Source organism: Liolophura sinensis, chromosome 7 (genome assembly GCF_032854445.1).
Source record: "Liolophura sinensis isolate JHLJ2023 chromosome 7, CUHK_Ljap_v2, whole genome shotgun sequence".
Taxonomy (NCBI): Eukaryota; Metazoa; Mollusca; class Polyplacophora; order Chitonida; family Chitonidae; genus Liolophura; species Liolophura sinensis.
This window is the reverse complement of record NC_088301.1, coordinates 46,580,612-46,652,700: the sequence shown is the minus strand read 5'-3', so window position 1 is coordinate 46,652,700 and position 72,089 is coordinate 46,580,612. Positions and strand designations below refer to the sequence as shown.

Below are 72,089 nucleotides of genomic sequence, written 5' to 3'. Positions count from 1 at the left end.
TTGTTGCTTTGTCGATTTTTCGTTACTGTTGAAACTCTTGCGAAGTAGACGTGTCAATTAGTTTCACTTTACCCATGATAAATCGACTGAGATAGCGAGGACGGTTTTTTGTTCTTCATGCACTGGCGCCTCAGACAAGACCCACTGCATCTTATTTGCTTGGAGACCTAAATCAAAGCCGAAGGGAACTCTCAAGCAGACAAAAGCACTGGGAACCCATTCAGTTCATCGTCATTGATAATCAGGTGACAGCTTCACAGCTAGCGACATTCCACTTTAACAAGCATGGCCAAACAAGTGCCGCGACATCTTCTAAAATGTACATTGTCAGATTTTCCTCGCATAGGGTTCTTTATCAATAATGAATCCACAGGTAAATACAAACATGAAAAAAAGACCATTTCACAAATCTGCAAAATATTGTTACGGATTTTAAATGTGGCTTTTATTTGGCCTACGTGTACTACACCAGTGACGTCTATGAAAATATAATTAACATCACTGCATATTTTTTTTTACCTAATTCTGCTTAAGCCACAGTGCTAGAAGGTACGTGTAAATTTGCTACTATTTAAGCATGGACAGTTAGAATAATACCTCGCCTGTTAACTGTTAGAGATTATTAAATGTGCATAACATTTGTTTTGAGAAATAGTGATGTAAATTTCTTAAGAGGGACAGTCTGAGGGCATCCTAAGCACTCCTGTTTTAGTTGAGACGGCCTGTGGGATAAACTTTAAATTATCCGTACAGGAAATGTGCTATGTACTGGAACAGGATACATGTATATACAGTGTAACCTTTTTGTTGATGGTAGTACGTTGTCACTAATGTTATTAGTTAATGTTTTTGTTCTGAAACAAACAATCCTGTTATTCGGATTATTGCTCATGTTTTTAACCATGTAAAAACAGCGATATCCGTAAACCTGGGACAGGTTTGCATTTAAGGTTTGTTTCACCAGATATTTCCATGATGTCAATACAAACAAAACATATACATCTCACAACGAGATCTACCACCTACATTATACACCTCTGCTAAACAGCCCCACCCCAAAAAGTGATGACACGATGAACTAGGTCACAGAGACAAAGGGCATAAATGGTGAGGTCGTTGTGACTGCGCAAATGTTTAAGGTATGATGTCATAATTCACGAGGTAGTATTGTGGCAAGTAGAACATTGTGGAGAATGATCTGTTCTTGCGTCTTAAATCAGACTAACACACTGTTTGGAACTGGATTTACACTGAAAAGGTGAATACTCGACAGTCACTTCATTTTTAACACTTCCATTTCTGTGCAAACTGCTTTTTTGGTTTATTTGGCTGATACATGGAATTATAAACAATATCAAATAACATACTCGGTCAGCATCGTCTTCAAAAATCTACGTAGTCCATAATTGTATAATTCATCTGTCTGAAAGATCGCCACTTGAGCAAGCATTCGTGTGATGTGTTTGTTTTTCCTCTACCATTATTAAAACATCTGGAATTGCTTCGACGGCAGCTAGGTTGATGATGAAAATTCGTAAATCTTCTTACATCTGTCTTACTTCCACTACACCCAAGTTGTAGACAAACTCGCATGGATACAACATTGCATAATTTTTTTTTTTACAAAATTACCGACGAAAGATTTGTCAAATAACTCAAAAGGAAAAAATATACAGCTAGCTTAGTCTTAGTCATTAGCTTGTTTTTGTTTTTACTGATTGGAAATGACCAAAAACAAATGACCTCAGCACGTAAAAAACAATAAATGTTTAGCAGGTGTGCGTATGTGTACGTCATCTCTGGGAAAGTTTGTTTGTAATGTGCCAGAGTACGTGGTTTATCTCAGACACCCCTATTTCACCCATCCACAGAACTAAACATCATTGTATAAGTGAATTTTAGGATGTATGCCTGTTCACCTGCACAATATTGTGTCAAAAGATGACAACTCCAGCTGATACTTCATCACTAACGTAAAATTTTTATGACAATGGCAAAAGGACAGGCACTGGAATGTGCATTTTGGAAAATTCGCGTTCTAGTTTGCTTATATTCAATTCGGAGAATCACACTTCCTTACGAAATACATATCGTTTTTTTATGACCTCAGTAATTCAGTCACCGTAAAGTTATTCTTATATACACTCGTGCAATGTTTACAATTCCATCATCAACCCACTGAGCTATCGTACACGTGCAACCTGTCGTAGTGAAAGAATTTGGCTGTATGCCTTTGTGTTTTTAAATAGACAAAAATAAATGAAGAAGTAGTAACACCACATACCGGTAAGACACCACATTGTTTGACACTAATAATTCAGCCAAGAAAATATAATTACTATCAGACTTCATTTTCTTCAGAAAATGCTATTATAATTTGAGATGTTGCAGAGACATTGGTTATATTATGAAACAAACTACAGCACAGGGAATAAAAAAATCACAGCAGTGATGAGTTGGCAAATGGTCAAACATATTGCCGCTGAAATCCGGCTTCTTGTCAATTTATCTCAGGGTTTTATTCTAACTGGTCATGTAAACGATTAAAATACTAAGAATTTAATAGCCCCTAGCACCACACTGAAAGCAGAATTACGTAAAAAATTATGCAGTGATGTCAGTTGCAATATATTAAATGTGACTGGTCAAGAATTACTCAAAGTGCTGTGTTGTCAAGCAAGCTCTTGTTTTGACCTGTCCAAGCAAGTGAGTTACAGAAATGCTAACCCAGTCTGTTTTACCAGTTATACCAGACAAAACAATAATGTAGCTATTAAGCTCTCAGTAAACGTAGCACACATTTAAATTTTAGTTTAATACCTTTAATTGTGTCACTTTAAAGATTGAAGCCAAAACTAAAATGGGCCCCATAAAGAGTTTAGTTAAAAGGATTCCCAATATACCATTTATTACCCAGTATTTCCAGTGCAATGCCTGTGATGATTCGAGCTATAGTAATGCCCGGGGAGAATTGAATCACATTCTTCGCATGTCGATTGCGATTTAAGGGGTCCATTCCCTGAGCTATTTTCAAAATTGAAGGCTCTAAGGGATGAACTAATTCATCACTTTTCTCCTTCCGGCCTAAAATTATAATAGAAATGTCGTGGAGTATCTCTTGGGAGCTGGTGGTTTGTCATTTATAAACGCAGCGGGACATGATATTAAAACGACGGAAAGATCCACTCTTAGGTTTTTGCAGACTACACTTCGCCCATTATTCGTGACAGATATTTGAGAATTTTCGTCTATAAAACCTTCGTGAAAAAAATTACATTGAGATATTGCGTGGAAAAAACGTGAAATTTGTTGGTTCATCAGAAACATCACCATCAGGTTAGCCATTGAAGTCAGCGATCTGACATTTTGATGCAAATCAACGCTGGGTTCATTGTCCGTGTGGTGGTCAACGCTTCTAATGGATGAAGGGTTGTTAAACCAGTGGGGCTGTTCTTTTACACACAGTATCGCCTTGATCAAAACATACAATAGGTTAATCAGAAATGTGTTGTGTTCAGTATGATTTGTAATATGCTTCTAAACTGTAAACGATTATCTGAATAATATATTGTACAACTAGACTTGAAATAAGCTAGTGTTTAGAAATGGCCACAGTCCATTTAGGAACCATTGCTTGCGGTTTGTAAGGACATTTTAACTGGTATACGTGTGAATTAAGAAAGTCAACTAGCAAATCTCTATGATTCCTACAAACTATGTTCTACAAACTAACAAATGCATGTACTTGACTGAAATTGAGAAAACAGCGTTAAAGGTGAGTGTTTTGCAATCCGTCCATACACACTACTATATTGTTTTAAGGTATCATATAATTGCTTAAGCAGTTTATAATTTATTCCTTACTGACCAGGTGATAGTATCGTAAGTAATACCCTTGTTTTTACATATAAAGAAAAGTGTAACAATTATTAAAATTGAAAAATATTATAAACAAAACTCGTATGGTGCTGTTAAGCAGTGTGACTCCAGGCAGGAGTCATTCTCAGGCAAAGGTCGCAGCCCTTTATCCACCGGGAACAGTGGATGCCATTCGTATGAGTATAACTGTGGAATGGTAAGTATGTATAGAAACTGCATATTTGGAAAACTTGAGATCACATGCTTAACAAGTATGAGGATGGACTAATGCACAACTTTTCGTACTGATGTATTTTTTGAATGAGTTTAATTTTATTTTATTGTAAGAACCACCTCGAGCAGCTGCTTATTAATCTGCTACAGACATCTTTTCATCAATGAATGAAATAAAAGCTCGTGTAAAAGCTACAGCTCAATTAACATGGCTGTATAACAATGGTGGCATATTTGATTAAACCTTGGTTACATGAAATTGCAATCCATCAATATTTGTTTAATGTTTGGAACGTAAAGGTTTTAGTTTTCTCACAAACGATTCCTAACCTTCAAAACATTTTTTTAATATATTATCGGGGTTAATTTGGTTACAAGCGTAAGTTTTTTGATTATTCTTTAAATTATCTTCAAATTAGTTGATGAATTAACCTTGTATCTTTGTCACCTTTGTCATGATCATTTACTGTTTCCGATCGCAAGATTACATCCATAAGCCCTGAAAACTTAGCGGTAAACAAAGCGGTCTAAAGAATTGCCAATAAAACATATATGAACAGTTATTTGTTTTAATATTTGGAAAACAATTTTCACTACTAGTTTGGAATTAAATGGCTCATTAAGGAACTGACTTTGAACACCCACTTTGAACTGTGGCAATGTCCAAAGGATGTTAAAAATCGATACCGAAAAAATGAGTAAAGATTCCAGTTGTAGTCAGTGCTGTTTTACATTTTGCTCAATGTCAAAAATTGAACACCTAATGTAAAAGATACGACAAAAGATAGGTTTACCTATTTGCCCAGTCCATTCCGCCGCTGGCGATTACAATAATTCAAAGTAAACAGAGCCTTTCTATATTTAGGGCACACTTTTAGCTGTCATTTTATAAGAATTAGCCAAACTAAATCCACTTGATATCTTTGATGCTTTATGGGACACCGAGTACAAACGGAGTTAATTCCGTTGCATCTTTCAATCTCGTTCTCCTTCACATTGATTAAACCCTTTCCGTTATCGTTTATCCGTCACCGTGAGCCAAAAACGCCAGTGTAAACTTGGAAATTCTAAAACTGAGTCCGACTAACATGACCTGGTCACACTGAAGATGTTTGCGCTGTCGAAAAGCGAGATCTATTCACGTCGCAGGCAGATAGCTTGAACTGGTGTAAGGATTCGCCGAGGCATGTTGTGTAAGGTAGAGGAAAACCTTCCATGGAATGATCTAGGAACCATTTAACCACAGGTCCATGCAGGCAAGAAAAGTTATGCCCGAACTTAGTAACACCGTGCAATTAATCTACTTGTGTGAACTTAAGTTAATATACCTGTAGTGAGCTAAAACATGAAAAGAAATCTCTATCATCTGTGGTGTAATCTTCGTCGTTCTTCGAAATGATCTTGGAATATTCTCTCGACAGACAACACATCGACCAAACCAGAACCGGCCTGTAAACGCTCTCAAATAAATCAATGAGGATTTACTCCAGATTTGGGGCAGTCGAGAGCCCTTTCTTCTCCTCATCGATCTACAGTGTAGATGAACCATGGCAGGCCTGTACACTTGAAAAATACCTTTCCGGAAAGAAAACTGTTTGAAAGCTTTAAAGGATTTGGCTGTTGTCTGGTCCACATGTCCCTAAATTACTCTACCAAGCTCCCTGATGATGACTTTCATAAATTTTGTCGCAAGGAATTGCGACTGATTAATAAAAAATATAATAAAAACAAAAATAATCATTTATTATGACTGTAAGTTATACTCAAAAAGCCCAGCAATCAGATACCTAATTTGGTGCAAAGGAGGTTCATATACATATTTAACACCAATAGTTAAGACAATGGCTCAATCGATCAATCATAATAAACATTCTTATCACTGCTATCAATCATAAAAACTGAGACAGTGTCATTAAAATTCTGCAGTTCGGATACTTCACCCAACGGTACTCTCATCTGGCTACTTCATACCCAGGCGCTCCTAGTAATGTTGCGTGTAAGGAACTATGCATCAAAAGAAACCGGAAGAAAAAGATCCGCCCGTCATTTTACGCGGAAATTTCTGTCAGGGTTATGGATTTTCTTGGGTAAACATAGTTGCTCAGGGACATCTTCCAGATTGTATGACGTTATATGAACTTGTACAAGATCAGCTTTAGTGTTACGAAAACACCATTGTCATTACATCTATAATAATGTTCTCACGGAATTCGTAAACCAAGAGTCCGGTTAAAATTTCAAATGTAACAAAAGAGTTTGAAACGCTAATGTGTTCATGAAGATAATTAAAGTGACATGGCACCCCAAAATTTGGATTTTGAAACAAGTTAAAGTTCGTTCATACACTAAATCACTCACGTCGAAATAAAAAATATTCATTTAGTATAACTGTACGAGATTGGAAAAGTCCTGCCGTCAACCGGAAGCGCCCGAAGCATATGTGCAGCGTTCGGAAAGTTCCCTATCATACGAACTCGGATAATTTCGAATATTGATATACATAGATACATGCAGAGTAAAGCAGCTTAAACAGCATTGAGAAAAGGTTACTAATAATCTTCTCACTACACTAAGATTCAGAAACGTATATCTGTTCAGAGTTTAGCACCCCATGACCACAACAACAACATTTGCACCCACCTATCAAGCAGTAGGTTTGCAACATCACTGGGTCTAGATTTGCTTGTCAACCTGTAGAGTTCTTTTTTTGGCCGATCCAGTCATAAGTCGTAAGTCCCTCTTTTACGCTTGTAATCAGCTATGTTTGTTTACATAAAAAGTCTATTTCCTGGTTTAAGCGCCTCGTTTAAATATTCTGGCAGAATTGTCAGTTTTCAGTGTTTTTGTTATTTTTAAACATTCACTTAACGCATAAAGGTGGGGGTGGGATTAACGAAAAGCTTGTGACTTTTACTTCTTGAGAAACATACCCTATACTCATGTCATTCTGTAATAATGCAAAACTACCTAATATTTGAACGACCATATCACTTTAAATCACGGTAATACATGTTGCTAACGTGCGTTGTTTACGCTACGCTTCGAAATTTCTGGAAATATATGTGTCTTTAATTTCGAACCTTTTTTTGTTGCAGGAGCCTTAGTTGTACACTATGACAGTGTTAATGTGGAACATATATTAAAATTAGTCTTCCTTATCAAATATAAAAAGCCTACACATCCAAACCAATCGAGGGTAGAAAGGATTCTCAAGAGCTTCTATGTACATATCCTTGGAATGAAATGTGGTCAGGGGTGTGTGGCAAAAGATCTACTCATTTGGTTCTGAGGGAAATTTCGCATCTTTGTATATATCGTTTTAACAACTACCTTTGTAACATACATTTGAATTAGATAGTTAAGAAAGTATGCGAGTGATTTGCAGTAAGCATTGATTTATGAAGTATGTCTTCCTTGATGGGGTTTACTGTAGAAGTTTTAAATCGACCTGTGTACTGATCTATGTCATCTGCAATGGAAGTGAATCTAAGACTCTGAAAAGACAGATTGTTCTGGATTGACTTAGTGCTTGGGGTCTTACTTCTTTGGATTGATGGTGTTGCAATATCACCATGTGAACATCATTGCCCCGCATTTTTTTTTGGAAAGCCCTATTCGTTTACGTCGCATAATCCATGGGAATGAATCAATTTAATTTGAACTGGGGGCGTGTAAGGGGTCAGCTATGTGACGTCATGAGAAGTGACACTAAATAACCAGGAAGAGAATGTCTCGAGACTTTTATTTTCAGATCGAAGGTTTTCAAAAATAGCCATTTGTCTCGGATGTTCTCCCGGATCGGATCGATCTTCACGAAGTGCACCTCGAGGGGTCTGACGTTAGTGAGGTTTATAGAGCAGGGACTGGGCTAATCCGCTAACCATCATATGTAATCAATAGTGATTTAACCTCGAACAGCATACGTCTGCAGGGAGAGCCCCATGATCAATCTTGAGGCATCCTGCCTTAAGCTGGAAACGTTCTAGGGGTCTTCAATTCAAACAAGCCCTTCATCTACTCTTTCCAGCAGGACCAATCCTGATTTCCGACTCTTGCTTCTTTTAATCGCTTTTATTTAACCTTTACTGGCGCAATAAACGTCTAACGAGTTCCTTTTACAGCACATTCTGGTCCTGTAATCCGGTACATGCTGTCAAAAGTACTCGAACCTCAAAAACACACAGACGACTGTCTAATATTGTGGGTTAAAGTCACGTGGAAAGTGACCTAAGTGCGTGTGTAAGTTTATTACGCGGTTTCAAGAACGAAACTGTGTTATAATTTTTGGTCCATGTATAGAAAAAAATCATTTTTTGTTCATTTATCGTCTATTCTGCTGAGTAAGTGAGTAAGGACCATGTATTAACATTGGCCTCCTCCCCGGCCGTACTTAGGAAGGTCTTCCACCAACTTGCTGATGATTGTGGGTTTGGCTACATAGGGCTGGCCGCCACTCTAAGAAATGCTTTTGAGTATGGCATCAAAAACTAGTCCAATAAATGAATCATATATTAGCACTGAGATAACGGACAGTATGCATACACAGGAGTACCTGTTTTAAATCCAGTCGGAAAATTTTGTTTTTGGATTAAGATTAGATTGCTATCCAGGTACAACAATCCCAAGGGCTACACAATGAAGCACGTTCAATTGTCGACAGAATGCTTCCATAACAGAACCTATCATGTATTATAAGTCTATGGGGACACCTGTCAATGATGTTGGCAACGCGCTCCTATTTAACCAAAGAGCACGGGCCTGTGTTGCGTTAGCGTTTAATAGGCACGTCAGTTTTATAGACAGGGTGTGTTAAGTGTTTTCATAACTTGACGTCTTCTCACATCGAACTGCACTGTAACTTGATATCTGCGTTATGTTTGTAGTTAAGGTGTCTCCCGAAACGTTCTGGGATAATGATACTCAAATGACATGGTATACCTGTCAGTTCATAACTGTTATCCATTTCACACTATATCTCTGCCGTCGTCTAATGACGCAGCGATCTTACCTTCGTATCTGTTACATTGTTACTAAGAGATGTGCATAAGGACCTATATTATTGAAATCATTTAATGTAAAGCGAGTTAAGACAAAAAGACACCTGATAGTGATACATTACCAAATGGAAAGCGGGTTAAGTACAGTCACATGATATTTTTTCCTAAATTAGCTCATTTTACAGACTACGCGTGACAATGTCTAATCTATGGCATTGGGCACGCTCGTTATCACTCTCTTTCGAGAGAAAGAACTGATCAGTCAAATGTTTATATCAAATACAGGATTTTGTACCTGCAGGGCATTAGAAGTTAGAAGGCTACTGTAAAGAGTGACATAAGGAGAAAACAATGGCTATCGTTCTTGAAAGAGATCGTCTTGAATATCGTTCATGATTCGACGTATATTTATTTATTTAATAGGCTTTTAACGTCGTCCTGGATATTTTTTCACCTGTACGACTTTGGTAAAGTTTATGGGTTGAGGAAACCGGTTTGCCTGAGTGCCCAAGGGAAACCATCGCCTTTCACCTGAACATAATTATTTGAGTTTAAGCGGACAGCATATTGCTAAGTGCTTTTTAGTGTGCAGAACTATGACCTCGTTATCCTCATAACGAGATGTGGAGGTTGCCATGTGATATGATACATACATTTCTACATTGATTTTCTGTAATCTTTGTATCGATTAGAGGGTGTACGTGACAACATCGATGTATGTCATGTGTCTTTGGGACAATTGCCAGCGAGCCTGACACCAAACCGATTGCATCTGCCGAACTCAATTCTCGAAGAAAATGCAGTGTAGACTGCTCGATATGCATGACACATCAAATCCCATATAGACATACTCTAAAAACACTGTCCTTTTTATTATCAGTCGACCTCCCCAACAGTTAAGGCAATTTACCACTGATTTTACGCAAAACAGTTAATACATAAATCACTCTACATTGACACCCTAATACATTAACTGTGCAATCGATATCAGATCCAGTTCTTCAGATATTATGTATCTCGTTTGCAGTGAGAACGAGATTAATAGGATTTCGATCTTAGGCAAGCCTCTGTGTGTTCGTAATTTAGCCCTTTTAGACTTTAAGTACCGTGGTAAGAACGAACAAATCTGAACATTACAACACAATGCAGCTTTTATGTATGAAAAAAAGTATGCCTGATTGCATTTAGCATAGGCTTTCTGTGTTTTATAGTATGTAATCATCTCCCATATACTGTGCCATTTAATGAATAAGACGACAAAATAACCTTGTAGTCATGACAAACAAGGGTTTAGATCGACAGTTAACAATGCAAGACGGAAGCGAAGTCATGATTCAGCTATTTCAGTTGCTTTTTTAGCTTTGGATGTTTAACAACAAAGCAGTTGTTTGTTTTTTTTATTTAGACACTAAAGTTATCCAATAAGGATCACACATGCTTTAAATACTGTATAAAATCTATGCTTAGGAAGAATTTCTTGCTTGAAGTAATGAGAAATTTTACATTTAAAAAGAAGTGACTAAATATCTGCTCGGCAGGTTATTGGACGTGAAGCAACGAAAACATGAATTATATCAAAATGACAAATGATTCAGGTTGGAAAATCAGCATTCGAACCAGTGTGCAAATTAGTGTATATAAAATGGTTGTGCATGTTGCATGTCAATTATATAATTTTCGTCAAAGCCTTAAGCGGTAAGAAATTATGGTAGTTCAGAGTGCCAAATATGACCTGAAAGACGTGTGTCGAAGAGTCACAAGCTAAATGCTGTGAATATTTTTCTTTATAACCTGGCTAAAATACACTAATAAGGGGACCTATAATACTGTCAATATTATACTGTCAGATTAGAAGCAGGTTATTTAGCTATCAGTTGTTCCAGAACTATGGGTGTGTTATATTTATTTATTTATTTATTTGATTGGTGTTTTACGCCGTACTCAAGAATATTTCACTTATACGACGGCGGCCAGCATTATGGTGGGTGGAAACCGGGCACAGCCCGGGGGAAACCCACGACCATCCGCAGGTTGCTGGCAGACCTTCCCACTTACGGCCGGAGAGGAAGCCAGCATGAGCTGGACTTGAACTCACAGCGTGATGCAGACACTGAAATAACCATGAACAGTCTGGACACGTTAGGAGCAGTAGTATTCATCCTAACTTAAGCTTTAGGTCGACACTTTTAGATGGATGATAAACGAAGCTAATTTCCTGTTACGGTTTCTCTCGCAAAAGAAAAATTCGATATGATTTAGTACTAAGAGACACTTGTCAAAGCAAGCAGGGACACTTCAGTAGAAAATTTCAGAAGAAATGTCAACTTCGACACCCACATCATAAAACCACCGAAAGATAAAAAGTCTTCAACGATGTCTAGAGATGAGGAATATTTTTTTGGTTTATTACTTCCAGCGATGTTTGCCCATCCTTCCAAATCGTAGTTCTGACTGGGTAACATTATAGCACTTTTAATTTCTTTCGTCTAAAGGATATATCTTGGGCGTTATAAATCCACACCGGATTTGTTTTACTTAGACACAGTTCCGCTTGAGAAAGAAACAGGCACATGGAGTGGAAAAGTTGAGGGACTTACAGTGTTTTAAGCGATTTTTTTGCTACAAAAGCAATATTAATCAATAAACTTAGAGTCAAAGAGGATGTTTTTACCTAGGGTACAAGAAAAGAAATGCCACGAAAGGAATAGAAGTTTGTGAAGCGTTTTCTTAGTCACCTGAATAATCACATCAATCTCAAGTTAGCTACAGAAATTCTCTACTTTAATGCATTTTATCTGAAAGAATAGGAAATGGCTCGATGGCGATGGATTTTCTTTGCAACATCAAAAACAACATCAAAGAGATTTTTCTTTATTTTTTCAAAATGGATGCGTCCTGCGGACGAGGTTTCTATAGGTGTTATATTAAAAGGGATGATAATGAGCAAGTGGGTTAGTGCAAAGACAAAAACAAAATTTAGTGCAAGTGCTAATATACTGATTTTATAACAAAACATAACAGAGTATATTATTGACCTGACAGAATGGAAATCGACTCGAATTTTTTGTAAACTGTGATCAATGTAATTTTGACCTGTACTTTTAAGTATTGATGTCTTAATTCAATTGTTCTGTTTAATATGTAAAAATGAGATCTTAAATGTGTGCTCATTATGGTTTGTTATTTAATATATTATTTCGACGATCTTGCTGTCATATATTGTTTTCATAGTTTAAAAAAAATGAACAGGCCAGAGATAATCTTACTGTATTCATCCTGATACCGTATTAGTTTACTTTAGTTAAGCCAGTTTCCGAGGGCGGCCTTATTAGACAGCCCGTATAATAATAAACTGGGCACAGGTAGTGAATTGTTGGTTTACTCGATGTGGTTGATGATTTAATTAAAACCAAATCCCAATAGCCAGTTTTAAACAAATTTCAAATACATTGGTATCGCGTCCTCCAGACACAATAGATAACAAATGAAGTAGTGCTATTCCCCTGTGTATTATCAAACCCTCGACATGTCTATGTTCTTCTGGAATCTCAATTAACCTCGTCTAATTATCTTCCGCAGTCGATAGCCAGCGAAGGAGAATATTTGCCGCACTGAAGTCTATTAATTTTAGAGGAACCCATCAGAAAGTAAAAATATGTCATGCGAAGGTAAACTTGCACGATGCATAATTATACAGCATCTGAGTGCACCGCTCATGCAGGAAGACTGCATTTCGTCAGAGCGTTTGACATAGCTTGTCCAAGACAAGATTCTTGGGCACTTCCATGTTGCAGCTGCGTGAAATTATTAGCGATCGTTCGCCATGCAGCAACGCACGCTCGGTGGCTCTTCTCAGGTAATTGAAAGTGTTGATACATAATTCAGGGAACCACAAGCACGAGAACAGTGCATGTAAAAGTGAAACCCTTTTTTTCGTCTTGTTTTACCAGACAAAGGAGTGCGAAACACAGAGGACATTATTTGGCGTGATATCAACATAATTAGAATGCAATGGGTGTAAAATAAGATCAAGTCCAGGGTACATCATAACAGAGAAAGAAATAAATGAAAGGACATAATAGGTAACGTTGACAGCTTTGTGATTCAGACAAGATATAAGTATATGAGAATTCACCTTATAGGGACTGTCATATTTCTTCATATGGTTAAGGATTTAATGTTGAGTAATCTCCCTTACACTCGTTTGTCCAATCTTGAGATATATCTATTCTTAGAACTGACCGAATTATAACATACGGGCTAACACATTGTTTGGCTGCAGTGTTACTTGTATATTCTAATTACAGATAGTGAAACTGTTAACGCGAGCTTTCTCGTTCCACTGCATTAAAACAGTCGCGAGGGATCATAGGTGCATGGAGTGTTCTACAACAAAACAAGTCTAAATGTTGCTTTATTATTAAAATGTAAGTATAATGTTTTGCTCAGACCAGTTTTTAGAGTGTATATTGTTAGCTTAGAAGTAGCTTAGCCATAAAAATAATCACTTTCAATATTATTCAATTTTCTTGAGCGTTTTCTGTACAAAATCATACTCATGTAAGTGAAAAATCCTTGGCAGCAAAGGGCTATTCTTGAATTCTAGAGGCATCGTTTGAAATACATCAACTCTCAAATTTAACTTGTCATCTAAATTATTATCTGCACCATTATATTTTTCGTAACGTATACACATATATAATTCCAGTGTTGTATTTTTGAAACGTGTGAAATAAATTTTCAATTGGATAAATTTCAAAAATCATATATATCTGTGTCGAAGCTTTAGAGGGATTGATTGTGTACATCAATCCCTCTAAATCCAGATACGTCAAGTCTATCGAGATCTTTGCATTTGTGTTGTGAAACTTGTCATGTACATTCAGGTGTTTGCATTCAGAAATGACATGTGTAGAGGCTTGCCATATGCGTCGATGGCTTTGCAATCATGTCAAAGCTTGGTATTTGCATACAGACCTCTGCATTCAGAAATGGTCTTGTCGAAGCTTGTCATGTCCATCAAGGCCTTTGCATTCAGAAATGACGTATTTAGTCTATAATTATCCAAAATGCTCTATGGTCATCACATTTAATATACCAACACTTTAAAAGACATTAATCAAACATTATGCAATATGGAAGACGGATGCGACCACTCGCTTTCTCCTGTGGCGTGTTTTAATAACCCACGGCTGAAGAACTCGAGAACACCACAATAGATAAAACTGCGCGAGATTATAACGTTTTTTTGCTTTTTCTACTCTCACATTCTCGGGTTCTCGACTAGCTTGTCCCGTCATAAAACCCGCTGGTCGAGAACACGAGGGTCGAGATTAGCGAAAACCGCGCAGGAATAACAAAAAACTCACGCGGTTTTCGCTGATCCCGACTCTCGTGTTCTCGACCAGCAGGTTTTATGACGGGACATGTTAGTCGAGAACTCTAAGACGCGAGACTGGTCATGCCCGCGCGAGGTTATTGCTAATCTCGCGGGGTTATTGACAAACCGCGCGAGAATCACCGCGCTAATCTTGACTCTCGTGTTCTCGACATGCGGGTTTTTGACATGGCGAGAATAAGAGACTAGAATAAGAGAATAAGAAAACAAGAAAACGTTATATTCTCGCGCGGTTTAAGCTATTGTGGCGTTCTCGAGTTCTCGAGCCGCGGGTTATTAAAATTCGCGACAAGAGAAAGCGAGTGGGCGCGTCTTCCATATACAATATAAAAACTACAGCATAAAGAGTAAAACCAGAACAGCGACGTCAGTGTGATTGCTGGTAAATAGTCACAAGTAACCGGCGAAATACCGCTTCCTGTCAGTTAACCTCATTTAAGGTTTTATTCTGTCTGTTCATGTACATGCATAAGTAGTAGCCAGTTACACGCCACTTTGCGTATAAGCATAATTTTGTGAATGAAATGCGCTGATGTTAACTGTATTTGCTATATTATCAACGATGTTATGAGGCCTCTTTATTCACAAAAATCTATACTAGAGCTTGCAATACACATTGCAAGCTCTAGTACAGATTTTTGTGAATAAAGAGGCCTCATTTGCACCGAACTTTGTCATTTCAGTCGCGGTCTGAAGAAACAACCAGACGAAAGATCTGGAATCAAACCTGGATCGGGTCATCGAAAACATGGTTAAATATGGTACTTGCTGCTGCGACTGGATATCCTGACGTCAGTGTAATGTAATTGATGGGTTGTCCTGTCTAGTGTCTTCAGCACAATACTTCCGTGAAAGCAACATTTTGGGTGCATGGACTGGCTCTGACACAAAACGACACAAGATGTGTACACACACTAAAGTCTCGGTATGCAAAGTGTTAAAAGTGTGCTGTTTGCTGATCGGAAATCATTTCAAGCATAGTGTAAAGTTTTAAACACCAATATATAGCCCAGAAATACGCCTTAGATCTACAATTGTTTTTCTGGTTGAGCAGCAAACGACTGAGCAGCGTCATGTTATACCCATCAAACGTTCAGAGAAAGTAGTTCACCCACAGAAAATTCTAATTAGACTGGTACGCATTGCATGCGTGGTGTCAGGATATCTTTGCGAACCCGATCATGACGGTCCTGTTCAACACTGCTGGGGACCAAAAGATGATTAGATCGAAAGGAAAGCATAACACAACATCAATGATCGCCGACCTTGTTTCCGTACTTCTGTCACTCAGTTCCTCACTACCTCTAGCAGTCGATACCACTCTTCAACTCTTGGTCACCTGTGTATCAAATGTCCTCAGACGTCTACTGTGGGCTCTCAAGAGGTTCTCAAGCCTTCACCTGTCACTTTCGTGATCAACGTCCTTATCATGTTCTTCAGAGGAGACGGGAAAATCACAGATCACCTGGAGTCCGCTTGGTTAGTGGCGGTATGTCTACTAACCTCGTTTCATCTTGGTGGTTTGTGCTTTAATTACAGTAAGATAATGGTATGGTAACCAGCGTTCTAGGCTTCAAGATCCTGCTGAGCGCAGCATACGGCCTCGATAGGAAGATGTGTTGACAGATGATCAACTGCAAAGGAGGACGATTAGTTCTGTCAGGTGTGAACATACATCTCTGTCCCTGAGGTGGCACGTGAAATATGCGGTGGCACGTGAAATATGCCATCACCAGGAATAACGAAGTGTTTGTTTTATGGCAGTTTTATCGTCTTTCTAATATTGAGATAAACAAATGAGAAGTTTCGGCATTGCCTTTCCCTTATTGTCCCTAACCGTCTATATGACACCAACACATACCGATATTGTCAGTTTCCACCAAGCACTGCAATGGGTGCCCTGTTGGATTCCAATAGGCCAAAAATTTATATTTTGAAACTATTGATGTATTGATTAACTGTTCAGATCACAGTGCTAGTGTATATTAAAAACAAGGCCATATAATCGGTTATACCGGGTTTGTATGCTGCACGGTGCAGGATTTGTATGCTGCACGGTGCAGGATTTGTATGCTGCACGGTGCAGGATTTGTATGCTGCACGGTGCAGGATTTGTATGCTGCACGGTGCAGGATTTGTATGCTGCACGGTGCAGGATTTGTATGCTGCACGGTGCAGGATTTGTATGCTGCACGGTACAGGATTTGTATGCTTCACGGTACAGGATTTGTATGCTGTACGGTACAGGATTTGTCTGCTGAATGGTATAGGATTTGTATGCTAAAAGGTGCAGGATTTGTATGCTGGATTTGTATGCTTCACGGTACAGGATTGGTATGCTGATCGGTACGGATTTGTATGCTGCGCGATACGGGATTTGAATGCTGCACTGTACGGGATTTGTATGCCGCGTGATAACACGATGCTGGAAGCAGCAAGATGTGCATTGTAAAAGTGACATCTGGATATGTAGGTTGTTTTAAACCAAAAAGGTACAACCTACACAGATATGATTATCCATTATATTTAATATACACTAGCACAGTGATCTGAACAGTTAATCAATACATTAATAGTTTCAAAATATAAATCCACTGACCTTGTTTTATCCAGTCCTAAGGTCAGTGGATTACTTCTAAGTGTTTTTCCATCCGTATTGGTTCAATCGCTCTAGTATACGCTACATGACTATCACAAATCTGTCCATGCAAGGATAAACCTGTGATTAGGATGTATATATAGATACAGCTTACAAGCTTCACCGAATACATATCGGTTATTGCATCTGAAGTCCAGTAAGGCCAGCCGAAATCTAATAAAATAGTAAATGTGAATTTTATGCCATGGTGGTCATGGTACTAAAATTAAACGGGATACAATTAATGTTAAGGGATCGAGATATGACTGATTATTTCCCTCCTGGCGAGCCGATGTAAATTTCATGGGGCCAATTTTATGGTTCTCATCTGTCTGACAATTATAGGGACTGGTACTTATTAAGTACTGAAAATTACCGCCTTAAGTGAAGGCCTATAGTACAAACCGTAGGCAAACTGTTTATGAACGGCAATAAACACCGTGCAGTATGGCATCAAAGCTTGACATAGATGGTCAGACCGGGACTGAAGAAAGGGCCAGTTTTAATAGAATAGCAAAGACATCAGTTATTATACAGCTTTCGATTGCTTATGTTTTCGAGATATATTGATACTCTTTATAAAAACTGTTTTGAGAAACTCCCAAATTAGTCTGACTTTTCGGTTACCTGAACTGCGTTGGGAAACCTTATTCACTGGCATTTTATTTTGTAAAATATTAAAATTGTGTTAAGTATTGAATAGTTAATTTTTATACACTTTATTCTCACGATAAGTGCAAAGGAATAATTATACTTTACTGTGGATTTTTCAACCATATTACAAACTCTTTCAAATTTCAAATTTTACGAATTATTTAAATTTCTACAGATGCAGAGACCAATACAACGGGATTCCTGGTGACCGTGGTTATGTCATTTTACAACACTTTTCAAAGATCTTTTTTGGTTTTTGACACATTTATGTGCGAAAAGAATAACCTGCTAATCACATAAATTCAATGTATAAAGCTCTAGTATTGTTTTTAAACAATGTTCACTTATCTCATCCACTATGCCATGTTGAGGATATATCTTTGTTAGAAAATATTGAAATATTACGTGAAAATAACCCTGTTTATTAAATGGCGCAGTTTATCGCGCAGTTATCGACTTATATTTTTAACACTGGCATCGTGCGGTGTTTCATTCAGTTGCAAATTTACCTAAGTTTCTGGGAACTGCTTTTTGGCAAGAACGCCTTCTTAATGTCAGGTATATGCATTTTCGTCATACATACAAAAGCATCGAAGGTGATTCTTCAGTTGGTCTATTTAATGCGCCCTTTACAATAGCATGCAGATATAGACATACAACTCCCAAAAGAAATTTCCCTCTGATTTAATTGATTTCATCCGACATGTATACACTTATTGTAGTGTTGAAATGGTAACGGCGTTCAAAACTGTCCGCTTTTGGGAGCAGGTGTTCAACCTCTGCCTGATAGAAGACAGACACACCGGTAATTGGACAAGTGTAGTGGGACTTCACAGGGAGCGCCACGACCATCCCAAACAATTAAGCACGACTTTCGTAGTGTTACCTCAAATGCGTAGTCAGGGACTAGAAAGATGGATTGTATGTATTCCAGAAATTTCCAAGATACAGCTTGTACACATCCCTTGATGTTCACACTAACGTAATCACAACCATTGATCTACATCCACTATGAGAAGATTTTATTGATTTCTGATCGAACGTCAGTTTTAAAGAGAGCTCGCGTGAAAATTACTGTTACAGTTTACAGTGCACGCTGACTTAAGCTGTATGGATTGAAATTCGACATTATCTAACCGGCTAACGCTTTTGTGCATTCCCTTTTACGTGATCTCAAAATACCCGTTTGACTGAATACTAGTGCAGACCTCGGCTGGAATCACAACATCAACAAAATGAATGCATGTACCGCCAACATGACTGCATGTAACGTCAACATGGCTGCATGTAACGTCAACATGGCTGCATGTAACGTCAACATGGCTGCATGTAACGTCAACATGGCTGCATGTAACGTCAACATAAAAAGGATGAAAAGAACAGGTTATCATGGCAGATAAAAGCCTTTATTGGAAACTATACTGAAAAACTTTTAATTATTAAGTGTTACATTTCCAAAATGCTTAATAATGAAATAAATGATGGCTTTCCTTTATACAGAAGATGCAGAATATATTGTCCCTTAAAGCGCAATTTTATTTTACCAAATAACAAATGTAGGTGTTCATTATGTCGGTGCATGTTAAATGAAGTTGAATACATCAGACCTTTTGACCTTTATTACTTAGGCTTAGTACTGATTTAGTCTCGATTTCTGAACTGTTTAAAAGGAAATGAAATAAATTATAAAATCAGTGTATTACTTCTTAGCAGAAGTTCAGCTTTTTTACTGGTGAAATTCATTCAATGTCATTTTTGTTTAAAAAGTTATTTTCTCTTCTATGAACTTTAACGGTACTTCGGTCTCATCACGACGATGTCTCAACAGAACGAACCCATTGTGTACATATGAATAGTGCTGCCTCCTCGCAGAGACATCTAAGATAGCAGTTACAGTTGTTTGATCAGTATCTTGAGCGCACGTCTAGGAGTCTAGCTGTCAAAACAGTTAACAGCATCGTCCAATTAAGTCGTTTTAGCCTGAGCGATTCGGGAATACTGAATAACGTCTCTGCAATTATCCATATGCATTATTATCACTTTACATCCCCAATATTCTACCAAGAAAAACAAAACAACACAAAAAAAAACAAACATAAAGGTTTTAAAAATAAAAACGCATCGACAACCGTTATGTCCTTGTGTATGTCGTACAAAGCTTTGCACATGAAATACGATCTAATTTAGATGATCACGGGATCCAGCCAATTAAGTGTCATTAGTCTATTTTTATCTCCACTTGAAGGTACTTTTAATTTGGTTTCAATTTTGAAATTCGCATTTCCGCACATCTCTCACCGTATAGGGCCACTTGACATCTGCAAGCACTTTTTCATCAGGAAATCCAATTGGAGCAATTTAGGGTTTGGAGCAAAAAGGTTAGTAAATGGTGTGAATTATACTTCCGTAATTACACCTGTATTTCATTTCATTTTTAATCACAGGACCAAGGGCAGTTGTATAATAACTTCATAAATTACTACTCTAAGTCAACAAAATTCTTGTCAAAGGTACATTGTACCATGTCGTTTGCGGCGTTTTTGAACCGATTAACTGGATTTTTTTCCTGTCAAACTACTATATGTTATATTTATTCATCATTGGGAATGTATTATATCAAGCGGTTTATGACTCCCTTACACATTTAAAATTCAGACTCTGAACCATATGTACTACTAACATATATACGATTTAAATCCACTATATATAAATCGTTACACATTCGATGTAGTTGGGATACCACTTGCAAGTAATCCTAATCATGTCATGAGTTATAGCCATGCGATTTTGTGCTGAAGGACAGGTAAAGAAAATCCTAGAAGCAACATTTTTATCTCACGATATTTGCAAAGCGACCAGCAAGGCCATGTGCTAAACGTCCTTTTCCTAGAGAAAAACATTAAGCTAGCTTTCTTCTTTTTACGTCTTTCATATTTTTACCTGTAGCAATAAGATAATTGCTATGGTGCCAATTCCAAGTCAGTGGAGTGATAGTTATACCACTGCGTCCAAGGTAAAACACGGTTTAATGCTTGTGGGCATTTCAGTAAGTTCATGTGACTTTTATACATGCAGTATCTCGAGTGACATCCCATGGAAAAGGCATAAAATAAACAGCTAGGTGTTTGTCGAGTTTGGTCATGAATCAAAGGTCTTCTAGACCAAATCTACGTACACCGTCCATAAATTGTCCAGACTTGGTCCTTTTGACGTATGTCTTTGATCTCTTAAGAACAGTAATCTGTTTGGCTAGACGTATGTAGCAGTGTAATTATGAGTTCTCTAAACCTTATTTACCGCGTCCAGAAATTGGTAGAATTACTTGGTTTCTCTTAAAGTCGCAATTAAGTCACTTTTCTGGTCATATTTCTTCAAGCAACACCTTTCTGGCTCGGCGAGGGAATAACATGAAAGGCGACGTGTACTCTATATATCTGTTACTGAAACACTGATCAGTGTATGTTTGTTTGATTAGGGCCACGTCCAACGTATAAAGCATGACTTGGCCGATATGTATGTTTAGGTTGCACTCGTGCATTGAGTGCACCTTGCAGAAACACATTGTCTCAGTTTCAAGATATATATTAGTGCATATTCTCAGTGTATTCTATATCTGTGTTTTGGTTTCATTTATTTAAATTAATTTGGAGGGGTTGTCGAACAAGCGGTACGAGTTACTTTTACAGGAAACAATATAATGCTGAGTAACACAATGTAAAGGGTGCTATAACGATTTAACACCAGCATTCCGACACATTCTGGAACTCGTTCTTAGCTGGACATATTTGGACGGTTGATCATCATCATGGACTTGGGAACGGTAGTGTTTCCTGGTTGTTTCTCCTCGACTATATTGTCCTGTACAGGCAGATTGCCAATATGTAGCCTTCACTTTTACTTACCACAGGAATTTCTGTTGTCCATGTGTAAACATTTTTGACTTTTGACAGCAAAAACAAACCCCTTGCACCATTGGCTATTGCTATGCATATCACCCCTACGCGAGATAAACCGTCGACATACCGTCCAGACGTGCCAAAGACTCGCCTCACGTCTCCCAAAGTTTTCTCTTTAATTATTCAGAGAGCCATGCTGATGAAAGATACCTTTCAAAGCACTGGCATTTTTTCAGTTCATGAGGAAGACTGATGACTTACTTAATTTTGCCCCACGGTGTTGGGCGGGAGAAGACGCGTACACGCGAGGTCGAAAATGCTCATATTACGACAATGTACAGTTCAAATTCCAGTACACTCTCTCATCTCAAACATTCGATTGTCACCACTATATACATTTTTAATGAGCCTAAACTGACGCATGTATGCACGAAAAAAAGTGAAATAAATTAAATTTTCAATTATATGTCAGTTAACACTAATTGAAAATGGAAGTAGTCTTTCGTATGGCATATCGAGTCCACCAGAAAAAGTGTAAGGTTATAAAAAAAGGGGGCGTGGCAAAGCTCGGGTTGCGGGTCATAAGATATGAACGGCTCATTATAAGGAAGATGTCCGTATCGAATTCTATCTGGCGCCCGCGCAGGATCACTCATTCCTCGACGCCGGTGTGTATCGGAGCCGCGCGACTCAGAGCGTGAAATCCCGTTTGTAATCGACCGTTCATTGAGCAGGCAGCAATTCCGGCTCGCTATAGCTCAACGCGCACTCTCTCCACACTCGGCCTGGCTAGGAAAGTGCGCACACTTGTTCGCTTCCAGGCTGCTTTGATGTTGGTCAATTAACAGCGTTACTATATTTCTGTGCAAACCGAACAAAATGTGTCCATCGACCTCTCATCGCGGAGTGGAGAGTATGTCTACGAACACAGAGCTTCTCAGTCTACGTTAAACTTCTCTCCTCCACAGTTGGACAGGATCTCCGAGTGTTGCCACGCATGGAGAAAAAATGTCTCACCACGGGGAAAACTTACCGCTTTGGCTCTGTCAGATTTTGTCAGTTTCCCTAGTTGTGTGTCTGACCACTGGCACCTCCGAATTTTTCAAATCAGCTCGCGAGGAAAAAATACAGATCCTGGGCGACGTGATATTTGGAGGATTATTCCCCATGCATGAAAAAGGACAGCATGGTGACAGTTGTGGAAACATTAAAAAAGAGAAAGGTATTCAGCGTCTAGAGGCCATGCTTTATGCTGTCGACATGATCAACAACAACGACAACATTTTGCCCAACCTGACCATAGGTGTGCACATATTGGACACTTGCTCGTATGACACATACGCACTTGAACAGTCCATGGATTTCATCAAAGCACAGTTAAGTTCAATTGATCTTACGGAGTTCCAGTGTCAAGACGGGATGCCTCCCATATCTGCCCCCCTGAGACCAGTTGCTGGGGTAATAGGGGCCGCTTCCAGTCCCGTATCAATCATGGTGGCTAACATATTACGACTTTTTAAGGTAAGTGTCCATCAATACACATAAGATATTTATATAAAATAATTTGGCGAGAAAATTTTCTTGTTGATATCTTTCCAGTATTTTTTATTATACTTGTATATTTTATATTATAACCTGTATACTAACAAGGCTGGCAATATTAGGCTGGCATACATCAACACGTATGTGGCCCAATGCTTAACTTTAAATTCTATACCAAAATGACCTAACACAAATGTTCATTTCAGAACACTTTAAGTCACTTTAACGTGTTGGTTTGTGGTAAAAACTATATTGCATATGGAAAAAATCGCAACAATTCCTGTGTGGCCTGAATTAGATTTGATATTACTTCACAAGAATTGTTACATACATATATGTGATACTGATATGAACAGTTATGTCTGAGTCTGAATGGTACAATGCTAGAAATGTTTTTCAATGTAACACCATTAAATGTCTATCTTCTTTTGAAAATCTTCATGGCTCCAACAAGTAAAAATCCAGTGATCAGATTTCTGTCTCAAGAGATCCTTGAAGTTAATTCTTCATAGCAACGGTCGTAATGTTCTGGACTAGAATGTTATGCTTAGATTATGACTACAACGAATTCTTTAGCAAGAAACCTAATATATTGTTTAGCTTGCCTGTCGCCTGAACACATGTCGAGATAAATTGAGTGAAACCACAGGCGGATAAGCTACGACCACATGCCTGACTGTATAATTGTGACGAGAGTTTAGATTGCGTCCACATTCTGTAGACACTGTGCTCTATCGCCAAAAGGTGTTGAGAGAAAGTGTACGTCAGGAACTTTTATTCCCTAGACTACAGAAACGCAGTGCATTCATATTTTATGAACAAAGTAAGTGCGCATAGTACGTAGTCTCTGCAGTTGTATAAAACGCGGTTAGCTTAAGGTCGATTATACTACGCGGATTGTCGAGCTAAACTTCTCCATGGGTTTTATTTCACCCAACACGATGTGAGCTTACTTTAACCAATTTACTCAGCCAGCTGTGCTATAAACCAAACCAGAGATTCATCTGGGACTCAGTTATCCAATAACAAGGTGCACCAGCCGATGAGCGTAGGATTCACGCTGACCTGGGTATAGCTCAATCCACCTGCCCTACTTGCATCAATAGTTTGTTAGTTCTTCAATGTACACGTTGATCTTAAAGTGCGATTATCCAGTGTACAAAAAGCAATATCTCCATGTTATTTCTTTAAACAAAAAAATCCTCGCTAGTAGTTCTACACATATGATGATCTTACGAATGCAATTACATACAACAGGCCATCTATATGGACGAAACAAACTAGTGTTCCTCGGTTTTCCACATGGCGTGGTGCATTCATCATGTAAATAAAAAAATAGTTGAAGGAGTAGTTTTGTGTATAAATTTGGAGTTTGTTTAGCAAAATACATTGTCCTTTATTTGAGATATTTGCAGTGTACTTTGCTTTTCGGCTGTTTTCTAACGAATAAATTAAAGTCACACAGGAGACTCATTTAGCCTGACCTTAGCCGTGTCATACTAGATCATAAGTGTATAATTTAGTTAGAAAATCTCACACTATAGAATATGGGATGCATATATACCAGTGTAAAGCATATATTCCGGCTTGTTTGGACGAGAGACGTTTGTCTGAAAACTGCTACCTTTGTTTATTGGGTACTGAAAGCTTCCATCTTTCGTCAGCAAGGACACCTTAACGATTTTCTGCCAGGCCCATTGTCGTATACATAAAGTGTGTTTTGAGGTACCTGAAAAAAGCTGCATGTGTGTAGGTCAAGGGGTCCTCCAGGAATATTTTTTCACAGGTAATAGGCCTAACGTTTTTGTTAGGGAAATCAGTTAAGTAAACAACGCAGCCTCGCCACCACTTGTTAAGAATGTGGAATTGCTGTCATTTTATTGGTTGCATTCAGCAAAGGAGGGAAGTGGAGCTGATTTCGGTTTGAGAGTTAGAACGTGGTTACATTAAGCACACTTTCCAATCGTAAAAAGTATTATTTCGACCTAAACATGGCGACTAAGACTATGCCCACATCTTTTTGCTTTTGTAAGCATGTTCAATAATATTAAAGAATCTTCTGTGCAAAATCGAAGGACAGAGCGGATTCATACACTGCTGAAGCAATTTCTATATCACCAGCTTAATTTTCATTCCAACTAACAAAGCGTCTCACAAATGGTCTGGCAGTTTCCCAGAGAAGTTTTCTTGTTTAGATTTGGCCTTTTTCAAAGTGTATATTATTAGTTTGAATATTTTCCATTGATCATACTGTGTAAGTATATAAGTTCCTGTTAGTGAAACAAACAACGCTATTAAAATGGGCCTGTGGACCTTACAACGTATGAAATGACAAACATTGACAGTACCAATCATTTACCGACACAGTGCCGAGGTCATGTCAGACACGCAAGCCTTGTGAGCTCGCGATAGGAACCGACTTTTCACCGCAACGGTAAAGTTGCCTTTTGCACGAATAATGTCGCAGTGACATGATGTCACGATTTACTCAGTCTGTTACTGACTCTGTTACTCTATGACCACAAAAGTCGTTAACTTAATACTAAAAGCTTACATTTCTCGGGGTATGAAAAGCTCCAAGAACTGCACTTATACTGATGGGAACACAGAGCTTGGTATATTCGTTCAGGAACCATGTTGATAGTACTTAGTGTATAATAATTGGAGTAAAGAGCAGGTAGGCACATTAATGGGAGTAATGGTAATGGTAACAAGAGTGAGAACAATTACAAGAGCAACCGATGGTGCATGTATGGATCAATACAAACGAACAAGGTCTGCTTCAATAAACATAAAACTCTATTAATGAGTTCAGATCATTTGGGAATAAATGTATGAGTGATTGACTACTAGGTTTCACGTCACATTAACAGCATTTCAGCCATATGGACACGAGATCATATTTATTAGATTCAGGAAACAGATCAGATCTGTAGCAGACATAAGAATGCAAACATATAAAACTAAAGCAAATTATGTCGGACGCCATTAAAACCATGTAAGAGGTATACATCAATACATACTAGCATGCATTCACTGAAGTTATCAACATATTGAATACTGGTTGGTTGCCAGAAGGTTCTCTTAAAGATCAAGTTATTTCGGACAGAAAAGTGGCTGTACCTTTATACCTATGACAGCGACAGTTTGAAGATACGACCATTTGGTTTGCAATGAGTTCTGTAAACGTTGCTATAAAGGGTGCTTCCTGTTCCTCTGAAATTGCCAACGTTAACGTTCTCTAGGGAACTGGGATAACATCTGTGAGAATTTCTTCAACTTTTTGTCGATCACTGGCGTTTTAAATCCTTTTATTGCCTCTCATAAAGTCACACAGACTTTTTATTGCTGACCATAGTAATAAAATCCTGTATCTGATCGTGTGCACTATGAATGCACACACAGGTACTGTTGTATGGATGGTATTACTCATCTGTACATATTGTTCTCAAACCCACCCACAGTACATAGGAAACACTGCGCATTAAATAATTTACTATCCAGTATCTGATTATTTTGATCGTGAAGCAAATTTTCGTAATTAGTAAAATAGCTAAGTAACAGAAGTGTATATCCTTTTGTAATCTCTTTAAGAAATAATGGCTTCATTCACTGCCGATACGCTGTGATAAGGGCAGTGAAAAAGTAAGTGTCCATTGTTTTTGGATTCGGCCTGAATGAAGCCATTATTTTTATTCTAACACATCACTCGTTCACATGCATTTTACACTAATTTTCAGTTTTCACTCTCTTTCAATTTTCACTCATACCTATTCACCCCTTTATTTTGATTACACTTCTCTTGCGTCGAACGCTCCATGGAAGAGTTCATTTTAAACGACCACAGGGTCCACACATCGAGAAACATTGATGATACCGTATTTTGCACGCTTGTTGTTGGATGAGTTGGATGATAAAGATTGGAGGTTTTTGACTGGACATTATCGTCAAAATTTCGATGGAAAATTAAAATAAATAAATTAACATGTGTACTTCGTAGTTGCTAACTGTACATAAATCTGTCAACGAGTGTAGAGAAAGTAATCCGCCCTCAAGTTAAATATGTCGACATACATATACATTGCACGGCTTCATGTTGATGGCGTCATATAGTTTGTTTTCATACCTTTAAACCATGTGCCGTACCAACCTATCCTCATTGTATCCTCCAACCCTGCTGAAGGCTATGACGTTACTCTTCGACAACAGTGTTGGATAGCGTAAAAAATTCACTGCATATACGGTCCGATATATGTAGTCGGCGTCTCTATTCTCTGTGTAGTACTCCTTTGTCAAATCTGTTAGAATTTGAGATATTTGAGCTGAAGATGAAGAAATAGCCCCATACGCTTTCCAACTCTCCAGCTCCTGCGCGTCTGTTAAATTTTTTTTTCACTATTTATATGTTCAGAAGAATACCAGTGCCGATATGTTTGCTTAAAGATATCAAGCTAGGCACTTTTCTTCTTTGTACGTGTGTTTTTTGTATGTTCTTCATAATAGCAAGCCGAAATAATTGATTTCCATCACCTCTGCGCCGACTTGTTCAGATGTTTATACGATCTTGGTGCGATAGCGAACTTCTGGGACAAACTACTCTTTTTTTATCTAAATAAGACCGTATCATGAAAATGATCTTAGAGTGGTTGCTTTTGCATGTTTACCCAAACCTTTGAACAGCTAGCAGACACTGGGATTGCCCTGGAGAGCCCATCACGTCCTTAAACTAGAAGAGCAGCAAATGCAATTTGGTTTCATTTTATTCTGTGTAGAAAATAGAAAAACGATGAAGGTGAATATATCAATCACAAAGCTATATACATGGTAATATTCGCCCCAGTCTGCTTTCCAGATATGAACTTTCATCACTGTAAATCGACCGGGGGAGCTCAGTGTATTTGATCTATTAAGTAAGATATATCGACGACCCTAACATGAGTTCTTTCCGTCACGCAGCTCAGTCATACCTCAAGATTTCTTCTGATTAGGACAACTTTTCTATAAAACAGATGATCATGGTTTATGGTTTATGTGAGGGAAAAGGGGGAATTTGATTTACTACCTGATATATTTGTTGTATTACACATCATATGGTTGAACGACATAGCTCTGTTGTCGAGGCAGTTAAGGTACTGTTACAAACACGGACTGACAAAATAAAGCACGCTATCTCTCATCTTTGTCAGCTTCAGGGTAACGAATCGTATGGACAAGAATACAATGCTGACAAGCATCAACACTTAATCTTCAGTACACGTAAAATATAAAATGTAAAAAAAAAAAAGATTTTGTGGTGCATATTTATCGTTAAGACTATAAACTATAAAGTATTGAAAGCATTTATTTAATGAATTTACAAATTGTCTCTAGTAGAACTTCCAAAAGTCTGATTGGAGATGTTTCCCTTAAGCACGAATATGGCTTTCTTTCCTGAGCGATGAAGTTTTGGGTAAAAAGTGCATGGGTGCGTGATGCGTGCTACTAGTCTGCTTGATATCGATTTAGGAATAATTTCAAGCATTCGCCAGATGAACAATATAATTAGACGAAACGTTATTTTATCTGTTGATTGTTTGATTGGTCAGGAAATTGTAGCTGTGTACAAAATTTTTATTATCCAAATCAGGTGCACAAAGAATTCCTAAAATGTAGGCTCTTTTGATGATGCTACATGTTTCATCTATTTATCGCTAAGTTTGCTATGTCCCCCAGGCTTGCGTGATTTCAATTTTGCCGTGATATATGAAATTGCTTTTCAGCATGTCACATTGGTTTTACCATGGGGGCAAAAAGGCCTTTCCTAAGATGCCATCCTCAGACATTTTCTGGTGCGCTGGATTTGTCGTAATAGAATATTTTCTTCGATGTACCTAGAGTACCCGACGCCTCCGTGATTATCACTTGAATCTGTACCCCCCATTTATGCCACATAAGCAATAACTGACTCTAGCAAAAGGCTTGCCATGTTTCGGAGACAGTATCAGGCGACAGGGTCCCTTTAATACGATTTGTCTGGCTGTTTTCCACAATCCACTACCATGGCCGCTCTCTTGGATGTTTTGTCCACCAATAAGTACATGATCCCTGGAGAGAAATTGCACTGGACTTCGTTTATCAACAGCGAGCCAGATAATCAGGTTAGCAGGGGCCGATTGGGGTAAGAAGCATGCTGGCTAACTTCGTCAGCGATGAGGGTTGTGTGACTATTAAAAGAACCCACTCAAACAATACACGCTCACAAGCGCTCCTTGAATTGTAATTTAATTTGTTATTTGGGCTTGCTAGGCACAGGATTGTCATGCATTTAAACTGGCCTCATTTACACACTTGTTCGAGTGCAAGAACATGCTCTACTTGCACCGATGATAAGCCTGGTTTTATGCAACTCCAATCTTACATCGGGGAGTTGAAAATTCAATATTAAGGAAGCATTGTCAACATTTGAGTTAGTTTTAGGAGTTAGTTTTAGGCGATGTTTCGGACTACGCGTTTAAAGGTATGGCAAACTTATTGTGGTTAATTTGATATTTTGCCTTTCTGTGTTTCATTGATTTTATAATCTTGTCTATATTTATAAATCTGAAATTGTATAAAGCATTGAAAATCTAAAGAAAAGGAAATTTGCATGGATCTTCAGTTATGTTTGGTAAAAAATAATGTGTTCCAAACACTGAACTACGAAATGATAGAAAGGAGATAAAACTCATCAAGAAATTGTTCCTGGAAACAAAATGACCACAATGATACCTTTACCAATGGCTTATAAAACCCATGAAAAAAAGCAGTGCTGCTAATGATTTCGTGGGAAAGATCCAATTAGGCTTTCTAACGGAGTTGTTTAAACCGGTCAGTAGGCGCCTGCACGCAGCATATACAGACGCTTTGTTTCTCCATGCCGGGCTGAGATGTACATGCCAACTTTAAGGGGTGGTCTGAATTTCTAGAGACACTTCGATCTACATGGATTTATGAGTTGTGACTGAGTTAAGCCTGTGCACCTGCATGTGACTAGATGATAACTTGCAACATTCTTGTTGAAACAAATTAGACAAAATTGGTAAATTACTCTCCAATAAATGTAAATTTAGGAAAAATTGATATTCAGAATATTTCAGGCGTCTATGTGTTTAATTATCAGCAGCATGTGACACTGACCGATTCAAAACACTATAAGTTAACCGTTTATCCAGTTGTTTACAGCTCTCAGACACTTTAGATATGGTGAACGCTCGTGGCAAACGGAATGGGATGTCCAAATTAAAGGACAGAACCATGAAAACAGAGTTTTAGCACAAAGTGTCATTCTTCCCTATTTTTTTACAAAATATGTCAACAACGACAATCAAAAAGTGATGAATATAATGTACATATACTACTGCACCACTGAAGCGCTTTGCATTGTAAGACATCAGCCAAGCATACAGTGAAATTCACCAACACATACACGTTTCCATGGTACTAATTATGAAGCTGACATATTGAACCACCTTCGACATACCTGGAGGACTATTGTACATGGAAACAGCAGCGAAACAATACCACCGTCTTACGAGGAAATATAGTAGGCCTTTTAGTCTTGATTACAAAGCAGCTTACGCCCGATAAAGCCGTCAAACCGTTTTTCACATGAAGAGAATATCTCTTTTATGGCAGACAATAGCCCAGCACAGGGTATTCAATGCTCCAGTGTTCTGATGAATAAAACATGCTGAGTGTAGATGTATGCAGCGTGTCATCTAGCGACTCCGACATTTGCCACGATTATATACACATAGATACACAAGCTTCTGTTGACATTTGCAAGTCCCTGCTGCCGAGATGTTACTTATGGTCGATATATACCCAGCTCAGCAATATCCCTTCATCACATTAATGGGGTATCTCATATTTACTCCAGGTAAATAGCATCAAATTCATGATTGCTTACTAATAGGGACGGCTTCTCGGAAACAAAAAATATAGGCCTGCGCATGCCACTAAAGAAATAAATGGCTTTCAGCATTACTGGATAAGCTTTCTAATTTTTGCTTGGAAAGTAAGATTCCTCTTTCATCTCATGTCTTTCTGTGAGCGTGTTTTTAATGTAAGAAATATACCACAAGGGATACAGCGTAATGCAAAAAAAAAGAATGATTATTTGTATCGTACTACTTAACTCGGTGTTACTATTGCTTCGCCTGTTTCAAACATATATATGCTTGGTTATACCATTTACTTTACTTAACGATTTTTCAGTCATATCACGACGAGGAGTCATTCAGTGTGTGCACATACACTGCATCTTGTTGCTGGACGAGGCCGACACCCTGCCTGATCACATTACACTGACACAGGGACAACCTGTCTTGTTTTCTTGGTCTAACTTGCCAGTGTTGAGAGCCAAACGAGGCAGCAACAAGTACCATATTTAAAGTATTTTGTATGACACGACCAAGATTTGATACCAGTTCTCCCCATTTCAAAGCGGACGCTCTATCACCAGGCCACCGAAGCAGTCTCGCTTGCTTTGGGTAGAGTTGAATGGCGAAAGAGTAGCCATAGCAGGTGGAGTTAATTTTGACTAATTCTCCTTTGGGCCCGGATCACACTGGATAGCAATCTGAGCCTGTGCCAGAGGAAACCATGCGTACCTGGAAACATGTTTTCCTGGCCGAAGCTCTGTTCTAAAATTAACTCGGCAATAACCATGGTGATATGGCGTATCAAATGTGAACATGGCTGACTGCATTGAGGTGTTCTATAATTCTGCATCTGATGAACTCCATATTATCCGATATTCCAAATGATAGGGCTTAAGACAACAGCTATTGCTGCCACATAAGTAGATAAGCGCCCAATTAGATTCAGCTCTTTCAGGTTTTGGCTATTAGAGCCAAACTGTCTCAGTACCAGGAAACCGGAAGCAATATATTAATAATGCCCTGCTATAATGTCAAAATATCCATGGTCTTTGATCTGGCTTAGACTCTGCGATTTGAACTAGCTATTATAGTCTTAACGTAATGACTGGTGTCACCAACTGAAACCAAGAGAGCTGTTTAATCATTTTCATCAAAAACCTTGACATGCATAGACTCCGTTAGAATTTCGCAGCTTAATGTTTAAATACCATTAGAATACATGTCTGGTGTCTTCGGCTTGATATTTCAGTGGCGTCATGGACTTGTCCTGCCACAAGAAAACGTCGTCATATGACTGAAAAATTGTTAAGTGCGACGTTAAACCCCAAGCATACACAGAGGCATACATACCATTTGAATAACCGATTGTTCAAAGCGCTAAGACAAAACAACCTGTAAAGGCATTGTACTAACCCTCAGAAAACTTTACGAGTCCACTTCAGACAGATGTTCTTTGTTTCTTATCTTAAAAGAAGTGATGATGAAAATACTATGTGGTGTAGAAGATAGCCTTAAAACAGCTGACATACGCCAGCTTACAGTTGTCTTTTACGGGTGAGGAGGTTTTGTCACCTTGATGGTTGTTTGAGCAGAATAGGAGATTGTATTTGGGATATTTTGCTTCCAAATGACGTTAAGAAGCTTTGCTAAGAATACGTATGATACCTTAGAGGTATTAAATTTTTGCCACCGCAGTGTTGTACAGACATATTTATTCAACGCTATCTGGTGTTTTAATGACATTTCTGATTTTTCTTTTTACTAAGTTTATATGTATGACATAACTTTGCGTTTTTGGAGTTATATGATGATAATCGGTTCTGGGTTAAAGTATTGGTATAAAATGCAAAAAGCTGTGTGAAGTTAGCTTCTTCTGGAAAGTCAGTATGCTGACCTTCTGTTCTTGTTATGCAAAGAAAGCGGGTTGACCTGAGACTGACTTCCCAAAACAAAAGTGACTTTGATCGTGACCGTCAGGTCATGCATTCAGTTTATTACAATTTTTAAGAAAACCCCTCTGTGTAATTGGTTTCAGTTTCTCACTGTTCAGCGAAATCTGAAAAGGGAATGGACTTGAAATTGTGATATACTGAAGGAAATAAAGTGTGACCAAATCGGTTTAGTTTTCTTTACCGTGTTACAAAATATGAAAGTATAAATTTCCAACGCTGTAGAGCAGTTTAACACAGTCAGAATATGAGGCTGACTATCGGCAACTTTTCACCTCTTTACAGTTAAACCAGTTATTGGCAGCGCTATTGGGTCCTATTACCAGGGTTAGGTATATACCAAAGCGATCGTAAACAAGGATATATCCAAAAGTGCCACGAACAATATTACCATTCACTTTAAAGTTTGCACCCTACTTGACCTGTACATTACTCCAGTCGTTAGTGAAGAAACAAGTCTCTAGTATCAAATAACATGCCGATAACGCGGAACAGACCTTTATAGCTTTCCTGTAGGGGCTATCGCAAACCCCTCATGTGGGCATCTGGACAATTTAGCCGTTCGGTCAGGTCAAGGGGAAACGAGGATTGGGGTTGGGTGCGAAAATCTGATCGCTTGTTATGGTTTGGGTATTTATACATTTATCTTGTGAGAAAGATCTAGACCTGTTTTCAATAATTTGTAGACTTGGGGAAACTGAGATGCTGGTACTGGTCAGCTTATTTCAGATAACGTCTGAAATGAACACAGCACGTGCCCTTTTCCTATATATATCGGGTGCAGTGATGAAATAAAACTGTCTCAGCGATGCTAGATGTAGGATTGCCAATTTGTCGAATGGTATGTTCAGTAGAATCCGTAACTAAAAATTTTAAACATATAGCAAATAATGTAAAATACATGTACTGTCAGGGCTTATGTTCTTTGCACAGCTGATTATTAATGTCGCAGGGATTTCTCACCCAAGCTGTTATCTAAGCAGACGATCGCCTTTTGGCACACGTGTTTTGACATGCTGGTTAGACTCATCGGTTTTAATATCTTCATTTTGTAAGCGATACGCGCTGCGAACTGCGGAACCAACGTCTGAGATAGTTAAAATAATTATAGTTAAAATTGTTCATTGGTATTGAAATAAAAACAATACATGTCAATCTACATCTGATGAAAACGTTATGAGTATACAAAAATAAACATGCATAAACTAGGCCTAGTTTGAAAAGGTTTTTAGAGCTATACAGTTTTGATTCTGCAGATGAAATGTAAGCTTATATTATTTGTTTAGAGCTATACTGTTTAAATCTGCAGACGAAAGGTGTGTTTGATTTCTTGAGTGCTATACAGTTGTGATTCTGCAGATGAAATATAAGCCTGTATTATTTGTTTTTGAACTATACAGTTTAAATCTGCAGATGAAATGTAAGTTTGTATTATTTCTTAAGAGCTATATAGTTTGAATCTTCACAGATGAAACGTGAGTCTTTATTATTTCATTAGAGCTATATAGTTTAAATCTGCAGAAGAAATGTGTGTATTATTTCTTGAGAGGTATATAGTTTTGATTCTGCAGATGAAATGTAAGTCTCTTTTATTCATTGGAGCTACATAGTTTAAATCTGCAGATGAAAGGTAAGTCTCTTTTATTCATTAGAGCTATACAGTTTAAATATGCAGATGAAATGTAAGACTGTATAAATTATGGAGTGATCTCGTTTTCTGATGACATCATGTGGAATGATTGAAATCGTGCTAGAGGGGTGACTAGTTCATCATGTCTACACTAAATGGCGTCCGTCTTGACCAAGACTTTCGCTGTGGTATCTTTTGTGTACAGTATGTTAGAAAGCAAATCCCAGATCTCCTTGTTCGGACTTCAAGCTAGACCGCAAGTCAGTCAACACTCAGTATGCTTAGGACCTCGAGCATAACACCCCACTGGAATACAGGGCGCGCTTTTTTCATCACATTGTGTCATTCGTTGATAGCGATCAGCTTAAGGACGGCCAACTTTCATAACAGATTAGGCTTATCTTGTAAAAGTTTCGTGCGTACCTAACCATAGTTGACTGGACCGACAAATGTGTCGTTATTTGCAGTCTAAGCTCTTTCGTGTACCAATATAGGTTTAGTATGGCACGCTTTATACTTGAAGCTCCAGACTGAGCTTTCGTTGGGTCTCTCAGTGAATAGAGTAACTCTAACACCATTAGTTTCTAGGGATTGCACATAAGCCCCATTCGGCGGTGGGATACTTTTACATGGAGGCTAGACGGCGCTCAGACCACGAACATCTTGACGACTGAGTTATAAACCTTGTAATAAAAAACGTTAAGAAAGGCATCCTTCTCAGCTATGATGGAAGTGGAACTAATTGGGCTCAGTTTATCGTTGCTAACCGTCGCCGATCAAATCCTGAAAGCCACTCATTCATAAGGCGCCTGTAACTCGTTTAAATAAGAACGGTATTGGAATACCTGTTATACAATTAATATTAACACGTGTTACGCAAAGGAAGTTAAAACATCACTATGGTTACATTTAATTGTGTTGTAGTGTACTTAACACAAGATTTATTTACATACTATCTTACTAATAATACTGTTCTTTACATAAGACATACATGTGATAGTCACAAATATTGTATTGTACTATTGGTTTCACTGAAAGGGACGCTCACATAACGTAGAGTTTCTGTTTTCAAGCATATAGAATAATTGCCTGTATTATCCGTTTTGTTTTCGTCACATAACTTGTTTGACATTTTTGATAAAAATCATCAAAGCATAAAGCATACTACCGAGCGAATGTATGGAAGCGAGTTGGGATGAGGCTTTTACCGATATGAAAAAAAAACATCCCTTTGATTCACAAGTTGTTATTCTGCTTATGATCATTGAACAGAATCCTTTTGTGAAGAATGGAAGCGTATCAGAAAAAAGCACGCGCCTCTGTCTCTCCAGGGAGTTTACGCCATGATCGTGGTGAGAAACAGCTTGCAGTCCCGACACCACTCTGTGATCTTCAGCACGGTACAAATACTATAAATTGTGTAAAAGGGTTGTAGTTTAATTTTTTCGTGATTCGCGTGCAACAAGCTGATCCTACAAATTCTGTTGGGTAACAAGAGCCTCAGTGCTTATCTATGTTTTGTGTATATCAGCTGAATAATTTCCCTTTCAGGCAGCGGAATAACCTTGACGTACATCGCAAAACATGTTTATTACTCCTGTCACCTTGTTCACATAGTCATCCTGTGTTACCCACACTTTCACATACGCCCGCAGACATCTCTTTTTTCCACAGTTGGCTGGTGGACTCTTCTGCTATTCGTTTTCTACTGTCGGCTCGTGGACTTCTTCGGCGTGGACTAGGCGTTTTGTACTTAGAACAAAGACATCTAAGGTTCTTCACCAATTAACTTTGAAAGGCTTTAAGCCTTTCAATCGCCAGCAATACTGTGACTGCAGAATGATGGCTGAATTATAAGTTTTTGTAAAGCAACAGTTAATGAATCTATGTTCTATGGTTAAAATTCAACGTCAAGTGTGAGCTATTTAATGACTTGACCCTCAACGTTACACAAGTTGTTTTCTCAAAACCTCATTTTGACAGGATTCTTCGAATGACCAATTTGTTGCTCTTGTACGGGATAGAAATCAGTTTGAATGATATAGCGATTGCTGTTTAACGCCAAACTCATATGGACGGAAGACAACGAACAAACCTTGCAAACGGCAAAACGGAGACAGTCAAACGTCTCTAAAGCGTCAAGAAAATAGAAATTCCACTCCAAGACCTGGATGGAACACACGTTTCATGTGCCAGTGGTTGGGTAGCGAGACTTAGCAATGAGCCACATTCTATTCCCCGAGTTAACGTTCATATACGTCGCAAGACTATTGTAGGACGGGATCAAACGATATTTTATTACCTCAGTATTACTAAAGTATTGTTATCCAGTAGTTTATCCGAAAAGGTTATCGGAAATAGATTGCTTCATCACTTTACATTACACTGAACCGCTTTTCGAAATAGATTTCCATTTTAAAAAATGTCCTGTCGATAATGACACACAGTCCTCATGCTGAGGTGACGAAATCTACGGTCTTGGTTAACTGGATGTCGATGCGTACAACAGCTTGTGAAATTTAGACTCGATGCTTCTGTTATCCTTTTCCTTACAATAAACCCAATACACTGACCACGTAAAGGTTTGGTCTTTGGCCAAGACATCGACGATCTCTAGTCAATGAAGACTGGGTGGAATCATGTCCTGCTTTACTGATGTGCAGATGAGGTTTTCATGTCCGAAGCACAGCCTGCGGTCTTTAACATGACGGACGAAGGCCCTGTAAATGGTACTTCCCAGTCAGTATGTTTAATTAGTGGCCTGTGGAAGCCAGAGGACACGGTCATTTACAGAACTCCATTAAACATAAAACCCAAAGGATACGTGAGATCATGACCATTTCCGCCACGGCTTACCGAAAGACGTAAAATCAGGGAAAAGAAATTACGAAACGCAGATTGAAGCCCAGGGGTAAATTGTCGCCATCTGACGACGCTGTCTCCTAAGTGAAGGTTTGACAGCGTTCCAGAAATACAATAATCAATGAAATGGCTCTTATCCGCTGAAGACCCTCAGAAACACTATGTGGCCATTCACAAAGCCATGCTTATCTGACTTCAGGCTGAGATTTCTCCCAATACATGTTCCGGTCTAAAAGCAACGGCTTATTTAAAAAAAACAAAACAAAAACAAAAAAGAGCTGGCCTTCATCTTAAAGAAAACCTCGCTATTTATTCAAGTTTTTGGCTTCTCTACTCATTCAAATGTATACGGTTCTATATTTAATTCAAGAAAGTGTTATGAAAAGATAAAGCCACCTTTCTGCTTTTGATGCAAATTTGAAGTACCAGTGCCTAATTTATCAAACCGTTTTCTGTGTCTCACTTACTGTAAATAGGTGATAATCTTTTGAAGTGTCAGTTTTGATCCTGTCCAACACCTTCTATAAGCCCGTGCTCAAGATTCACAAATTACATACAATCAGTACCTCTTACCAACTCAATACTTATTAGAATACAAATTATCTCTTCAACAAACTGGGATTGGAAATTTAAAGCGTTGTCCTTAGGAAAGAAAATTGGCTATCTGCATTAAATGAGTGTTTCATCTAACTATCGGCTTCACGTTAATCACCTTTCTATGCAGCGATAAACTAGCCTGTATTAAGGCGGATACAACACTGAAACATTTCACAATGCAATGTCAGAATTGTACTGTATTTTCCCTCCTATAACAGTGTTGAGAATTCCTTACACGGCATATGTTTAAACTTATTCCGCTATTGGAAAGCCAAAAATTCAATCAAATTGAAATAATGTAGTGACCTGGATACTAACAAGACTTTCGCTTTTTCACATAATCTAATACACCAGAAAGCCGTTGGCACCGGGTAACAAACATGCTACGTTCTGCGTCAAGGCTAAGACCACAGATATGGTCTCAGGAAGCAAGCCATCAAAGTTGTCTCCCCACATTACGGCAAATGTCACGTAGTCTTCATGTCCTGTTTATCTTCGATATTACACACTTAGACTGTGTAGGTCAATGTCTGCCTTAGGCAATGTAAGCCTCAGCCCAATTTTTGCCATAAAGCTTTAGGAGTGCTTTCGGCCTCAGATACCATGATACAAAATTTTGCCTCTGCGATGAAAAGGTTCTTGTCTCTTTCCCATTTTAATGTTCAAACTTATTTTATCCACTTTACGCCGGACTCGTTTACGTCGTTTTAACTGTGTATTCCAGTAACGTTACATTTGCACATTCTTAGGGATGGACAGCTTGCGGATTTGTAAAGAGTAAACGTTTGTTTTTTGTGTGTGTACCTCTAGCTGTACGGAACTAATAAATGCTGTTTCTGGTGCATTTTGGAGCAGGTTTTACGAACTAAGTTCGTTGTTTATGGATAGCACACTCTTAAATATGTTTTTTCATATATATCATTTTGTGGATAGGTCAATCTTATAAGCCCGAGACATGGTTCGGAAAATACGCGAATATGGACACTTTTTATATATCTCAGTCTCATAACACAGATTCATGGAAGTTAGCATGTATGGCGATGCGAAGTTTACTGAATGCCTGAAGTTTTAATGCACTATATTTTTAATGTATACCTCAGAGTCTAATGGACGTTAGATTGTTTAAAAAGGGTTTGCCGAAAAAAAAATTAAGTATGCTTTCTTCACGTTGATGCTGATGGTGCCTACTGGTTTGATGAAATCTGTTCCGGAAAAAGGCGGAAATATAATGCAATCTCAACTTGGTACACATACGGGTGAAAGTAAAATGAATACATGGCATGTGGACACGGTTTGTTTAACCGTGTTGCATGGCACTTCACGCTCGCAAAATTTTCCAATTATCATCCAATGGAAACCTCAGAACGCAGCCATTTAGCTGGGGTCTTTCGGGCATAAAGCCTTGAAGATGGGCTATCATGGTCGAGTTTGTGAAGGGTTCGTTAGAGACGTATTATCCGACTTCGAGTAACAATTAGATGAGAAAAGTAACTGATTAGCCTAAGTGCTGCCTACCGTTATCACGACATCGGAATCTATTTTGGACAACACCAAAGCAGAAGTCGATAATGGTTGAAATGTTACTCCAGGACAAAGGGGCACTTTGTTCAGTCCAACTATAGGATGTCGTTGACGACTTCCATCCTTCAAGATGACAGATTCATTTGTCGGATTAATCGCGAGGGATATAGGTCACTTAAGCTCGCCAGGCTGAACTGGACGCCCGAGGACCTCAAAGGAATACCTTCAACAACCACAATGGTGCTGTATAATTTGACAACTCCAAATCCGAACAGAGATTCTTTCAAAGGAATCAGTTGTCATTCTTGTAACATGAAAAGCACGCTGATAAACTAAGATGTATAATAAACTAAAGAAGAAGTAAGCCCATCTTGATATGCCTTTATTAACTTTCAGATTTGCAAAAAATTGAGCTTGAAGGGATGTTATACCACAGTGCTAGATACGATAACCGTCATGTCTTATTCTATTGAGGAAAAGGTTACTTCATTTATCTTAAGGAAAAATCTCTCACGAAGATGTTCTTTCCCGGCTTCATGTATGACGTGAGGGTAACTCTGGTGTTCCTAAAATAAATTGAATTAAAGCAATACCATACATATATATGATTCCTGTATTGGCATGTATGACTGTACACATGGACTACAGTCGTAAGTCTTTTTTTTTAATTCAAGTTTCTGTAACTTCTTAGGTAGCAAATTGCTGAGAGAGCCCTCTGTACTGCATTGTTTTAAGTAATAATTCCCGATAATATCTACTCTGCCTTCCCGTTCTTCAAGTGGTGATCCTTTTGTCATGTACCTTCCTCATGGTCACCATTTCACTGAATATCACGCTAGCTGGCCAATCACTGAAACTGTTTCGAAAGGGACCAGTTTGATGAAGGCTTCATTAGAGACCTATAATCCTCTTCCGTGTTGGAATTAAATCAGACAAGGATCTGATTAGCCTAAGTGGGGCCTTCGGCCATCTTCACATCACCCCCCATTCCTGTTCTCCCATGGATAAAATCAAGAATTTTGAAGCTGTATTCGAGAGGAACGCTACATTTTATCAGCTTTTAGGAGCTGTTATCTCGGAAAATAATATGCAAATGTTCATTCGGATAATCCATTATGTTTCGTAATATGCAAATGTTCATTCGGATAATCCATTATGTTTCGAAGTAATCGCGCTATATATATGATCAATATCATCAATACATCAAAAACATCCCCTGAATGTGTTCGTGTATAGTTTGCCATTTTTGTTTTTCGGAAGCTGAAAAATATGCTGATCTGCAGAGGAAAGAGAAACCTCTCGTTGTCACGCGACGGGACTTGATGGTTAGATCGCTGTTATAAACTAGATTGACATCAAGTCTCGCCATGTGATCGCGAGATTTGACCTCCATCCACAATACACCAATCAGATGTCCTCAAAAGATTTGGAACATCACATGTACTGCCAAACTAGAATGTTTGTTTGTGTGGGAGCTAAGGAGACTCATGCTTCTAACACATTCTTTATTTTACATTGGTGAAGAACTGACTGATAGCCAGAATAGTTCTGTATGTAGAAACTAAAGCGAAGTGCACTCATGGGTATCTTTTTCGTTGGTGCTTTAATTATGAATTATAATAATAATGATGTCTGAGATGCCGGCTTTGTTCATTCACGTGAAGAATTTGTAGATGGAGACAGCCGTAAATTATGTTTCTCGTGTGAGGTACTGTTTGGTGTGCTCTGTATTTTTCTTCTTCCATTACAAGGTTAGACGTGAAATAAAATGTCGTGACCCTGGGAAAATCGGCCTATACATACACATATGATGCAAGCTGTGACAGCTGGAATTGTGCCTAAGAGGAGACAACGTTTGAGTTTTGATCCATTTACCGAGTTATTTGGAATCAAGAATTACCCCAATAGTGCACATATTCATTATTTTTTGTTATTCGGTTCAGTCATACGTAGACAGGGTAAGACATGAAGCAAACCTAGATGAACTGAATATGCTGTGTGTGCAGTTCTTAGAAGCCAAGACCTTCTGGAAATTATAAGGGTGGGCCCGGTACAAGCGGTGGTCAACTAGTATTTCCTTAAGAGAGGTCTAATCGATTATAGTCTGACCTGCTGTGATCAGTTCTACCAATTTGTCTGAACCAATTGGCATTTGAGGTTCAAAAGACGACACACTGTGTAGGTATGGCAATTTTCCGACCGAGGGGATATGTGAGTTCTGGTTAGAGCTTTTTAACCGGCAAACTTCAAGGAGTCCCATGTCTTCAACCTCCTGGACATCAAGCAATTTTTCGTTGGACCCTTGGGTACCATTCCGGGATTCTTCAGTGGCTAAAATTGTATTTGAAGACTTCAGTACTTTTTGCCTACATATCAGAAAAGGGGAAATGAAAAAGCAGAAATGGATATAACTAATATAAATGGATATAAATAATATAAAAGAGAACAGCATAGGAAGTAAAACACCCTCTCTGTCTGGACACATATTTACCGATTTTGTCACGTAGCAATTCAGTAAACCTGTCCATCTGATGTTCGGCTAATATGTTTCCCGCTTGCTCTGAAGATGTCAATTAGGTTTACAAGAATGCAGTCGCCCTGGCCAATGGAAGCTAATTTGTCTTCGTGGGACATTTAAAAGTACAAACAATATGTAGTCCTGAATACAAAGAGTGCTGTGGACAGAAGGAAGGAAGTCTCCACAACCTAAGTTTAAGACACGACCAGAACCTAGCATAGCCCTGGCTAGACTTCTGCATAATGGGGTCATACGGGCTGATGGGTACCTTAGGGTCCCGACACGTTGTTTTGTCCCTATACCCAGTAATTTCTGGGGACTGTATCAGACGGCGTACTCCAAGACAAAGATATGGAAGGCAGCAATATCTTTAATCAACAATGTTTTGTGAAAGTACTGGATCACATATAGCAGTTGGCTTCGCAAAGTCTCTTGTCCCTATAATTGTAATGGGATCTGCAGCCAAAATAAGCCCATTCACACAGTTTTAAAGTGTAACCAAGTAAAAGCAGCAGAGTATTATATCGCTATATTTTAATTGTCATGAGATCGAACCTTGCTGCAAGGCGTGTTTATTTTGACTGCTTCCTAGAAACGCGTGAAAGCCGCGAGGTACCTGACATTTAAAGCAAAACAAATGATATGGATGGTTGCCTTCTCCTTAAACATTAAGTATTGTTTCATTTCGTGTTGTCCGGAAGCTGTTTTTGCAATAGACGCATCTTGCATAGAACAATCGATACCAACACCATTCAGTGACATGGTTTTATGAAACTGTTTTTTTTTTTTTGCAACATTATGTATTCCTTGGACAATGAATCTGATTTATTGACTATTTTATGATGACAGATCCCTGAGACTAATCATAAATAAGCGAACTAGCAGTGTTTCCAGCGAGGAAGGTACCAAAATTCATAGCTATGCTGTATGATAACCACTATGCCAGGATGTCTCCGTAGACATGTGAAATTCATAGCACGTGCCTGGGGATCTTGTCACTGATATGGGTTGTCGCAGTTTGTTGAAACGAATAACGTGCGAACTTTAAGCTTTTCAAGAATGCAGTATTGTATCCCTCTTTATTAATGGCGTCGAGTTAATAATAGACAGGTCAGCGTCTTAGGATAATGAGGCTGCGTTGCCTGCCTGCTTTGTTTGTGAAAAATGTCACGGTTTTGCAAGCAATACAGCCTTTGTGGAGAATTTTCTGGAGGCTCTTTAGCAAAATACTAGTAACGTTAAGCCCATCTTAATTGCCATGACGACATATTACCGCGCCAATGAGTTAAACCTACGTGTAACTTTAGGCCAGGCCTACGTACGTTCTGAGAAACAGCTTTTCATGTCGCATAAAAAGTTCAAGACCACTTTCTTTTATAGTTACTTGTGTATAATTATTACAGGTCACTTTTGGCCAAGAACTCTCTCACAAATGGTAAACTATTGTACCTCAACTGTATGAAACCAGTATTTTGTATTCAGATTTAATACGAGTAATTTTCCGTCAGTCCAGCTCACCTAAGTTAAATCAATTGTTTTGAATGAGGCATTATTTGGACATTTGAAGTATTCATCAGTGATAAAAGTGCTTAGCTATTGCTTCCTGTGGAAGAGAGTAGGCATTAGAATTTAAATTAGCTGTAATTACTAAGATCTCGAGAGTACAGAGTTGCTTCATATTTCATATCGCTTAGATATCATTTATTTATTTCATTAGTGTTTTACGCCGTATTCAAGAATATTTCACTTATACGACGGCGGTCAGCATTATGGTGGGTGGAAACCGGCACAGCCGGGGGGAAACCCACGACCATCCGCAGGTTGCTGCCAGACCCTCCCACGTACAGCCGGAGAGGAAGCCAGCATGAGCTGGACTTGAACTCACAGCGACCGCAATTGGTGAGACACTCCTGGGCCATTACGCTGCTGCGCTAGCGCCTAACCAACTGAGCCACGGAGGCCCTTATATAATATATTAAATATCGCTTGTGGTTCAAAACTATCTAATCAGGTTTGTCGCTGCTCAGAGCACTGTGCCTGAAGTCAGCATGTGAAAGTATATTTGCTTGCTGAAACGGAAACATTCATATTGGCCAGACAGTCATATACTCACAATACAAATATGACCTAGTCAGAAACTGCACTAATATATGAACTGGTTCATACAACACCATCGCAATGGTACATAATGAAAGAAGATATTAAACTGGAAAATTTTACATTGCTTCCCTACAATTTAATTAGGCCATAAACAAAGGCTAAGAGGCCAAATTTCAAGAGGGACTTTAATGATGTTGGACAAATTTTGCATATATGCATAAAACTTGTTCCTCTTTTCTGGTCTTTATCTATACAGGGCATGCGTTACGCAAACGTGACAAAGTCGTTTCTCACGTTTGATCTCACTGTGTATGTGAGCAAATATATCAACGTGGAAGTTGTTTGTTGTCGGCGCCTTTAAGGGGGAAAGATTTTACTATTTATACAGATGTCGACACGTATGTGACGCCAGCGTTTAGCCCTTATGACCTACCTTCTGCCGAGTCCCGATGGCAGACGTCGTCTTATATGTGATTGATGTGCTCGGACCGACAAACACATCGGATGATCCACAAGTCACATTGATCGATCGGCTAACAACTGTACCCTAATAGAGAGGTGCTTTCCTATAGCCGCAGGAGTTAGGCTCTGCTTAGTATCCGCTTGATCTCGGCTCAATTTCCATTTCCGATATCATATGCATGTTCACAGTATTAATGGCGACATTTCCCTTATTTCCAGAATATGTGAGTTAACAAAGCACACATATTCATTCGGTCTTCGTCTATCGTATACTGAAGGCAAAACCATTTACATATACAGCCAACATTTTATATATATACATGGTCACTCTGTGAACTAATATATTTTGGAAAAAATGGAGTTAATCCTATGCTATTTATGTATTTTAATCCCCTTTAATACCAGCACTATATATGTTATCTAGGACAAGGTAAATTAGCTAATAAATGTTCTCGTAAGTGAATATGTTTTATATTCCATTCTTGCTGGCAACGATTGTACTTGGCTTAAGACGACATGAATACAGATAATCATTTCATTTAGGCCTGGGCAATTTCATATATACAAATGGAACATACGTGATGAAATAAACATGGCAGCGGTGTTGTTTTTCAAAAGAAATTTTGTATCAACTTCAATGGATGTTTATCAGCAGCGACCTGAATTTCAGGAATGAGTGTACTGTGTTACTGTGCAACTTCAGCTCTGGGCTCAGAATATGACAAGAATATCAGTGTAGTGGACACCAAGATGTGATTGTCTCCTTGTCTTAATTGTCTGACAATCCACTTTTTTATTCCCAGATTCCCAGATCAGCTATGCGTCGACCAGCATTGACTTGAGCGACGAGACGAGGTTCGAGTACTTTTCTCGAGTAGTGCCTCCAGACTCTTACCAAGCCCAGGCCATGGTGGATATTGCCAAAGCCTTGGGTTGGAATTACGTAATCACTGTGGCTGATGAAGGCAACTACGGCGAAAAAGGAATAGGTGCATTTGAGGAGAAAGCAAAGAAATCGGGTAGGCGTTTCATTAGTTTAATGCAAGCGGTGTATTCCAGACCGGTACTATAATGTAGCGAGAGTGCTGAAAAGTGACAATCTCTTTGAATTGGGAGATTTATGCCTTGGAGTGTTTGCAATATTTCCACGCATTGTACTGGTAAACCTGAATTGCTATGCCAAGGTGTGGCACAATTCTCAAAGTATTTGTTTAACTGCCCAACGCAGAGCGCAGGAAGTCGTAAACTTACAGCTGTATTGGGTATAAACCCCATTATTTCCATCACTTATGTATTTTCCCACAACTATGTTCGTGCTCTCCATTCCATCATGAAAAATAAGTAGTTACATATGACCGTGGCACACCACTAAAACAGAGATTTATTTTCTGTAAAAGTTCTTCACGAATCTGCAAAAATTTATTACCTGTAAATTCAAGTATAAGTAAATATATACTTTCGTTTTTGCGGAAAAAATCCAATTTCTCTGTTCCAAAAGTGTGAGAAATTATTAACTGTTTCACGTAGCTGGCAAGAACAATGAAACCTTTTTCTCAAAGTCTAACGAGAAGGAGGTTTTTGCCTGTTCGACATTTCCTTTTTTTCTTTTCTGGCAAATCTCCTGTTCTTCCACTGTGACCTATTCATGTAATTAAGTTCTCGTAACTCAGGGAGAAATCCGTGTTATCACGCCAGTCGGCCATCCGTCGTGAAGGCCTCACTGTGGGCATTAAGTATTTATTGGGTTTAGGTGAAACAAAAACAGCGCTGTTAACGTAGAGTCCTTGACAGAAATTCTTCTCGGCCACCTAATGTAGCGGATATACTATTTTGCAGCAGTTCCGCTGTAATGAAGTTTCTTAGTTCTAAGAAAATCGAGAAAGGGTATTTTTCTAAATTTTAGGTACACCCAGACTGATTATGCTTTTGAACGACTTGTATTTGACAGATTAATTCAGTTTGGACCCAGTTGGCTGAATACACATGTGTTTTTAAACCACCTTAACTGTCTTCGTACAAATTTTGTTAGTGGGATATTGGAAAGTCTGTACTTGCAGAATCCTGTTGATAAAGAATTCTACAAGATTCTGACCATTTTGAGCGTTTGTTAGTAACTTTGCAAAGGACGAATACCAAGGCTAGCTCTGTATGAGGAGTTGTGTCAAGAATTAAAATAAGGTACATAGTTTTACAATTGCTTTCCGGGGAAAAGAGCTTAAGAACACAGCAAACCTGTCTTCAAAACTGTTTGTCCTCAGTCATTTGATTATCTGACCATATGCAAATGAGCAAATGACACTATAAGTCACAAGTGACAGTCAGTTAAAAACACAAAAGTTAAATCATAAAATGCTGTCTGCCAAGAGACAAAACCACAGCTTTTAAATGATGTCTTACTTGTAAGCCACCATTTATAGCAGTGGACTCAATACACCCCTTTTAAAGCATATATACTGTCTCAGCAAAACAAAAAAAAAAGGAGAAATAAGCTTAATATAGCGTAAAGGTAAAAGGAGTTATTTTTGTTGGCCTGTACTGACTTCAGATAATGGCATTTGCGCATATCTTGTTGCACTATTTTCGCACGATCCTATTCTTGGTCAAAATACGCCGAATCCCTTCGAGTGGTTTACAGACCTCAAGCGTTTTGTTGTATATTTTCTGACCGTCAAAACTTTGGCTACACAAGCTGGTGCAAGGTGATCATCTCTGAGAAAATGGCAATATACTCGCCTAAGTTTCATACGCTGTGTAAGAATCTGTATGTATTTCATGCGACCTAATAATGCTAAAGACATAAAGACATCTTGGCCAATTCAACAAAACCATTTCAGGCCAAATTTGAAATACCATCTTTAAGCTTATTTCTGAGCTTTAGAAATCAAAATATACCTCCTCAATCTTTAGAAAAATATGTCCACATTTCAACTTTCACCACAAAAAACAAAGTATTATCGAGAGGTGTTAAATTTTAGCTTAAACCAGAAATGGTTTAGTGAAATTGGCCTCACTTTTCTTGTTACTCACTTTGCAGGCAATAACAAAGATCCATGCTGGCTTCATCCTTGTTGCAGGACTTGCTGGACTGGTTTAGTGAAACTGGCCTCTCTTTTCTTGTTACTCTCTTTGCTGGCAAAAACAAAGATCCCTGCTGGTTTCATCCTTGTTGCAGGACTTGCTAGACTGATTTAGTGAAATTGGCCTCACTTTTCTTGTTACTCTCTTTGTTGGCAAGAACAAAGACCCCTGCTGGCTTCATCCTTTTTGCAGGACTTGCTGGGCTGCATGTGTAATATATAAGTTAATAACATACTATTAAAGGCAATTTTTAGATGCATTATAAATTTTCAATAGATATGAGGCTGATTTTATGAAGCTCAATTAGCTAAGCAAACCCTTAACTGCCCTGTCAACGTATGTTGTAGAGATATAGTGTACTTAGCTAAGGGCAACTTAACGATAAGTAAGCTTTATGAAACCGGCTCAGGCTTATATGTGATTCGTAAGAAATATATAAAGACGAACTCATTTCTTGGATGGTAATTTTTTTCGCAGAATGGGTCCTAAAGCGCTCAGAGATGTCATTAGTTTTTCTTTAATCCAGGAAATTGTGTCCACAGCTAGTCGTGTAACCAAATCTCAATTCACAGTCTAAATTGCCAAAAGTAATTTTGAATAGCTGTCGGGTCTGTTTATGGATCTTTGCGTCTTTCACCCATTACAGTGGAGATCGTAATTACACGTTTCCTTTTTTAGGACTAAATGCTCATTACATCAAATTGTTCTTAAGGAAGCTGCGGTAAAAAGAAAATGAACATATTCATACGGTTCTATAAATTGTAACCTCGTTCCTTCTCGTCGCAACTCACTAAACAACGTTAAAGGCAAAATGGTAAAAAAGTGTTTTTTTAACATTTTAAAAAGTCGCATTTGTTAATACCACTAGCATTTTAACGTTATTAAGTTTTAATGAATTTTATCAACGTAGGCAACGTGTCTTGTGTGCAAAATGGAATACACTTTTGAATTTAAGTTTTGTGAAGGCAGAACCTGTTTTTGTACAACCAATCTCGTTGCAAAAAATGTATTCTTTCTTCCAGTGCTTTTGAATATACTGAAACTATATGCATCCATCATTTTTCTCTTGATTGAAGCGAAAGAAGAGTTCAGAACAGAAATACATTAGACCATCTATTTGTCGATATGTATACATATTCCTAGCTCATTGTCCTAGGTACGACAATTTGATTTGTCAAAGATGGACAACTTGTTTACAGTATGTATCCCTTGCCAATGTTGAGAAAGAACCCATACAATATTGCATATTGATTCAAGTCGCGCCCATTAGCTGTTCTAGATTTACGATAGTGTAAAAAGAGGAACTTTTCAAAGAAGTCCCACGAAATACGGCGTCATTTATTGAAGCAATGCCTTTAACAAAGAACCTGAGACAAAGCATAAAGCGTCTTCTTGTGTAGTTTGTCAAATATGAACACCAGAATTGAGCACATACACGAGTGCCAGTTATGTATGCAGTTATTCTATATGTAGTGTGCAAACAAAGCCCTCTGTTTGCATATAGCTATAGCTGTCTGCATTTTACAAGGAATTTGATGCAATGGGAAACATTCCTTTATTTACATGTTGGTTGGTATAGGGAAAGCACTTCTTTGGGCAGGGGCTAATTGAGAATCAGCAAATAAAAACTACAAAGCGATCTGTACACCTTATCGTAGGAATTATCTTGCATTTCGCTAAATGTCTGACAATAATTATGTGCCTATTCCCACATAATATCATGATAAGAACAGCTTCTTGAAGAAAAGTTATCGCGGCTAGAATAGCAATTTCTTTAATTTGTGAGAGGAATTATGCCATGAATACAAACAGAGTAATGGTTTCTTTATTCACAAAAACGGAGACCAATGTGAGTAGGGGCTTATGTATACTCCTCACAGCTTGTTAGCTTATGTATATGACGTGATGTCTTAAACTGAAGACCAAACTAAAACGCTTGGAATTAGTTTAAGACTTAATTCATCATGAATGAGTGATTAATAGTTAATTCAGAGCATTTCTAATTGGGTACATATTCTCCAATCATTCATTCAGACATTTTCTAAATAATGGTGAATAATGTTTTGTATGTGACTGCATATGTTCAATTAACAAATCACACTGTTGTGAAGAGTGATATATATGATAATATCCCCTACCAAACTACTTCATTTCACTTCAAAGACTACTTTCCAATACTATTCTTAGATGCCAATTCAGTGTCTTCAGCGTTCCCCAGCAGCATATCTTCCTCTGTAAAGAGTCACACGTATGATGTTAATCCATCCATTATATATAAATGAATGACAGAATGCAAATGTAGTGACTTACATTTGTTAAAAGATTGCTGCATCGGTCTGTTTTGCGTTGATGTGATGTATAGTTGGTCCCATATCAACTGTCAAGCAGATGTACGTGAGAGGACATTTGCAATGTTTGTCCATCTTATCTGAGGTTCAGCCCAATTATCACAGATAAGAACCATGATCAAGGTAGCCATGCTAGGTCATGCACACCCAGTACATTAAGCAAATGTATAGGACAATGAAACACGGCGTATCTGAGGGCAGGGAATGCAACTTTTTGAGCCCCTTCATGAGTCTAAACAGTAAATTGATCTCGGTTTAACTTGAAGACAAACAATAACTATTCTAGAATGGGAAAACACAATGAGGGGGTAAAATTTAGGAAGTTGATGCTTAGTGTTTCTTTAACGTCAACCTAAATAAGTCATTCTGCGCAATATCAATGTATTGTTTTGAGAGTGATCACTGTATTACAGTTGTTCTTGGAAGTAGATACGTTGGCGTTTAGTCAGCGTTCGTTGTAAAAGCCCGATTCAACAACCAATAAATTCTCTGTTGTCATTTCCGTCTTAGAAGTTAGTGGCAAGAGTGATTTGTCTCGCACATGTTCGAATGGCTTACCGATGTCAGTGACGCGCGAGTGGTTAAACGAACGCTTGAAGAGGTCAAATAAGAAATCAAGCTTCAGCCTTCGGACTCTTCCACAGAGTCTCGCTGTCTGAGAGGGCACACGTACAAGTGAGGCACATTTGTCCAATTACACAAGCCTGAGTGAACGGTAGGCCTATTCTCTGTGAGGACAATGACTATCTAAACTTGATCTGGTATATACTAGGTAACACTAGGACTTGAAACTACATAATCTACAAATACCTTGTGAATTTTGTTTCTTAACATGAATATTACAACGTGTTTAAAAAGCTGGAAACATAGTCAAGATGCAAGTCAAGGCGGCCTAATCTTTAGAATCCTTGGTATTTATAACAGAACTATGACATTATATACAGTAACTTGCTTACAGTGTAACAAGGTTTGGTTATTAAAATTCATCACCCTACACAGAGTATCCACTAATCATCTGAATGATATCAAAATGACGAAAGTGGGTAAGAGTTCGTTTTGCCACGAAGGCTACCACAAAGGTATCAGATGTTATAACAATTAATAGTATCTTAAAGTGTTACAATCCAGTGAGTTATCACTGGAAAAGCTGTCAAATGTAAGCTCAAACAATGAAACAGATTTCAACTGCTGATCAAACAAAACTGTTACAACACAATATGGTTAAAATTAAAACAATATATTGAAATATTTCGAATATAATTACACTGGCTATCTATATATACAAACATAATACCAGAATACATGCAGAAATAAAACAGTATCTTGATCGTCACACGTTGTGTAAATATTCCAGCGCGATCTAAACTGTCAGTTAAATTCAGTCCTTGTGAAAGATATCACAAAATACAACTATTTGAGCACAAGTTAATATGGCACTTTCATTCATTCTAAACATGATACTTTATGACGAAATGAAATAATATACAGATAAGTGACAGAAGGAGTACACCCATTTATTTTGGGAAAAAGGAACAAGTAACTATTTCCAATTTTGTGCTTATGCATGGATTCTCACTCCGGACAGCTACCTGTTTAATGTTAATGTTGTCGCATTTAAAGCTCACAGGAAACCACTGACTTTACTGGAAGCGAACAGAACACGAAATGAATAGCCAATACTGTTTCATCTACGTCAACCTTATCAGCACAAACCGGAAGTGAAATAGTGCAAAAGTATAAAAGAATACTGCAGCATAAAAAATTATGCGAGTCTTAGAAGAAGCTGTAATAAGTTGAAGCCCTATTTTCAGCGACAGAGGAGTAAAACAATTTACAAAATGGTTGCTCAAAGAAACAGAGAAAACCATAAGCCTTTCTAACTAAAACCATTATGCATGGGAAACTCACTTTGTGCCTAGTGTAATACTCGGTCAGCAAGCGAATACGTGGAATAACAGAAGGTCAAAAATTTCTTGAAGACAAGCGTGAGCTACCTCGAGGTGGGTGTTGAGAAATCTCGGGAACACCCTCTCGACAAGTCATCTCGCCGTAATTGGTTTGAATGCAGTCTTTACGGCTCACTTTCCACGAGATTCTCGTTTGTCTGCTATAATCAAGGATGAGTTCTGCAAATCAGATCTGTCCCCCGAGCTTTGTGCCCAGGGGAGTCTATCTTGTGATTGAACGTCAGAAAACCGGTGAAGATGCCGAAGCATGCGGTTACCGCTGCTAAAATTAGAGAAGACAAAACTGGCCCGGTTAGATACGACACATGCCCACACTATCAATATTCATTTCGGATTATCACAACATGACAGCCGTTTTTTCCTTTTTAGTTTGATGAGTTTTTATACAAAAGTTCGAATAATGAAAGCCTCTCTAGTGTCATCGCTCAGAGACACGACAAAGATTTCGGATGGCAACAAGCTCTGCGTCTAGAAGGTATTGATCCGATCTTCATTAGAAGCCTTCTCGACGGTTGGAGTCGACTCGTGGCCTCTTTGATAACTATTATTACGCTACTGCGGAATTCGAAACACAAACTGAAGATGTCTAGAATGGAATTTGAATGCGCATACTACCCACTGATGGTTGGTCTCGACGGATATTACCATTTCGAACGTTTATTTTCCCAACAGATATTTGCGGTCATCTCATAGATTGTTATTGACGATATAGTTATCACCACACCAATATGTGGTTGTCTGTGTCATTAAATTGATAAATTAGCAGGTAGAAGGGTCGTAAACTACACTGATGATAAAATCTACAATTGTCGTGGTAGAATAGCAGCGCATAGTAGCTCAAACAGAAGAAACGTTGACAGAAAAATGATGGACGTTCACAGAAGTCATTCATTTCCTGAGAGAAAGTTTGTTCAATTGTCAATGAAGCCTGCTGCATAGGATTGTATATCTTCGAGACCAATAAACAATTCTTTACTTTAAACGTGTAATTTTTTTGCGTTGGGTTTAAAAGGCTTCGTGGGGCAAATTTCTTCCTGCGGAAACCGACAATTAATCTTTGTGCTTTGTCTGGGGGGATCCGGCCGTCACAAGTCAAGGGGCACCTCATTAGCATTCGGGTGTTAGTTTGACATACAGTATTGAATTTATCGTCAGCTTCGATTCTAACCGACCGACAACCGGATAATTAACGATTCCACGGGAGGGCTCTATCATGTTTACGCCGGCAGCACTAATTGGGGTTATCAAGGAAAAACTCAATCTGAATGGTTAACTGCTCCCAGAAGATTGAAAATCCATGTTAATATTAAATGCATTGTTGAGAGTAATTCGCTCAGTACAAAATTGTTTCGTTGCTTTCCGCCAAAATTGATATATCGTGTTACCTGGTTAGTAGAGGGCAGTTAATACAGGTGCTTTCAAATGCATGAAAGCTAAGTTCTATTTATATTAATGGGCAAGATGTTAACCGTAGTTTTCATGTTGTCATCTTTGGACTTAAATAGAAATGGTGAAATCTTTTGAAACATGTGTCAACACAACCTAGCTGGACAATGAAGACAAATTCTCGTACACAGCACGGCTGTTAAAGTAAATCTTTTTCAAATATTAATAAAGCAGAAGGTAGGCACAATATACTGGAATTTTAAGTTATCACTGTCTGTGCTATGCAGTATTTGGCGGCTGACATATTAAACTAAGGTTATGTCAACAGAATTGCCAGTATCGGTATGTGAGATTTGACTGTTACACCTGATGCATGTACCTCTCTTTATTCAAATAGAAGCATGTTGTACATTATCTAATACGTGGTGGGCGTGAATAAACAGAAGTATGGTCTACGGTGAAGCATTAAACATTGGTTTATATAATTTTATAGCAATTCTTAGAATTAACGACGTTCATAAACTTATCGATGGTAAAATGAGGAGAAAAAAGGCTATCTAACAATATTTAACGGCTTATATGTTTTCCATTTCCAGGTGTTTGTGTGGCCCATTCCTTTGAGATACCACTATCTGTGACAGAGGACACCTTTGACAAGCTGATCAAGGAGATGTTTGAAGTGGATAAAGCTCGGGCTGTCGTCATGTTTGTGAACGAGGACAACAGTCGGGGATTACTCCAAGCATTTCTTAAAAGTAATCGTAGTCAAGATTTTGCCTTCCTGGCCAGTGACAGCTGGGGCAAAAAGATTCATCCTGTCCACAAGCAGGAACAAGCAGCAGAGGGAGCTGTGACTCTCCTACCGAAAAGGGTAGTTGTACCTGGTAGGTGAAACTACAGATTATTCGTTTATTTTATTTATTCACTGATTTGTCCAATATATAAAGGCGGTTATCTTTATTGATGGGTGAAATCAGACAGAACTTAGGGGAAACCACTACATCATGTCATCCAATACCCAACATGCCGCCTGACTGGATGTCGATTCGAGCACGCAACATATTGTTTACAGAAAGGGTTTCTGTTATTTAGGATCCTATGACAGAAACGATATTTATTTGACCGCAGTTCATATTTAATTTATCTTTTATGTTCAAGCCTTACAGGAAAACATTTATAACTTATAAGTGCAAGATGGTTCAACAAAACTGACATATTAATTCTATACATAGAACATAGAGCCTCACAGTTTCTCAAATCTAGGCGTCAAAACTGACATTCATATATCGAAGTTAGGCACATATACAAAAGATGGAGCCTCAGAGTTTCTCACACACATTCACACATCATAAAGCCGCTGTGATTCCAAAATACACACCAAGAGAAGAGAATCTCAAATTTTCAGACATACATATATCCACAGAATTCAGAGTTTCTAATGTATGTACCAAAGAGGTATGAAATCTCATGTTTTTGGACAATGTTGATATGTGCAATGACTTATTTCCTTTTTTAGGATTCGACAATTACTTCCTGCAACTAAATCCTATTCAAAACAGAAGGAATCCTTGGTTCAAAGAATACTGGGAGGTGACCTTTAATTGCACATTTGAAAACAAACCCAAAGTAGATCATTGTACAGGTAAGGACTGAGGTGAAATCATTCCAAATCGAATTAGTAAACAACTTGTTAAACAAACAGATTAGCAGTATCCCTATTTTCCAAATGCAAACGAATATGACATACGTATGAGCAGTATTTCAACCAAATAAAATTCTAGGATTACGAAAGGCGTAAATAAATGCATTTCTTTAAGCTGTTCTATTTTGTAGGTTTAGAGACGTTTGCAGGTCGTAACATCGTCTATGAACAAGAAGGGCTGGTCCAGTTTGTGATCGATTCCGTTTATGCCCTGGCACATGCCATGGATGCAATGCTCTCTGCTAAGTGCAAACGGGAGAAATCTCTTCAGACCTGCGTAAACCACATGACGAGTATGGCTGGCGAGGATCTGTTACATTACATCCGCAACGTTTCATTTACTGGTACGAACGCTAAATCTTAGTATGGTGCATTTTTCTTGCATTTCACCTTGTTTTAAACGTGTAATCCATTGTTTCAGGGAACAGTATTCTATAAAATAGAAGGATTACCGAGGGAAGAATAAAACCAAATCAGTTATATTCTAACTGTTCATGTAAATGCTTAAACAGTGGTAATTTAAACGTGCCCTTATAGTATGGCAAACGTAGAAATTGGATAAAAATGGAGTGATGTTAACACAATTTACCATTCGTCACCGGTCTACAAAGACTCAAATGCTGTGTTGTATAAATGGCCAAACATATGCAAATTAGATGTAGTTAAATTTCGCCACAAAATCATCGAGATATTCCCTTTTCGTATTTTTTTTAGGTGTTGGTGGTAATCTCGTTCATTTCGACATGAATGGCGACGGGCTGAGTGGTTATGACATCTTCCAATTTAAGAAGAAAGATGAAGGCTCCTATGAATATGAACTTGTTGGCGAATGGACAGACGGGTGCGAAGGAAAATTACCTTTTGTTTTAGATATATTCCTTTATAACTACATTGTTAGCTTTAAAACACACCATTGTGTTTATAATATACTCCCTGGAGAATCAAGAAATAATTTATCATTATTAGAAAATTTTTTTATTACAACCGTTTATCAACTAAGGGTATCGAATGAAATTCTTCTAAGAGAATGATGAATCAAGAATCATTAATCTCATGTTTTCAGAAAGGAAACACATTTAAAAAATAATCTCTGCTGAAATACTTTTAATTTGGTCAAAACATTTCCATTCTACACATATTTCCAAAATACTGCCTGTTGAACAAATGCTGGTTTCGTTTGTGTTCAGTCCTCATTCTAAATCAAAATCAGATGCCCTAGGTAAAATCTGCCAGTCTTCGTGTGCCCGTCGAGGTAGTTCAGCAGATTGGCACTTTTGTTCTGGCAAATTCCCAAATTTGTAAATTTTGTCAGGTCCCTGACAAGGCATGCGGGCTTTTAACGGTGTCTTTCTACCCCAAGCGTGAGTGCCTTCATACATTAAGTGGCTAAAATACACTTCCGGAATTCTTGTTTAAGCCGTGGAATATACGTTGCTTAACGGGTGCATAAGGAAGTCGCGACGTACAGGTTTACGACAGAAAGGCAGTTGACTACTGAAGCCGTTCTTCATATTAATTCCAAAATCACTTTGTATAATCAAGCGCTATACCGCTAAATGCGTTTGATACTATGTGACGCACATGTACACTGCGAGATGGCCATTGGTATGGTTACACTCTCAAGGATACATTTTGCAGTGAATCTTTACAAAGTGGTCTATCATTTTCAGTTGTTCCCTACTGTTATCAAGATACCCAAATGCAGAAAGAGTATCATACTGTTAGAAGGACAAACATTGTCATTTGCCGGGAATCTGATTCTTAGAACTACCTTAAAAAGTATTAGTGATAGTCAGTACATAAAAAGGCATATCGTCATGACCTGAAAAAATATGAACAAAACAAAGTGTTGAAAAGTTACCCGCACCAAACTGCCCAAAAATACAGTAAAACCTAAAATTAAAAAAAAAACAAAAAAACACTCTCACTCTTTTTGAAAAAAAAATAGATTGTCAGTGAAACAGTTTTAACTTTGAATGGTGTACGCAGGCCTAACGAAGAAGAAAAATATTTCATGCAGCCGCAATTTATTTATCACTTAGTAATTAATTCATCATTTACTTTCACCGAGGGCTCTTGATGGCGTCAACATGAAGAAGCCTAACATTAAACAGTTCATTTTTTTATATTATCGCACTATTTGTAGATGGAAAACTTATAATTTCTCTATAATCATATTTCTATTTCACTTGCTTTCCTTGTCATTTAAAAACAATAAGTTTTGCTGTGTTTTTATTTATAAAATAGTTTGGTTTCTGTTGACAGGTTGTTCCTGAATGCTAGTCTACTGAGATGGAAAGGGACGTCGGGAACCCATCCCAAATCCGTCTGCAGTGACCCGTGTAAGTTCGGTCACGCGAAAAGTACCAGAGGAGATTCGTGCTGCTGGGTTTGTATCAAGTGTGGAGATTACGAATACCTGGAGAATGAATCCACTTGTACCAAGTGCCCGGAAGGTCACAAGCCAGATCCGACCAAAAGCTCATGCATCAGACTACCTGTCCTCCATTTGGAATGGGACAGCCTTTGGGCCATATTTCCTGTGGCTTTCTCCAGCCTTGGAATGATGTGTACTATCTTTGTCCTTCTCGTCTTCATCCGCTACAACAAGACTCCGGTGATTATGGCCTCTGGTCGCGAGTTGTGCTACATCTTACTTCTTGGGATATTTCTATCCTATGGAATGTCGTTTGTAATTCTCGCCAGGCCGTCGATCATCATCTGTACTGCCAAACGCGTTGGGTTGGGTGTTTCTCTGTGCTTGATATACGCGGCAATGCTGACCAAGACCAACCGGATATACAGGATATTCAACAGAGGTGTGAAGGCCATGGTGAAGCGGCCTAGCTACACTAGCCCCAAATCACAAATTGTCATATGCTTATGCCTAGTGTCCGTACAAACGGTAGGCGGCATAACATGGTTAGGATTTGAAGTTCCTGACACTCTTCTAGTCAGCCAAGGGAAAGATGCTGTTGTCTTGAAGTGCAAGGCCTCACAAATAGCAGTGGTCATATCCCTGTTTTATAACATTCTGTTGATAATATTTTGTACTGTGTACGCTTTCAAAACGAGAAAAATACCACAGAACTTCAATGAAGCCAAATACATTGCATTTACCATGTATTCAACTTGCATTGTTTGGCTGGCGTTCATTCCTATATACTTCGGAGCCAACAATGACTTTAAGGTACGTATACATTTTCTGTTAAAGAGTGTTCAGTAGATGCCCATCACTGGCAAGAAAGCCTCATTTCTGTTTTGCAGGATATCCTCACAACTAATTACGTTGATGTGGTGATGTTGTCTATCACATTGTGGAGGTTTTCTTAATGACTTAATTGGAAGTCATTTAAATATTGTTGTGTTCACTATAAGTCACTATTACATCAAATCTGCATAATTTGGAATAAGGGAACAACCTTGTATAACTGTCTCTTGGCGTAGCGAAGAAATTTTTGAGGAACAGTCTTGCTTTTTACGGGCACTCATTTATGTACGTGTCGTACAAAAAGAATAGTGCACACGATCTGTGAACCTATTCGCTGTGTTTATTAATATGGGAAGTTTACCTCATTCTCTGGTATATGGACAACACAGCATGGAGTGTTTTGTGAATAACCATAGTTTTGTAATTCTCTGTTGAAAAATCTCTGGAGTGAAGAATGTACCAATGAACCTGCTGAACAGCTTACGACAATAAGGGTATCCCCTTAAGATATGGCATCGGATGGTTCAGTGGTCGTTTTTGGCTCGGAGATTTTTTAATTCGATATAAGTAATACATTTGCAAAATCTCTTGACAGTTCGGTATGTTTTTATTTCAGATCGAGCGCACTTCCTTGTGTATGTGCGTAAGCATCAGTGCTGCCGTAGCTCTGGCGTGTCTCTTCGCTCCTAAAGTATACATTGTGTTGTTCCAGCCGCACAAAAACGTTCGTCAAGTCAACAACAACAGCAGTACAACACAGAAAAGTACGAGCAGACCACAGTTTGCGCGTACACAAAACAAATTTGAAACATGTGTAACCTACAATGGGAGTGTTGTGTCATCTGAAATTCAGCGATCTCCAGAAAATGTTTTCCAAGACAGTTTTGAAGATTCCTCGTTTGACGAAGGAGTTGCCATGCAGACGCCATCTACGTGAGAGTTACTTCCCTTTACTGTGCTCAAGAGTTCTCTCCCTTCCAAAGCTCATTTGTTTTCCGCCAGTGCAAAGCAAACGTTTTTTATACATTTTCAATGACTTGACCATCAAGAATTGAGAAACACTACATTCTCCTTTGAGTTTTTTGAAAAACTGTGGAGCAACGTCCATAAGACTTTAGAATCATCGTTGTTTATTAATGGTAAGTGAAAAAGGCTGTAAATGTCTGCATCTAGACATTTTTGTTATATACATGTATTTTCACCGCTGACTTTATATTGGGTGCATGCACGCATGATTTTGTCCGCCTTAGTGTCATGTCCGAAACACCTGACCATTTTAGATTAAAATTATTTTTTTTTGTCTTTCTCTTCTTGTTCAAGTACCACAGTTGACATTATATTTAACACATTGAAAACTACATAAGTTTGACCACATTACCATTTACAGTTTTATGACATAGCCTGTACTCATTAAGATCATCGCAACATTCAGAGTGACTTCATTACGATAGATTTGTACCACTCAATACATGGATGACCTAAATATTGTATTCTGTTCTTGCCACAGTTTGTTGTTGTATCGACTGGTCACTATTGGGGAATGATAGTATCATGATAGTTGCGTTCAGCGATATTTCTGCGTTTCCAAGATCTGGTATTTTCTGTGATAAATGAAAATATGACATTCCAAGAGAGGTGTGCAAGATGTTGTCACAACGAAATATTGGCCAAAACAAGTCTGACGATATGGACGGTGCCATTGAATTCTGAGAATCACCGACTGCTAGAGACAGGACAAAGCGATGGGTTTCAATTTAACATTTATATGGCCTACTGTGACTCTGTATCCTGCTTTCGTCGCTCATGTGATTAGTGTGACACGACCTGTTCCTTGAACTGTGTCGCAAAATCATACGATAACAACCCATATATGAATATATGAAATGATCTATGAAATAAATTCAGTTATTTTCATGGAAAATTTCCCTTGTTTTTTTCTCAAAGCAGCAACTTTTTATCTAGAGCTAGTGAATTTTTTATCGGCTGTACTTTCTCACATTTTACCGTGATTTGACTTTAACATTATGATCTATGGCTTATGCAACCGTGACAGTTTGGCTATTCGACAGCATGGAAGACCCATATGAATTACCTTTAAAGTCTTCACATTGACTTTGGAATGCCATATGCACACATCGCTACACGGTACAGTGCGTACATCGCTATACGCTGCACACGCTATAGTGGATACGTCGCTACAGGGTACAGTAGCTACCTCGCGACACTGGTCACAGGGTACAATGGCTTCCTCACTACATGGTGTACACAGTACAGTGGCTACGTCGTTACTCGTCGTAGACGGTACAGTGGCTATGTCAGTTAAAGGTGCACGGGGTACAGTGGCGACGTCACTTCACGGTGCACGCGGTGCAGTGGCTACGTCGCTTCAAGGTGTACGCTGCACAGTGGCTATGTCAGTATGGGGTTAGGTCGCTACTCGGTGTTCACGGTGCAGTGGCTACATCATTTCACGGTGGACAGGATAAAGTGGTTATGTCGTTATTCACCTACATTGATAACCTAATTGAAGGATGCTAAATAAGGAGTTTTATGCTGTAAAATTTATACAATGAACTGTAAGACCTGGACTCTGTATTTCAGAGGTTTTTGTATGGGTGACAAGAAGACAAATTATTTATTCTTACCTACATTGATCTTACTTATCCTTAATTTATTCACTGCACCTTAAATACTATTTTAGTATTTATGTTTATCTTCACACGCTTGGTGTTGCGAACGTAAAACAAATGTTTTATTAAATTAAATGAAAGATATTAATAGCTGAATTTGATTTTAAAGTTTAATGCATCACTAAATAAATTTAAGTGTTTGGTATATAGATTGGTGTTTTAAAATATTTTAAAATATTTACTATGCCATATTAAGATGCAAAAAATAATATAGTTTCTAGATGGGTGTGTGACGTTTACCAATTATCAAACTGTCGCTGCTTTGGTTTCACTCACCATACCGTAGTATTGTGTATTATGTTCAGTCTTTGACGTCGTCTAATTATTTATTTTACACCGATTGTTTCACAAACAAGTCACAAGGCCTTCGCTCGCAATACGTTAGATTCATTGGGGAAAATGCTCTTGTATACACTCAAGATTAACTCAATTATTTTTCACCCCCTGTGGATATTGAATTAACGTGTGATTAATTAACAAGCCCGGGTGTAACGAGACATTACAGCATGGAGGCCTCTGGCACCCAAAGTCTCAGCCCGTGGTGACTGTAGTAAAGCCAATCAAGAAATTCTATTCACGTGCCAAAGGAAAGAGAAAAAGTGACCACTTAATTACATTTCAAACGCGACCATCCATTTCCAATTATTCTGTCATATTACGCGCCAGACACTAAAAATTCGACGACTAAATGAAACAACAATTCCACGCTTCTACAAACTCGTGTGAGCTGAATTTTCCATTATTAATGTTATTCCATTATTAATTTTTCTTGCACGAATTTCTGCAGAATCCTGAGAACTGTTCAGGGTCCAGAGCAATATTGATTTGTTCATTTTTGTTAAAGCAGACGTTGGTTGATCTATCCTAGAATTACACGGAACGTTTAGCTATGAACGAGTTCATATAAAATGATTCACACAGCCAGGAGAAAACAAATTTCTGATATCCTTACAGGATATAATGAGACGTGTGTTAAAAAGGCCACTGAGATAACGTGCTTGTTCAGAACACATTTGCGGCTGGTTTGATGCAATGGGTTCCAAAATAGTGGTGTAGGGTTCTTTTGTCCCGTGATAACATGGAAGGCTCATTTTCATAGATTCACTCTGAATGGATGAAAATCGTGTGAAACTCTTGTCACATTCGCAGGATATACTGTAGGGCTTTTTTGGGGCCATGAGAGATGAAAAATAGTTAATGAGTTAATGTTGTTAACCAAATTGTTGTAGGCCAAATTATGATCAGAAAATGGTTTCTTGGAATAAGACTTTTATCATCCAAAAGAATGATCTAACAGCTAAGACTTGCAGTTGAGAATTAATCTTGGCGTCAGCGGTACCAATGCAAGTCTGTCCCGGTTAGGCTGCATTAGAACTTATACCCATAGCAAAATTGTTTAGAACAAACTATGAAGTTAGGGATCATTTAATACTCATTGAAGACATCGTTTATGTCGCTTTGAGATGGGAGTCCAACACTAAGTAATTTGTGACGGGGTTATTTCGCAACAGCTATTCCAGTTATCGATACCGACAAAAGAAAACGTTGCTTTTTTAAACTTGAAACTCTCAAGCGTTTACGATCATCGAGGCGGACAACATGCTATAGTGCTCACTAAAAAGCACTCTCAAGACACTGAAGAACGATGCCGGAGAGACTGCCATCAGAAAGACCTCTACTTAGTGGTTTCTTCCACTAACTAGGACCTATTATTGAACAATGCGAGCTCGTCTCAGATGTTTCATTTATTCTATACACACGGGCGTAAGAGCTCCTTTGATGTGGGAATAATTCCATTAAGTTAATCTGAAGATGCTTCGTATTGTTCAACAAATGGTGTAAGATTAGCTCTTAGCTAGAGATAAAAGTTTTACAAAACACAAAATTAATTGAAAAGAAAAAACAATAGATGCTTTTGTCGACATCTCTGCACTGAGGCTATGAGAAGGACGTCATTGCCAAAACTGCTAGAACAGTCCTAACTCTGTTTAAGAACGTGTAATATTACCGGCAAATTTTTATTGACATGAAATACAAAAGCTGCCTTTCTGATATAAAATTACATACTGGTTTCAACATATGCGAATGTGCACATTACGTATAATATGAAATAGCTCGGAACAGGTGCTACCAATGCTCCCAATCTGGACTGGTGATTGGTCTAATAACTAAGACGATCCTAGACATACACATAGTTATATCTGTCTGACCTTTCATGAACAGACACTAATGCGTCCTACCTATTAGTATTATACCCGTTATACTAAAACCACGTGGAGTTTTAAGACAAATAAATTCTTCTTCTTCACGGTTTACACCTCGTCTGTCAGTCTGTCCGTCGGACTGGAATCAGTTTTCCAGAATGATTAAAATTCTTCTTATTAAACTGATTCTTGGTGCATGACATTACAATGACTCCTTGAAGACTAAGCTCGAGTTTTGGGACATCTACATTTGCGACAAATTCGTGACCAAAATTATTTTCCAGGTTATTACTTGGTACATATCTGCACCGTAAGTTACAGATCATTAGTGTTTTGAACCGTTTTCTTCCGCTTAGACAAAATCTGGATGCTTTAGAATTTTACAGATTTCCGGACTGAAGGGATTAAACGTATTTAATTAAAACTTTTCACATTGAAAGTTGGCACATTGCTTCACAATGACATGTTTAAGATCAAATTCAAATGCTGTTTTTTTTCTCTCATGAACTAGATTGAAAAAACTAGGTTCGATTTTGGGTACGCTTTAATCATTTTTAACAGAATTATGGCTGGTTTTGTGGAATTTGACATAGTTATTATTTTCACCACCCAATCCGGTAGGGAACATGTAATGCATTTGCACTACTTCCAGAAATTTATTCATCGTGTCATATTCACTGTCTTAGCCCTTTGGCGGTTTGAGATAGGTCTTGTGATCCGAGAGATCCATTACATTTTGATGTATGTTTTGTGTTTCTTTGAAATCCCACTTGAATTAAAAAAGCGTAGGTTAATTGCTTTGTGAAACAGCTTGAAAGTCGGTTTAAAAAGATGGATGATGAGTTATTCCGAACTATTTAACAGAAATGTTTGGATATGGAAAACAATTGATGACAATTTATATCATTAAGGAAAGGCGAGCTATCTTTAATCAGGATTCATACACTGTGCGTTTTAGTGTTGGCATTTGTGTATATGTAACAAAGTACTGAATTACTTAGGGCAATGATATATATATATAGTACAATCTATAATATACTCAGTTGGTTAGCGCGCTAGCGCAGCGTAATGATCCAGCAGTCTCTCACCAATGCGGTCGCTGTGAGTTCAAGTCCAGCTCATGCTGGCTACCTCTCCGGCCGTACGTGGGAAGGTCTGACAGCAACCTGCGGATGGTCGTGGGTTTCCCCGGGCTCTGCCCGGTTTCCATTCACCATAATGCTGGCCGCCGTCGTATAAGTGAAATATTCTTGAGTACGGCGTAAAACACCAATCAAATAAATAAATAAATAAATCAAAATCTATAATATACCTCAAAAAACTATAATTCCGTTCTCAAGGCCTGGGGCACATATGCATATAGATAGCTCACGGAGACAATTATTGTTAGCCTTTATACTGAACAAACAATGAAAATCTCTGATTTTAACCGTGGAGCATATACATGACAACAAATTATTATATCAGGGTCATGTCAAACAGTATATCTTCCTGAATCCAATTTACCCTTGTATCTGTAATAAAACTCAGTACACATCGTTTGATCTCGACAGATCCCTATCCTTTCATTATGAAACCCTCCGATCGTTGGCGTAAAGCATAGATATAAACAAACATTGTCAAATATTCAGGTACTCCGCCTTAGTCCACACACCGTGCAAAAATTGATGATGCGGCACAGGTGCACAATAGATTAGAGAGTTACCATAAACAGGCCTGTGAACTAACTGAAACTTTTTGGCTAAACTTTTAGCACTATTGTCAGATCAGAAAACGGACCGATATAAGCTATGTGTACTGGACCGAATTCATCCCGGTAACAGGACACATCTGCTAGGCTCATGATTCAGTGTTCTGCTCCGACTCTACACAAACTCCATGCAAACCAGAGAATTATCGTGCATTGTTCACCACACTGACTACGTTTAATCCTTAAGCTTCAGTGTAGCTCCATACACGTATGCCACACAGATTTTCACAAAAAGGCACTCCTTTGACACAATATATCCATTGCACAGCTCCCATAGCATACCGGAAACACAAATAAAATCAAACCATGGATCAAATGATGCTAAAATATCATAGACAAGGGTGCAATATATACATGCTGAACTAATACTCTGGTATTGTTATTATTGCTGGAAAATCTTTTATTCGATTTGTAGAATGCTGCATGCCTTTACTTCTGAATGTTTTCACTTTCAATTTTTTCCCATTAATTTGAAAGAGAAGAACAACGTTTTAATGAAACTTGCTCCACAGGGAGTTCAATCGATATTCTAAGATTCGGTTGCTTTCTCGGTTGTTTTTGGGCTTCGAAGAAGCGCGTAAAACGGTGTACAAAGAGAAATTTTGAAATAAGGGAAACAACTTTTTTTTTCATTTTTACGACAAGCTAGGTTGTCTTTGAAATCTGCATTTCTAGATTATCTTTTTCCATTAATTAATCCAAATAATTGCATGTTCAATATTATTTTTAATGTCCGCTAAACGAAATGGAATGGCAGGAAACTGTGCGACTGTCATATTTAAGATAACATTCTAAGATGTGCCTTCAGCAGGAGATGGAGACCCTGAATTAGCACAAAAACAACCAAATCAATCATCTGTTAAATCTAGTCTTGAAAGTCGTTGACATTTAAAGTATATCTAATTATCCCGAGTTTGCTTTAATGTAAAACGAAATAATCCATTTACTACAATAGAAAAGATGAAATATGTATACATCTTTCTTCATTTTATTGCCTTTTATTTTACTGATAGGATCACACGCTGTAAATCTCTATTTTCAGAATGGAGTTATATCTAAACTGACATGCATGCTATCCTTGTACGTGAGTAAGCTGCAGTCGCATCGGTTGATGAATATGTTTTCTCTCGCTGTAAGACTGTAAGATAATTATGAAAATGCAAGGTAAATTGTCATACAGATTGTTCACTATCGTGATACAGTGCTATAGATCCCGGACTCCGGAAATAAGGCCGTGCTGAGAATGCCTCAGATGTGTTGCATAATGCATGTTCTCCTCTTACTGACTTCCTTTCCAGACAAAGTCGTTCCACTTACACCAGTGGTGTGCAATTTAAAGGTCCACTAAAACTTCACCTGCTTTAAACTTCAGGGTAAATTTGTGACTTAACCTTGATAATGTGTACTGTAAAAACTTTTTCTGTCCAAATAGTACATAGGAAGAAAAACCTCTACCTGATAAGAATAGGGTAAAGAGGTATGATTCAGGACGAGTTTGGACTGGTGCATTGTCTCACCACGCTTAATATCGTACCATTACTATTAAGTCTTAACACAAATCAACTGTCAGCCACAAATAGGAGTACAAAAATTCAGCACATCTTTCCCTTATATCTCCATCTTGTTCGGAGTCGTTTTTGAAGAACCCTTTAGTTGAATACTATTGTTGGGGAATGAGATATCGATTTCATATGAGCCAATAAGGCAGTAACAACACCACTTCGATTTTGCCACGATGAAACTTATTTCCCCTTACATAACGATTGATTCTGGCCAGTGCCGTTCAATACTAGCATAAGAAGTCGTTGCATTTTTTGCAATTTTTTCTTGTCCTAGTCTAATCGAAGCAATTACATCAAGCGTGTGTTGACAACTCACAAGAAGATATCACTCGGCTGGAAAGGGTCAAAATGAAATTGGTTTTGTGATAGGCTGTCAGCAATAATGAACGTCAGCAGCTTTTGTCGTTTGTTACGAAGTATCAAGAACGTCCCCCAACATCTCCAAGTACGAGAGACGATGAAGTAGAATTTAAAGATTTTAAGGCTTCAAGGAGATCATTTGTTTTTTTTTTTTAATTTTCAAACTAAAATACGTCTTCCTGTCATAAACTCAAGAACATACAGCACCACTGAGATGAGGTAGCTTGTAAATGATGTATTAGTACAGTCAGTCCATCTCATTTATCTAGGGTATCACTTTTGATGCAAGACTCTCGTCCAAGATCTCGTCCGATGTGGTTGCGTTTTAGAATGGGGGGTTCCGAGTTGGAACGCTTTTATCGATAAAGTAAGAAAAACTCCACCTGTATCATGTGACCTGTCAAAAATATTGGGCAACTATTCTTGATCACATTTACTATAACATGGGCGTCTGAAAAAAGTTTCACAAAAACCAATGATAGACAAAATTGAGGGGCTGGACGTATGTGAACTTGAGAAGTTCCTACAGGAAAATAGGTGTCATTTATGCCTCTGAAACAGGGTGAGACAGGTGATCGGTAAATTAATGTCAACAAAGGTTGCCTCACATTTTCACAAGTCACTTGATACAATTGCATTATTTTTACCTTAACGACAAAAATGTTCCAACTCGAAACTCCCCTATTCTGTCCTCTATAGCTGCACCATTGTTTCACGTCAGTAGTTTTGTCAGGTTCCTGATGAAGAACTCTATTGGATTTCCACAACCCATACATCTAATCACAGTTAGACCATGTGAACGACATACGCTAAAGTATAGCTCTGAGATCGGTTGGCCATGTTGCCAGCTTAGCTTCCATATTATTTCTGAAATCTACGCTGGGAAAAATGAAACAGATAACAGATCTAGCTAAATGGGGACCTGTCAAATGGACAGCAGCAGGACCTTGACGTCAATTTACTGACGTCAAACATTCCTTTCCCAGCTCATCATGATGATTTCACATTAAAGACAGCACGACGTTACACTGGAAACTGATATATTGTTATGGTGTAGACATTACGCTGCAATCCATTCTAGGCGTAACAATGACCCGAGGTCCTGCTAAACACTAGCGCCACTTCAAGGGATTAAAAAGTATGGCGTCTCGCCATTAAGTGAATTATATATTCACGTTTTACAAGAAAGATAACTCATCCGGCACAATGACATCATCAACCAATATTGATAATGCATATTATACATTAAAGTGGGCTGTCATCAGAGAAAATCTGTTTTATTTCATCCGACATGAAATTGTCCGTTTTAAATGAACGCTATAACAGCTTTTGCCACATTTTTACCGATATTTATAGTACATATCAGACATTTAGGAAGGCTGTCATTTTTATTACCGAGTCAAGTGAAAATCTATTACAACAAACAGTGTTATACTTTAGTGAAAGACACTTTCCATTATATTCGGTAATATCAATGTTGATGCATCAAACGTAGATTTTCTCTTAACGCTTTCATCCTTGTGATTAAGGCTTTTGTGACGGTTTCCATTTCCGTGGAGCGGAAATGAAGGAAAGTTATACACTATAGTCACCTCGGACCAATAGGCCTGACAATTTAAGATGCTATTTGCTTTTTTACAATGGATAATTCAGCGAAAACCATGTTCAGACGCCTGTGTCAAGCACAAAAGTTCCGTGGTAAAATGTCGGATATTAGCACCTAGTCCAAAGAGCTGGCCTGATAACATTACGAGTTTCAATTCATCGTCGCTGGCAGCCTGCAGTTCTACGTTTTACTAAATTATTATACCATGGCATCAACTCCAGCGTGTTTATGAAGTCTTTCATTTTGTGTTCTGCTATCCTCGGTGCACGTTCTGCAAAGTCCCCATGATCTAATAAGTCTTGGAAATGTCAATTTGCTCGGACCAACTCTCTTGCATCATAAGGTTTGATCTGTGAGATAAGATTGACTGCATGAATAGGACAGATGTATTAGGGATCCTGTATACAGTCAATCGCATGTGAAGTAGTGCTGACCTTTTCGAATTTCATTGAATTAATGCCATTATAGCTTCGGGAACTAGATACAGACATGAAGGCATATAGCAATGGTTGCACTATAGGTGTGTTGCTTATATTGATAATTGAGGAATTTAAAATGAGAGTACGGTAGCAATAATAAACCATGTAATGTAATTGCATGACCACGTGGTCACTAAAAGTTATACCGGTTTGCAGTATATTAATAAACAATAACAAATTGTCATTTATACATCTCAAAGAAATATGGTCCAGCTACAAAAGAATTTTAAAAAAATTGTACATAGATATCAACTGTCCGCTTATTTTATTTAATGTCATGTGGCTATTTCAGAATGTCTAATACAAACACCAAAGGGCAAATGAGATCTAAACGGACATCCACGATGTCTTTGCTTTAACCTTAATCTCTCTGTCTTGAAGAGTCGAGGGCATAACATAGGGAATCCGCTCCTGTTCGCCATTATAATGTGTATACGACTCTGATGGTCGTGAATGAGCTTTGCAACGTTCATTACACTAACAAAGCCTATTACTTCTGTTCAATAACGATATATGTAGGGTCTTTGTGACTTAACGTCGGATTTCTACCTCCGACTAAGAGCTCTTATATGTTAAATGAAGTCAATCACGGGATAGGACAAGTATTGGAAACGTCAGAGTACCTTTTAAACCCGTCAAAGCACCTAAATTTAGACTGTGATGTGGTCACCCGTCGATATCTGCCCTGGGTAAGCGCAGTACTTTTGAGATGAGCGCAGATTTGATAACGAGTGGACTGGTCAGTAAAGATGGATTTGTAACCGTGCTAATGCTCGTCAATGAACACGTCAAGGTTTTACAAGTAAACGTATAAAACTAAAGCCTATGTCACATCGAACCGACGTCAAAGCCGACTTAAATGGATAGCCAACAAATGGCTGTGTCACTCTGCTCCGACGAAAGGGCAACTACTGGTCTGAAATTATGGCGTAAGATTAGGGACCTAACGCATGATTTCACTCGAGTCAGTCTGACGCATCATCACCTGAAGTCAACCGAGTAGCTTGGCCGTAACGTCCAGTGGTGATTCACTACCGCAACAACTTGGTCACGATGGCAACCGACTACTTTGTTGCACTTGGTACACAAGATATCTTTATAATGCCACAGAAGATCAAACGAACGATGGATTCGAACCCATGGCCGCATTGGTAATGTGAGGTCCTCATTACATGAGATGCTGATTGACACGACGCAAGATTTTGTCTCTGAAATACAGCTTTATATAAAAAATAGACAAAATCAGAAAGTTTAACATATTTTGAGATTTTCATTTATTCTCTGACAATAAATTCCTGAGGAAATACACGTTTGTCAGAAATGGTTGTTACACGACGTAAAAATAAATGTCAATTATACACGGTCAATACCTCTACAATTTGCTAAAAAAACACATGGGGCACCTTTTTGTTTTTTGACTTAATTGTGCTGAGGTTAGCACTTGAGATTCTGAAGGATGGATGTACTCAATCAAAGAAGCGTTGATGTTGATGGTCGACTTTTTCGATCCGTTGGCGTTGTGCAAATACAGTCCGCCAATAGCATAGTTCGATCACACAGAAAGAAGATGGTTAATGCTTGATATTTGAGTCGGAAATTGGGCCCTCTTCTAAGTCGGAAACTGAAGCGAGAGAGTCCAGCGAAAAAAGGATGGCTAAACAGGAACCAATATTACAGGGATGAGAAGAACACAATCCGCAAACCGGATCTCTCACGAGTTTCAACGACGCAGCCCTGGCCTGGACGACGTCTGTAAATCACTATTGACCAAGATCTATTGTGGTGAGATTAGTCAGTCGATTGTCCCTTACACTGGTCAACGTCACAGTCCTCTGGCGGAAATTTGATGGGTCGAGCTCCTTGTATTGTCTATATCCGGAGAAAGCAAAGTGAAAGCTCTTGTCTTGAAAACTTCGATCAGTCGATCCTCGTGAATGATACGTATCTCAATAAGGAGAGCGCTTACATCTGAAATGGCATGTGCTCTATGACAAACATAATTTAACATTCAAGGGATAGTGTGCAGTTCGTATATATTTGTGTGTGTTGCACACAAATTATTGAACTGAATTTAGTTTTTGTAAACGTTGTTTACAATATTTAAATTATATTTGTTTTATTTTATTGGTGTTTTATGTCGAAGTCAAGAATATTTCACTTATAAAACTGCGTCGTTTAAGTTATGATGCCATAAACTATGTACATACAATTACACATTCGATCTTTACTAAGCATACGGCCTGACAGTTTGACCTTGTGGATTGGAATTTGAATAATTTGAACCATCTGTGTCATTCACGTGTACATTATGTTTGTCGTAGAGCTAGCCTAATGTTCACATACTGTTGCTTTCTCCCTATACCTTTTTTCTGAGCGGATGGAAAATGTTTATAAATTCTGCTGCTATAATATTTTCATGGGTGTCCATAATTGTTAACTACGAATTCTTCAAGACAAAACTGTTACAGGTTTATGCGATTTAAGTCCTTTTGGTTGACAAGTATGATTCTTACAGACCAGTTCGTATGTGTCACGCCATTTAACTATATAACCATATAACCGATAAACGCTGCAGTAAATGACGGATCATTCCTTCAGTCGGGTTACGAACGACAACGTAGCTGATAAACGCTCAAGTTAGAAAGCTGCGGTGAAATATTAACGTACCAACGGGCTTCCATGATGACTGTACTAACAGAACTTTGTCAACACAGAGGAGGAAGATGTATTTTCAACACTGAAGAAAAAACCTTGGGCAGCCCGGCTCACGTGTCCTCGCCAACAACAGGAAACATACTCTTTTGGTGTTATAGCTCCTCCCGGATGGTCAATCGATTTCTCTCTAGACATTGCTATATATGTATGCGGGTATTCCCACCAACACCTGGAAGATCTATACAATACTGTAAACAATAGAACGAAATGACCTCGGCCGATTTCAGGATTTATCGATGCCCTTTGGGCGAGGACATTGGCAATTTTGTTGAAA

At 38.3% G+C, this 72,089-nt stretch overlaps 1 protein-coding gene across 2 annotated transcripts; it reads left to right on the top strand.

Annotated features, from left to right (window-relative positions):
• Positions 1 to 22,574: 22,574 nt before the first annotated feature.
• Positions 22,575 to 60,311, top strand: LOC135471309 (metabotropic glutamate receptor 8-like). Of its 2 annotated transcripts, XM_064750482.1 has the most exons (9): positions 22,575 to 23,200; positions 45,561 to 45,776; positions 46,329 to 46,331; positions 54,133 to 54,420; positions 55,053 to 55,178; positions 55,370 to 55,582; positions 55,953 to 56,079; positions 57,504 to 58,428; positions 59,066 to 60,311. In XM_064750482.1, the coding sequence occupies exons 1-9, from the start codon at positions 22,684 to 22,686 to the stop codon at positions 59,384 to 59,386; spliced, it is 2,736 nt and encodes a 911-aa protein (XP_064606552.1). In that variant the 5' UTR covers positions 22,575 to 22,683; the 3' UTR covers positions 59,387 to 60,311. The 2 variants fall into 2 exon arrangements, with proteins under 2 accessions (XP_064606552.1, XP_064606553.1); XM_064750483.1 differs by lacking the exons at positions 22,575 to 23,200; positions 46,329 to 46,331 and having other exon boundaries at positions 45,650 to 45,776.
• The last annotated feature ends 11,778 nt before the right edge of the window (positions 60,312 to 72,089 follow it).

Bases quoted from the DNA above. Each gene is read 5' to 3' on its own strand.
- LOC135471309 (XM_064750482.1), top strand. From the start codon at position 22,684: ATGTCTCACCACGGGGAAAACTTACCGCTTTGGCTCTGTCAGATTTTG. The intron at 55,583-55,952 runs GTACGAACGCTA...TATTTTTTTTAG, and splicing joins CCGCAACGTTTCATTTACTG to GTGTTGGTGGTAATCTCGTT. The intron at 56,080-57,503 runs GTGCGAAGGAAA...TTCTGTTGACAG, and splicing joins GTTGGCGAATGGACAGACGG to GTTGTTCCTGAATGCTAGTC.